This window comes from Megascapheus bottae, chromosome 4 (assembly GCF_031878675.1).
Source record: "Megascapheus bottae isolate mThoBot1 chromosome 4, mThoBot2.hap1, whole genome shotgun sequence".
NCBI lineage: Eukaryota > Metazoa > Chordata > Mammalia > Rodentia > Geomyidae > Megascapheus > Megascapheus bottae.
Window position 1 is genome coordinate 46,047,473 of NC_143512.1, and position 70,740 is coordinate 46,118,212.

The 70,740-nt window shown below is 41.9% G+C and overlaps 5 protein-coding genes across 8 annotated transcripts in view; 2 read left to right on the forward strand and 3 right to left on the reverse strand.

Moving 5' to 3' along the window:
- Nucleotides 1-1,216, reverse strand: part of Foxd1 (forkhead box D1) — a 2,173-nt gene extending 957 nt beyond the window's left edge. Inside the window, exons 1-2 of one of the 2 annotated variants that reach the window (XM_090331131.1) lie at nt 895-1,216; nt 1-828 (exon numbers count right to left, since the gene is read on the reverse strand). The exon at nt 1-828 is cut by the window's left edge and continues 957 nt beyond it. In XM_090331131.1, coding sequence (XP_090187257.1) covers nt 1-828; nt 895-1,216 — 1,150 coding nt within the window. The other variant, XM_090331130.1, reaches the window with a different exon arrangement.
- A 20,227-nt stretch (nt 1,217-21,443) lies between these two features.
- On the forward strand, nt 21,444-28,505 carry Btf3 (basic transcription factor 3). Of its 2 annotated transcripts, none has more exons than XM_090331819.1 (6): nt 21,444-21,575; nt 22,172-22,240; nt 25,291-25,404; nt 25,798-25,999; nt 27,294-27,350; nt 28,199-28,505. In XM_090331819.1, exons 2-6 carry the CDS (start codon nt 22,172-22,174, stop codon nt 28,243-28,245), a joined length of 489 nt encoding a protein of 162 aa, XP_090187945.1. In that variant the 5' UTR covers nt 21,444-21,575; the 3' UTR covers nt 28,246-28,505. The 2 variants fall into 2 exon arrangements, with proteins under 2 accessions (XP_090187945.1, XP_090187944.1); XM_090331818.1 differs by lacking the exon at nt 21,444-21,575 and adding an exon at nt 21,592-21,814.
- Nucleotides 28,506-32,052: 3,547 nt separating this feature from the next.
- On the reverse strand, nt 32,053-36,091 carry LOC150064392 (low-density lipoprotein receptor class A domain-containing protein 1-like; the record flags this gene model as incomplete). The annotated part of the gene is made up of 4 exons (XM_090331054.1): nt 32,053-32,192; nt 33,706-33,828; nt 34,167-34,310; nt 35,989-36,091. Coding segments are annotated over 4 exons (510 nt in total), but the record flags the coding sequence as incomplete, so codon positions are not given.
- A 17,060-nt stretch (nt 36,092-53,151) lies between these two features.
- Nucleotides 53,152-65,886, reverse strand: Ankra2 (ankyrin repeat family A member 2). Of its 2 annotated transcripts, XM_090331820.1 has the most exons (9): nt 65,465-65,886; nt 64,097-64,481; nt 62,373-62,531; nt 59,153-59,218; nt 56,677-56,774; nt 56,057-56,182; nt 55,618-55,684; nt 54,791-54,871; nt 53,152-53,658 (listed from the first exon to the last, which is right to left on the reverse strand). In XM_090331820.1, the coding sequence occupies exons 2-9, from the start codon at nt 64,383-64,385 to the stop codon at nt 53,603-53,605; spliced, it is 942 nt and encodes a 313-aa protein (XP_090187946.1). In that variant the 5' UTR covers nt 64,386-64,481; nt 65,465-65,886; the 3' UTR covers nt 53,152-53,602. The 2 variants fall into 2 exon arrangements, with proteins under 2 accessions (XP_090187946.1, XP_090187947.1); XM_090331821.1 differs by lacking the exon at nt 65,465-65,886 and having other exon boundaries at nt 64,084-64,252.
- Nucleotides 65,887-66,113: 227 nt separating this feature from the next.
- The window catches only part of Utp15 (UTP15 small subunit processome component), a 19,344-nt gene continuing 14,717 nt past the window's right edge, over nt 66,114-70,740 (forward strand). The window contains exons 1-4 of the mRNA XM_090331822.1: nt 66,114-66,274; nt 68,416-68,588; nt 70,174-70,266; nt 70,356-70,540. Of these exons, the coding sequence (XP_090187948.1) occupies nt 68,496-68,588; nt 70,174-70,266; nt 70,356-70,540 (371 nt within the window). The 5' untranslated portion in view covers nt 66,114-66,274; nt 68,416-68,495. The remainder of the gene's footprint in view (nt 66,275-68,415; nt 68,589-70,173; nt 70,267-70,355; nt 70,541-70,740) is intronic.

Consider the following 70,740-nt stretch of genomic DNA (forward strand, 5'->3'; position numbering starts at 1 on the left):
CCCGGGCGGCGGCCTGCGCGGCGGCGGCGGCCGCGGGGCCCAGGCTGCCCCCGATGATGCTCTCGATGGAGAAGGGCGAGCGCGCCAGCGCCGGGACGCCGGGCCCCGCCGCCTTGGACGCCGAGGCCTGCAGGGGGCCGGGCAGGGCAGCGCCCAGCGGGTGCGGCCGGTAGGCGAAGGCGGTCCGGGCCAGCTCGGCGGCGGCGGCGCCGGGCGGCGGCGGGGGCGGCGCGGGCGAGTGCGGGTGGAAGGCGGCGGCCGCGGCGGCCGCGGCGGCGGCGAAGAGCGCGGAGGGCGGCGCGTAGGGCGGCAGCTGCAGGCCGTAGCCGCAGCCGTAGGGGCCGTAGCCGTAGGCGTGCGGTGGCGGCGGCGGCGCGGGCGGGAAGAGCGAGGCAGCCGCGGCGGCGGCGGCGGCGGCCGGGTCCCCAGCGGAGCTCGCGCCGCGCAGCAGCAGCGACTCAGCGGCGGCGTTGGGCGGGAGCAGCGGCTGCCGCTTGAAGCGCTTCCTCCGGCGCAGGAAGCTGCCGTTGTCGAACATGTCCGCGGACTCGGGGTCGAGCGTCCAGTAGTTGCCCTTGCCCGGGTTGCCCGGCTCGCGGGGGATCTTGACGAAGCAGTCGTTGAGCGACAGGTTGTGGCGGATGCTGTTCTGCCAGGCGGGGAACTTCTCCCGGTAGTAGGGGAAGCGGCCGCTGATGAACTCGCAGATCTCGCTCAGCGTCAGCCGCTTCTTGGGGCTCTGCAGGATGGCCATGGTGATGAGCGCGATGTACGAGTACGGCGGCTTCACCAGCGGGTTCTTGGCGCCTCCGCCGCCCGCGCCTCCGCCTCCGCCGCCGCCGCCCCCGGCCGCTCCCGCGCCCGCGCCCGCGCCTGCGCCTCCTCCTCCTCCACCGCCGCCGCCGCCGCCGCCGCCCCCGCCGGTCCCGCTTCCCGCGGCCGGGCCCGGGCCCGCGGGCGCCGGGGAGCCTCCCGCCCGTGGGGCCAGCAAGATGTCATCGTCTTCGTCGTCCTCCTCCAGGTCCTCCAGCTCGTCCTCCCCGGCGTACGAACGCCGCCGCCGCCGCCGCTGTGCGGGGACGGCCCGCCGGGACCCGCCGCCCTCGTCGTCGTCCTCCTCTTCCTCGTCGTCGTCGTCCTCGCCCTCCCCCACCACGTCGATGTCGGTCTCCTCCGCGAGGCCGGAGGCATCGGACATCTCCGTGCTCAGGGTCATCGCTGTGGCACCGAGGCGGCGGCGGGGAGGCGCATAGGGCCGCCGGATTCCGGGATCCCTCGGTCCCCCAGCCTGAGTCCCGGGCGGCGGGCCCGGCCCGGGGTCACCACCACGCTGGGGACGCGCGGCTGCCGGAGCGGCTGCCGGGGCCGCCGCCGCGGGGTCGGGGGCGCTGCTACTTTGCAACTCCGGTAGTCGCGCGCCCGTGTGCGCTCGCAGGGCGCGGCGGGCACCCCGGCCGGCCCGAGGACTTGACCTTCTCCGGTGCCGGCGCCCCTCGCCCGGGCCGGGGAGGAGGGGGGCGGCTGCGCCCCGGTGGGCGAGTCTGAGTGTCGGGCGCCCGGGGGAGGGGGGGCGCGGGGCGCGAGAGAGTGTCGGAGCCGAGCTCGGCCAGGCCGGGGCTGAGTCCAGAAGAGGGCGGACCTCTCCTCGGCTTATAGCAGAAGGGGGCCTGTCACATGGTGTGCGCGTCAGAGCCCGGCCGCGGCCGCCGAGCAGCCAGCCTCGGAAATCTGCCGCGCTCGCGGCGAGAGAAAGTTCACCCGCGGGAGGGGGCGGCGGCCGCGCGGAGGACGGGACCCCGCGGTTCCTCGACCGACGAGCCGCTCACCCGCATTTCGCGCTGGTCCGCGGGCATCGGGACCCCGCGCGGCCCAAGTTAGTTCTCAGCTCGCTTCTCCCCCGCCCCCCAATCTCACAGCCGGACCCTCTGAAGCCCTCCCGGGACGTCGGGGTTGGGGTGAGGGGTGGGGGGGAAGATAACCCTGGCGTCTGCGGAGGCGAGGTGTGTGTCGGGTGGGGGGGGAAGGTGAGGGTGTCTTGGGAAGTCCCAGCTTCCCTGGACTGAGCTAGAGGCTTCCCCATCAAATCCGATGGGACGCACCCTTAGATTAAGCGCGGTAATAATTGTTTATTGACCCTTTAACCCGTTCCCTTGGGTTCTTCTCCAAAGACGTTTGTTTTCCGCCATCTGTTAATAAAAATGCGGTTTAGGCGGGCGTTTTAGTCATTTATCTGCAATTGAATGCCCTAGAGACTTGACAGCTAAACTAAGCCACTCTAATGAGCGAAGCTCACGAATTCCATGGGCATAAAAGAAGTCCTATTGGAATACGAAAAAGAAATAGGAAAACTAGAGAAAACATATATAGGATTGCACATAAGAGCAACTTTTAAAAGTGTCTTCACGTTGAAGAAAGGAAGGAAGGATCTCCAGTCAGGAGAAAGCATTCATTTCATAGTTAACTTAAAATACTTAAATTCTGCAACATATACACATTTCTACCCACGTAGGTTTCATAATAGAAACTACAGTGATAAATAAGGACCTTAAGATCAACTTAAAATATGTTTTGGGGAAAGCCCATTAAATTTTTCCAGTACCCTTTGGTGGGGAAAATATTTAAGATTCAAATTCCATTATTTCATTTACAGGTGAGGAGATAGTGGTAGCAATTAAAATACGATGCCATCCTAAGGATATCAGTATCGTCAACTAAGTTTTTTTTTTTTTTACTAGCGGATGAGTCTAATAGTTTATTTACATTTCCTGAAAACTTCTGTTTTAGGGATAGAGGAAAGCTAGGAATGTCAGTAGCTCAGGCTGCCCTTAGCCTGCATGAAGCCCTGGATTCTAGCTGTAGCACCACACGTTCCCCCCCCTCTCAAAAAAGTAAATCTTTCAAACAGAACGCATTTCTTAAATGCTTTCTGGTTAAAATGACCATTTGACAAGAACCAAGAGTCAACATTCAATGGCGTTCTGTAGGTGCAATCATCAATTGCCCTTTTGTATATAATTTTATCAACCAAGTACTTCCCCCATTTTAAAAGAATTTGTTATAACGGTTATCAATCAAGAACCTGAAAATAAACTATTCCTCTTTCCCAGACCTTTCCTAAAATCGAGTTTTTGTTCCCAAGTATGGCTAGCGTGAGTTACGGATATTACAAATGACCCAGAAAGTTAGATCTTTGAAAGATATAGGGACAAGCTTCCAAGTTCTAAGTAATTTATTTTTCATTGACCCTCGTTTGTTATATAGCCGAACCATTTAATTATTGTAATGGGCTCCGCATTAACTAGAGCCAACACTAATCAACACTATTAGTCAGGCATCGCTTTGCTTTGTTGATGTAGACAGAAGTCCTTACTAAAGAGTTCATTTTTACGTCGAAAAGTTTGAGCTCTATAAGGACTCAGTCGGTATCTAAATAAACACCGTAGCTTTCGCAGCACTGAGGGTTGCTGTGTGGCAGAATCTTCAAAGATAAAGTAGAGGAAGACCATTAATTATTTCCCAGTTACAGCCCTCGTGCCGTTCGAGATTTCCATTGCCTTGCATTTGTCTGTCCTGGAACCGCGTGGGGGAAACAGAGTTCGCGTTTCTGTGGGAACTTTGTCTGTGGTCCCTGCCCCCAAAGGGAAAGGGAAACGTTTGACAGCAAAGGCAAATCACCTTCCCTCTGCTGGGGGCAAAAGGTGGGCATTTGCCTCGGGCAGAGCGGAAGAGCAACCCAAAAGGACCCGTTGAAGCACAGACCGAGTTACCTCAAGCTCCACTTTCGGGCGTCGCTCCTGCCTGGTTTGCTGTCCTTTCTGAACTACCCACCTGTAAGCGATCTTCACCGGCCGTGGATTTCTCGAGCGACCATTTCCGAGCGTGGAAACCCAAGGGTGTCACAGCTCGCCACGTTCCCCTTCCCTGGGCCTTCTCCTGGCGCTAGATTGTGGCTAAGAAATCTCCACCGCACCCCATTCCCGGTTCCCACCCGAGGAGCGGAAACCTTTTCCAGTGGTTGGGGCGGGGAGCCACTCGGCGAGCCCCTCGCTGTGCGCCCTGCCTGCCAGGGCGCGGGAAGCCGCGGGTCCTGTCCTTGATTTGCCCGCGCGGAGTAGCGCTGCCCCCTGGCGGTGCGCGGTGCCCAAGGGCCAGCGTCCAGCCAGGAACTCCCAGAGCAGCCCAGGTTGGTTGAGGGTGGCTAGCTGGCTCCCGAGCATGGGCTTCTGGTGGCTGGAAACAGCTGCTCACAGACTTTTCCGTGGCTGGAGGTTTTGACTTTGTGTCCCAGCAGGATCTGGATGCTCAGGAACATATCAGAGTCCAGAGTCACCCGGATTACACGAAGCAGGAGGCCACTCCATCTCATCCCTTTTATCATCGGGAGCTCCAGCTAGTGCATCATCCATTCCAGCTTCCTTGGCTGGTCCAAGGCTGGTGGAGACGTGGAGGCTTACATTCGGAGGACGGAACCTGGATAACGACTGGCACATCCCTGGAGTTACCCTGTTTCCAGCTCCAGGGGACAGCTGGGGCAGTGTCCCTCTGTGGAGAGTCGTTCTGTAGTTCTGTTTTAAGATACTGCATTGTGCCAGAGTCTCTCAGAAGTGCAGATAGCCCAATAGATAGGAAGTCATTACTGCCAAGGATAAATGGTTCCCACGCTCCTCAAAGAAAAGGAGCGATGCCTGGAGCCCTTCCTTGCCCTTCCCTGGGGCTACAGGCACCTTCTGGCCACCCTTTGGGAGACTAACATTGGTTGTTGTTCTTTTGTTTTTAAGCAATAAATATTGCATCGCTTACAAGTTTTAGTCATTGTAAACTATACAGCTAGTCATTAAGCATAAGAATTTTGCCATACTGACATTTCAAAGTGTTCATACTTTCCCTTGCCCATCCACTCTGCGGCACCTCCAAATCACTATTCTGTTTTCTGTTTTGATTATGTAGATTATGTAGATATGTAAATGAAACAACGGGGCGTTGATCCTTTGGTTTGTTTCACTTATGTCTTCAGAGTTCATCCATTTATTAGCATGCATCAGAATTTCCTTTGTAAAGCGGAGTAGCTTTCCATTGTGTGGATGTAACACTTTGTTTATCATTCATCTTTTTATGAATATTTTACATATTTCCCCCTTTTCCATCATTCGCTTGACTCTGTAATATTCTACATGTAATGTACATTAACTACTTTTTATTGTTACTATTATGATTATTTTGTCAAGTGTTCAGCTTGAACTTAGGGCCTGAGCACTGTCCCTGAGATCTTTTGCTCCAAGATAACACTTTACCACTTTGAGCCACAGCACCACTTCTGTTTTTCTGGTGGCTCATTGGAGATATGTGCCTCATGGCCTTTCCTGCCTGGGTTGGCTTTGAATCACAACCTCCAGATCTTAGCCTCCCAAATAGCTAGGATTACAGAAGTGATCCACCAGCACCTAGTTTAACTTTTTTTAATGTAATCAATTTTTCCTACATCTTTTTCATCTCTGAAATCCTCCAACGACCCCACTGTCTTACAGTGAGTGAACATCCATCTGTGTGTACATAAGGGCCCTCATCCTTCTGGGACTGAAAGTGCCATTTGTTCCCAGTTTCAAGACTTCCAGGCTCAAATCTGCCCATTATCCCATTAAAAACAACAACAACAACAACTTACCAGTTTAGATTCCTTCAGAATTCCAGGCAAAAATAGTGATCATTCCCATCCTTCCTCCCTGAGTTTTTGTTCTTTGTGTGACTTCTTACCTGTCCCAATCATGAGAAGCCCACAACAGTCTTAACTTTCCTTCTGTCTCTCCCCGTTCAGGAGTCTCCAGTTGTGTTATACCACATTTACCATGAAGCTAATTTCAAGATCACAGCTGACAGTGGGGAAGTGGTGGCTCATGTTTGTAATCCTAGCTATTCAGGCGGCTGAGATCTAAAGATGGCAATTTAAAACCAGCCCATGCAGACAAATCTGAGACTCTTATTCAGTTAACCACAAAAAGCCAGAAGTGGGGATGTGGCCAAGTGGTAGAGGGTCACTCTTGAGTGAAAAACCAAAGGAGAGTTCAAGCCCCAGTACTGGCGTGTACACACACACACACACACACACACACACACACACACACACCTATTTGAGAAGTAGGTGAAGTGGAAAAAGGAGAATGCATTTGGAAAAATGTCACAGTGTCACAATGAACACTTCCCCCAACCAGTAAAATCAATGTATGCTAATTAAAAAAAAAAAACACATCCAGGGCAGGGAGTGTGTTGTCTTGTGGTAAGAGTACTTGCTTAACATGTTCAATTTCTCAGTACCACATACACAGAGAAGTTGGAAGTGGTGCTGTGGCTCAAGTGGTAGAGTGATAGCCTTGAGGAAATCTCAAGGACTGGCAAGTTCAGGCCCTGAGTTCAAGCCCCAGGACTGGCAAAAGAAAAAAGAGTCCATACAGCGTGCTGTAATCTGCTCTTTATTCATACTTTTAGTAAGTTAGTTTCCCAGAAATAGGCTTAGTATTTTTAATTTTAGAGTAAAAAGGATTAATACATGAGATGTGTCTTATTTGAGATACTGGCAACCAGAAGGATTTCAAGTTTCTGGTTTGGGAATATATATATCCATGGCATTAAGAGATGAATTTGATAGAAATACATTAAAAATGTAAATAATGTTTTATTATTTATATATTCATTTCTGTGTTTCCCTAATTTTTCCTAATAAGCAATGTACAGATTGCTGACTTGAGATGTGAGGTGCACAACTAATATAATAGACTACTGGAAGATGGGGATTGGGGCATGATAGTTCAATACCAACCTGGGCAAAAAGTGAGACCTATCTCAATAGGCAGGCTATGTGTGGTATACACATTGGAATTGCAGCTCATCGGAGAACTATGTACAGGATCCTGTCTGAGGCAACCCAGAGCAAAAATTGAAGGACAGAATAGAGGGACACAAGGGCAAGGTTAGGGTAGATGATGTGTGTAGCATCATAAGCACATATAAACCTTTTCAAATCACATTAGTAGGCTCCTTATCTTTTGAGGCAGGTAAAGCCTGCTATTTCTGCACTCCAACACTAGGGGCGATATTGTTCACAAGGTAGGGAGGACATATATAGACTGAAAAATAAATAAAAAATAAAACCCTTTCCATCCCTTAACCAAGTGGGGAATGACAGAGCGATCTAAAAGGATATACAAAACTTAAGAGGATGATTACACCAGAACATACTGTACTTGTGCCAAAACTTAACAGATCATATACTATTTAAAATGGGCCATGAGTTGAATGTTAATTATTCCTCAATTAAGCTGATGTGCTTTATAAAATCCCCCAAATTCCTCACAGATGTTAAGATTTTTCACAATGAATGTGATTAAAATAAAAAAAGAAAAGTAAAAAACTAAAAGAGCAATCAAGGAAATAGCCAGGCCAGGTGTACTCCAGACTTTGCTGTCTATATGAGGGGGTGAATACAGCTCTGTGAGATTGGGGTTTCTCACCTTCCCTCCACCTCCACCTGAGGTATTCTACACCTGAAGTATTCCAGCTCAGCTCAGTCCACTTGGCAGCTGCTTACTTTGGTTGAGATTTGGGTTCTTACCACCATCTACTACATTCCATCTTTGCAAGATGTTAGTGGGGTTGGTTCTTCCTCAGGTTATGAGAGAAGGCTCTCTTCCAGGCTTCCCTTATCCATTTGTATATGATTGTTTTCTCTCTGTGTCTTTTCACACTGTCTTCCCTCGCTGTGTGGGTCTCTGCCCAAACTTCCCTTTTCTTAAAGACATTACTCATTTGGGCTAGGGTCACCCTAATCCAGTGACTTCATTTAACTGGATTACCTATGTAAGGCCCTTCTCCCTATATCAAGACTTATTTTCCAAGGAAAAGCACCTTCTGGGATACAATATGTTAGCACTTTAACATGTGAACTTTGGGGGAAATACACATTTAACCCTTAAGGGGACCCAATTCCCAACAGGAGATGTATTAACGTCACTATGTTAGTGAGGAGTACACATGGAAACACTGTTACTGCCATCTTTGGAGATTCACACACTATGATGTAGAAGGTTGGATGATAGACCAGACACAAGTGCTCATATCTATAATCTCAGCTATTCAGAAGGGGGAGATAGGGAGGGCTGTGGATTGAGGATAACTCAGGCAGAGAATTATAAAGACCTTATCTCAACTTATAAGCTGCTCATGTATTTCTAATCATTTCAGGTATGGAAGAAGCACAGGTAAGAGGATCATGATTTCAGGATGGATTGAGCAAAAACATGAGACCCTATTTGATATGTAACTAATGTAAAACTTGCATGTAGGCACATGGCTCTAGCAATAGAGTGTCTACTTAACAAGCATGGAACGCTGAGTTCTATTCCTCCCCACCCCCCCAATCATCACAGTTTGTATTACATATTTCTTACAAATAATCTCATAGCATAAAACACACAGTTTGGAGAAAGTCCAATTTTAATGTTTTCACCATTTTTTACTCTCTGGATCTAGATAGGACTCTTTTCCAGGGGAATGAAAGGTTGGGCTTCAAATTGTAGTGCTCCCTAGCAGAATTTCCAGCAAATTATTATTTCTGGCTCAAGTATTCACTCTACTTTAAGCTCATTTGCTGATTTGCTTATTTGTAGTTGACATTCACTACTGGTGGCCATTCTTCAGCTTGACCAATCTTGTCTTCACTCAGAGAAATTCATACCTATTATTTGAAATAAATTTTAAGAAAATAAACACTAATAAGTGCTTGCTGTAACAATAAATAATATCAAGCTTCATGTGTTGCCACTTTTGTTACTACTTGAGATGAATTTAGTACAAAATGAATTTTACATATGTAGAGGCTCCTGCCATATCCAAAAGTGTTGGTAACTCTTCTCAGGCCAGTGCATATCAGCAATGTGGGGGGAGCAGAATTGGGATTTTGAACTCTGGGCCTCATGCTTGTGAAGCAGATGCTCTACCACTGAAGCTACACCCCTACAACCCTTTGCCTGCACCATCCTGGAATTTGATCCTCCTATCTATGCCTCCCCCGTAACTGGGTTAATAGGTGTGAATCACCACTCTTCATTTGTTGGTTGAAATGGACTGGCCTGGCCTTGTATCATGATCATCCCAGCCTTGACCTTCCAAGTAGCTGGGATTAACAGGCCCGAGCCACATATAAGCTGCTCTGCATACAAGCTTAACATATAAACTGCTCATGCATTTCATACCTATCGTTCCAGGTATGGAATGGCTATACCTGGCCATCCTAGTGACCATACTAGGGTATGGCAGCTCCCCCAGCCCATTCTACAACACCAAGCAGATGTAAAGATTGCACAAATCCTAGCTTGTTTTTCGTCATGGTTTTAGAGGGACCTGAGTATACCACAGCCCATAAGATTAATCCCCAGGTACCTTTGGAGAACTCTTACTACATTGATTTTTTTCCAAGCCTCTGTTTTGCTGGCCATCCATCCTCATTGCTCCCCTGGGGAGCACATATCACAAAGCCCATTGCATACAGAACGAGACTCTCTGAAAGTGGGAACCACAAGTTTATTATTGTTGCTTTGTTTTGCCTTAGAAGTTTCCCTAAGTCATTGTGATGTTTACCTAAAGACAGATCTATGTAAACTCATGTTACAGTGAGGCCTCTGAACAGCTGGCAGCACAGGGCAGGGGTGAGTCCCTTGGGCACTGCCCTCATGAAGGAATTAATGCCTCCTCTCAAAAATAGGTTGTCATGAAGCAAGGCTCTCTATCCATCATGGTTTATCTCCCTTATTTGCCTCTCCGATTTCCCATGAGATGAAGCAGCACAAGATGCAGACTTTTAACTCATCTTGGACTTCCAGCTTCCACAACATGAACTAAAGAAAATTCTTCCCTTTAGAACTCACCCAGTCTCTTGTATTCTGTCATAACAACATATGGAACACAGCAACTACCAAACAACTGCTTCCTTCGTGCTCAAATCCAGCTCTAGGATCTGTTTCCCTGGAGCCCTCCCCAATAACCTCGCCTCTACCCCTCTACCCCTCTATTTTCGACTACACCTCACTCAGGAGGCAATCGGCACTTGGTGTGGAAATGTGCTTGTTCATTTCTGTTGTCTGATAGAGACTGATATTCTACTTGGGGTTTCCTATGGAGTTAGGATTACAGATGCACTTGAACACACCCACCTTCTTTATTGAGAAGGTTGAGAGGGAGGGTGTTAAATTTTTGCCTAGGCTGCCCTTGAACTGCAATCCTCTCAATTTCCATTTCCTGAGTAGCTGAAACTATAGGTGTGAAGTGCCACATGAAGAATGTTAGTCCTTAAGATTACAAAGATTATGGGGCCGGGAGTTTTGCCTAGTGGTTGAGTGCTTGCCTAGCATGCACGAAGACCCGGGTTCGATTCCTCGGTACCACATACATAGAAAAAAGCCAGAAGTGGTGCTGAGGCTCAAGTGGTAGAGCTCTAGCCTTGAGAAAGTCCAAGGACAGTGCTCAGGCCCTGAGCTCAAGGCCCGGACTGGCAAAAAAAAAAAAAAAAAAGATTACAAAGATAAGTGTGAGAGGGATTTAAGAGAAGACTACATTGTGTTTAACATAATGCTTCTGTTTTCTTCTACCTCATGCGCAAAGCTCTTCTCAGATTTAGTCTCCTATGATGGCCATAGTCTAGTGTTCCCCCCATCCCCCCCAGGACTCTATCTTTTAAGAATTCGTTGCCTGCTTTACAGCATTACAACACCTACAGTCTCATGCACTGGGCAGATGTCTTAAGTTTTGCAGGAAAGTAGTGTAAAAGGATGTCTTCAATAGGCTGTGGACTTAGGTGACTCCTCTTCCGGTGATGACAGAGCCATGCCTAACATTAAGCCCCAGGTTTCCAGGCCAGGCCTCTTTTCTAACACTATGGCACAATAAGTAATTCTAGTCCTTCTGTGCAGTGCTGTTCTAATAATATGTTGGCCATGTACAATAGTATTTTTTGTGTGTAGGCCAGCACTAGGGCTTGAGAGTTATTATCCTCTTCCCTTCATCCCTTGTTTTCTTTCTGTTTAATGAGTTTCTATAGGATCGTTTCATACACATATACAATGTACCTCTCCTTGGTCCTATCTTTTCCCCTCCACTTCTTGTTACCAGTAGTCCTCCACAGATGTTCATGTCCATTTTTACTTATATCTAGCCTCTGCTAGATATGACTTTGCATGTCTATGTGTATTTTTATGATGATCTCTACTTCCAAGTGACAGAATTTCACTTATTTATGGCTGAACAATACTCCAGGGTATAAAATAGTATTTCTACAAGATGGTATCTGGAACTCCTCTGTATCATTCTTTTACCCCTTACCTGCCTCCACTGTAATGGAAAGGAGACCTTCCCTTGTCTTTAAATCCCTATCCAAACATGGGTTCAAAAAGAAGGGGGAGGAAGCTGGCATAAGCTTGGGTAAGGATCTGGGTAGGCACAAAGAGGTGATGCCCATTTGGCAGTCTCAACACATAGGGCATGAGATGGTTTCCTGCTTATGCATCTCCAGGACTCCTTCCAGCTCTAACCCCTGGCACCTGAACCCCCCCCCCCCACACACACTTCTCCATCCATTAGTCCTACAGAAAATGTGTTAAGCCCCATATTTTGCTAATTCAGGAGATAAGGGAATGCAATTTCTTCCACTTCTCTGAGCCTATCAGGGACAGAAGGAAATGCAATTCCTTCTGACCTGAGGATTTTTTTTAACTTCTGGAGCTGAGATCTGAAGACATGAGTTTGGGGAAATGGAATAGGTGCTGCCAAGACTCATAGTGTGTGGGGGGGAGGTACTAAGAACACTATCTGGGTACATTCTTCCCTACCTTTGTGACTAGATATCACCCTGGCCCTACTGGAATAGTGAACAAGACAGGCATGGTGCAGGCCTTGGCCAGAGAAGGGACAAGAAAGAAGGACAATGTGAAGTCCAGCAGTTGGGAGATTCTCCTATGGAATCAGGCACAAGGGAAATGGAAGGACTGAAACTGTTCTCTAGTGCTTATGTGGGAGGCAGTGGGGATACACGTCAGTGACTAAGATGTTTGAGTAGTCAGGCCTGGAAGACCAATTGCTTTCACATAGACCATCTGTCTTGCTATGCCAGTAGGAGCACTAATCAACTTTTGCACGTAAGTATCCCATATGCCAATTGGCTGAACTATATGGACACATCTGTCAAAAACAGATCTCCTAGGCATAATTTGTGACATTTCTTTTCTTTTTATTTTGGCCAGTCCTGGGCTTGAAGGTCAGCAGATGTAACTCCTATAAATGTCCATTCAGATCAAGTCTTCAATACTGAAGAATTGAACCTAGGGATTTATGCATGCTAGCCAAGCACTCTATCACTAGGCCACACTCCTGGCCTCTTCTCTTTTTATTAAGCTTTCATACACACTAATCTCAGGTACCCAATCTCTGCACCTATGCAAACTCTAGGAACTAGATACATTCTTTCCCCTCACATTGATTTGATGGAGTAGTGGTAGATTTTTTTTTTGCCAGACCTGAAGCTTAAGCTCAGGGCCTGAGCACTGTCCTTGGACTTTCTCAAAGCTAGAGCTCTACCATTTAAGCCTCAGCACCACTTCTGGATTTTTTCTATGTATGTGGTACAGAAAAATTAACCCAGGGCTTCGTGCATGCTAGGCAAACACTCTACCACTAGGTCAAACTCCAGGTAGAGTCTAACCGAGTGAGGTATGAGTGTCACACCTAGGTCCTTGTACCCAAGGTGAAGGAAGAAATTCTACATCTGAGCAGGGTCTCTGCACAAAGGCTTAAGAAGTTCATCTCACAGCCAGATGCATTCTTTCCAAATCAAGGGAAGTGATGTACATTCTTTGCTTGATGTTGCTATTATAATCAGGCAAGGATACCTTATTTTAAGAACCCATTGGCAGCATCCAAACAAGGGATCTGGCTTGGTGAAGGAGATAATGGCTGTCACCCAGGACTAAGGATGTGGAAAAAGAAGTCATGCAGGTGCCAGTTAACGGATCCTGTGGATGGATGTGGCCTCGAATAGGAAAGCTTGGAGGAGCCATTGGTTATGGAGGGAAGGTAATGTTTCCAAGGATTTGTCCTATGAAAGAAAGATTAAGTGTTGGCTCCAATTAAGTGAGTTTTACTGGAAGAACAAGTTCAACTATAAAGGAAGAGAATTGCTCTAAAAGCTATCATTATACCAATATTCAGTGGGAGTGATGTTTTCTCCAAGGGGGATAAAAATTGATTTTGGGAAAAGGGACATGTGCTTCAGCCCCTTTCTTGCTATTTTATCCACCTCATGTTGTTCAGCGTCTCCTACTAACAGACTCCTTCCTTCTTTCCTTTTGGGGGCCAGCATTCCTTTCCTAGTTCCCTGATGCCGGTGATGGCACCAAGAGATAGCTTGTATGGTCTTGCATAGCTCATTATTACCCAATAATTTTTTTTTTTTGCCAGTCCTGGGCTTGAGCTCAGGGCCTGAGCACTGTCCTTGGACTTTCTCAAGGCTAGAGCTCTACCACTTGAGCCTCAGCACCACTTCCGGCTTTTTCTGTATATGTGGTACCAAGGAATCGAACCCGGGTCTTCATGCATGCTAGGCAAGCACTTTAACCACTAGGCCAAACTCCCGGCCCACCTTACCCAATAATTTTTAAACCTTATTTCTTAATATTTAATTTCTCTTCCTGGATTCTCTTGTATTTACAAACACAAGAAATCTAAGCATTCACATTACTGCAGAAGATATGTATTTTTGATAAGATAAAAAATTTTAATCAGTATATGTGTGTGAACTCAGGGCCTGGGGATTGTTCTTGAGATTCTTTTTCTTATGCCTAGCATTCTCCTCTTGTGCCATGATGCTACTTCCAGCTTTTTCTGAGTAGTTTATTGGAAATAGGAGTCTCACAGACTTTCCTACTTGAGTAGGGTTCAAACCAGGATCCTCAAATCTCATTCTCCTGAATGCTAGGATTAGGTGGGGGAGCCAACAGTACCTGGCTTAGTCAGTATTTTTGGTCAATATCAGAGCTATGATGGGAGGGTTTTCTCTCAGGTTGACTGCTTAATCTCAAAGCTACATCATAAGAAGCCGCCACATGTGTCTACTGGTTGCCATTGGCTACCTTGAGGATATTGCCTTTTTGATATTCAGTATTTGTGTGTGATCTGAACTTTGAGAACTTGTCTGTATTTTGCTACTTAAGTCTGTAACGTGTATTCAATCAACACTAAACATATCAACTGCTGAAAAGAAGTCCGCAATATTTGAATAATTATCAACTGTGGAATTAAACTTATTTTCTAATATCAAGCAAAAGTTAATGTTTAGCAAATTAAATTTGAACTGCTTTACTTTTTTGGAAAATTGTACTTTTAATGACAAGAAATTGGTTATATTGCTGTTATTACACAAATCACCAATTTGTATATATAATTTGATATATTACATTTATGGTAAATAAGTTAGATTCAAAGTTATACCTTTCTTAGTGCTGGTGGCTCATGCCTGTAATCCTAACTTCTCAGAAGGCTGAGATCTAACCATCACAGTTCCAAGCGAGTCCTTGCTGGAGATAGAGTTTGAGAGACTCTCTCTCCAAACAGATAGGAGGCCTTATTGAGTAGTAAAGCACCAGCTGTGAACAAGAAAGCTGGACAAAGGCACTGAGGTTCTGAGTTTAAGCTCTATGCTAACACAAAAAAGTAAAAATAAAGTTATGTTGCAAGTCATAATTAATGAAATATTTTAATTTTGACAAATTTTAGCTTAAAGTTTTGTTTGCAATCTATGAAGAAAAAAATTTTATTCACGCTTGCTTCCTATATAGTGTAGCTATACATACACATAAGTTTATATATAGTATTTCTATGGTTTTCTAAAATCTGCTGGACATTAGGCATTAGTTAGGATTACAGTCCTGAGCTACTGGTGCCCAGCTACACTTTTTGATTGCCACATAATCATACACAGTGAAGAGGGTGATACTTCAGTATGTGTGAAAATTAGCATATTGTGTGTGTGATAAACTAGCTGCTTTGTTCGTAGCTAAGTTTTAACCATTATGTAAATAAGGTTAAAGCCCTTAAAGGACTATACTCCATCCACTTCAGGAGTTACCACTGATTAAATGAACAGACCAAATTTCCCAAGAGGTATAGTTTTGACTCATCTACAATTGTTCAGACCTATTTGAGAATTCACTCGGCTCTATATTACCTTCTGTCAGCCTTCTCTTTACTCAAGGAGTTCTGGATCTTAGTTTATTGAGAGAATTGATGTAAAGACCATGAATCTTTTTAATAATTTCATATTAGACCTTTGTTCACTTGACAGAAAAGTTTTCGGTTTTAGATCAATCATAAGAATTCAGCAGGGTTTCTGGGTGTGGTGGCTCAAGCCTGTAATACTAGCTACTCAGGAGGCTGAGATCTGAGGATCACAGTTCAAAGCCAGCCCAGGCAATACAAAACTGTGAGACTCATCTCCAATTAATCACTAGAAAATGGGAAATGTGGCTGTGGCTCTAGGTAGGGTGGTAGCCTTGAGCTGAAGAACTCTGGGACAGCGCCAAGGCCAGAGTTCAAGCTCCATGACATAATGGAAAAAAAAAACTCAGCAGGCATCCTATTTATCTCCCTCCTAGAAAAACTGTGATTAAATAGTCTCTATTCAGGTCTGAATCAGCTGTTCTGATTGCTGCTTTGACTCAGTTGTGTTTCACTCTTCCCGTGATTGTGTGAGCCTTGACTTTGGTGATTTAGTGCTGCCACCTGTCCTCAGCAATCTGGAGTTCCAGTTATTCCTATTGCATTGAGGTCCCTCAATTCAATGACTCTGGTTCCCAATGTAAGGACTGGCCCATAGGAAGAGAAATCACTTAGCAAGTAGAAGAATGTGTCGGGCCTGCCCCCACTCCTCTAGGCCCTCCCAGTGTTCAGGAATGTTCTTCAGTGACCTATTCATTCTTAACAAAGAATTACTCTAGGAAATGGTAAAAGTACAGATACCTGAGCCCTCTTATTACCATCTGACTTCAATGGGCTTGGAACTTTATATGATTGATTAGCTCTCCTGATGATTGTGATATACATCAAATTTGGAGAGCCTTCTCAGGTGAGAATCACAGAGGTTAAACTATGTTCAACATGATTCAAGTTGAAACTGGACTATTTCAGAATAGTTTATGAAAGTTTTCAATTCAGCTACACACACACATGCCCACTTGCTCCTCCTCTGAATCAGTAATGAAGGGCGAAGTTTCTAAGTTAGCTATGATAGAAAAAAATCAGATTTTGATAATAATTTAACATGCGCTTAATGCAAATATTCTTATGTTCAAGATATCTGTGTTCAAAGCATACTATATTCTGGCTGGGGCCAGTGGCTCACACTTATAATCATAGCTCTTCAGGAGCTGAGATCTAAGGATCATGGTTCCAGGCTAGCCTAGGAAGGAAAGTCTATGAGGCTCTTATTGCCAATTAACCAGTAAAAGGCCAGAAGTAGAGCTGTGACTCAAGTGGTAAGGTGCTAACCTTGAATGGAGAAGCTAAAGGGCAGCACCCAGGATTTGAGTTCAAGCCTCAGTGTCCTCCTCCCCCACCCCGCACCACATACACACATCACCACCACCACAACAAAAGCAAACCAGACTTTATTATGCAAGGAAATAATGATGTAAGAATATAATGTTTAGTTTTTAAATTAGGTAAATGTATAGGAAATAGAAAAATGTTACTTTCTACCACCTAATTTACATTTTATACCCAAAGTATATATTATTCTATAGGCACTACCCAAAGATTATAGGGTATTAAGGAAAACCAGATGTTACAGCCTGGATTTTTGGCTGTAATTTAGATTTTGACCTCATAATGTTTTTTTGTGAACGAATTAGAAAAAAAAAACCCTGTGGCAAGAGAACCTGGAAAATCGGAAAGAATGCTGAACATACCACCTACCACTTCTGTGTACTTTAGGGGTTAAGCAGACTTCAAAATTTTATGGTCACATTGCTGTGATGAGGCAGGAAGAGAGGGTAATTCAAAGCTTTTCTTGGTGGCTGGTGGAGGAGCCTAACAAGTATAAGACCCCACATTTAACCTCACGTACTGTCTCCTTCCCCTTCTCAAAAAAAAGGAAAAAAATCTTATCGTTCTAGTATTTTATAAAAGATCTTTCTAGAACTCATATGGAAAGAAAAACAGCCTTGGCTTCAGTCTTACATCACAGAAAAAATTAGAGGTAGATTAAAGCTAAATGTGAAAACTTTAATCATAAGAAAAGATTATCTTCCTGAGGCAGATAAAAGATTTTCTGGATAGGAAGAAAAAAGCCTAGCAAAAAGTTTGCAAAGTAGTGAATTGTATCTTTCTCTCTTAAAATTCACAACCAGTGTGGTGGCTCATGCCTGTAATTCTAGCTACTCAGGAGGCTGAGATCTGAGGATGGCAGTTCAAAACCAGCCCAGGCACTAAAATCCATGAGACTCTTACTTCCAATTAACCACCAGTGTTGGGGGCCGAGTAACCCCATGTCTAATAACTTTCTGCTGAGACAAGGCAAGGCGCAAGAGGCAGGGCGCAAGACTTACCATTGGTTACAAATGTGTTAGTGTTTATCACTCTCTGCTGGGACCTAGAGTGAGGGTATATTAGCTGGAGGGACTTCCTCAGGAGAGGGGTTTTATTGGAGAGAGAGATTTTCCTGCCTTGATGAAGCTGCGTAGTGTCTCTGTTTGTGCTCCGGGGAAGGAAGGCTGAGTGCGGGAGGACAGTGGGCCCTCTCCTCTCCTGGTCAGGGCATGTTTTTCCCCATCCCTCCTACTAGTCGAGAGGGACCGGGGACGAAGGACCCCGACAACCAGAAAAACGGAAGTGGCACTGTGGTTCAAGGAGTAGGGTGGTAGCCTTGAGCTCAAGAGCTCAGACAATGCTCAGACCCAGAGTTCAAGTCCCACGACCGACAAAAAATTCTCAATGTAAAGTTCATGATATTATCAAGTGGTAGAGTACTACCCACCTAGCAAGCATGAGACCCTGAGACCACATTCTACTGCGACTAAATGTCAAAGGAGTGTTGTTACATAATATATATATGTCTAAAATATTGAAAGATCTCCAAAACTTCAAAAACACATCCATCTTAAAAGATATTCTTAGTTTGTATAAACATTAAAATATTTACTCATGTTTTATCCTGAAATATACAAAAACATTTTTTCACTTCATAATACCAACATTACAATTAAGAGTGACTGTTAGTGTTCTCCAAACACACACACACACTGTCATGTGCTACATAATTTTTTTTTTTTTGGTAGCAGGGTCTCACTATATCAACCAAGGGAGCCTTCAGACTTGCTCTGTAGCCCACGATGACTCAGTCTTTTTTTTTTTTTTTTTTTTTTTTTGGCAGTCATGGGCCTGAGCACTGACCTTGGACACTTTTTGCTCAAGGCTAGCATTCTGCAACTTGAGCCACAGTGCCACTTCCAGCTTGTATGTATGTATGTGGTACTGAAGAATCGAACCCAGGACTTTGTACATGAAAGCACTCCACCACAGGGCTAGGCTCCCAGCACCTCAGCCTTAGTGCTGGGATTACAGGCATTCACCACCACACCCATTGACAAACCACTTATTACAACGGGACTTCCATCCAATTATAACAGGTAGTGATATTAAAGTTGCCTACTTTGTATAAGTATACTCTATGATGTTCACACAATAATAAAATTTTGTAACAATTCATCTCTCAAAACATATCCCCATCATTATGTCCCCATCACTGTATGTATGCATGTGTGTATACATGTATGCATATATCATGTTTCACAAAAGTAACATACTCTATGATATTCTTCATTGTATAGTGCACTTTTTAATGCCTTGGGGAATATATACAAGTTGAATTTCAGTTAAATTGGTGTTTGTTTAACAACACAAAATAAGTCAGGAGAAATAGGTTCATGCTGAAGCCAACTCAACTAACTCTGTGATAAAAACAATTTGTGGACTTTGATTAGATCATAAACTATAAACTAAGAACAGAAATGGTTCACTCTCCTTCCTTCCTTACCTTCTTTATTGATAGAAGCCTTTAAAATTATTAATACTTAGGTTTGAATTCAGGCTTCCCACACACTAGACGTGAACCCTACCACCGAGCCTATCTCTAGTTCAGCAAGAGACATCTTGAATGTTGGTAAATGATTTTAGCATCATTCAAGCTGAGCAACAAAGTATGGGGGGGGGGTGTCAATTATTCGTACTGAAATATGGATACTGGCTCTAACTAGTGCTATCTTGTCTTCTTGGTGGATGAAGGTGAAGTCCCACCCCCAGATGATAGGTGTGCCTGAATTCCTAGAGGCAGGGGCAGGGACTTGGACAATAGGTTTCTGGATTTGCCAGTCCTGTGCCATGAATTCTCTAGATTCTTGAGTTTCCTGTGACCTTGCTCCCTAACTATGACCCTACATAGACCCCTAGCCAGCTCAGCTACCATTTTGTGCCATGCTTCATGTCTCTTCACTCTTCATGGTGTTCCTCTTCAGCTCTCCATTGGAGTTGATTTGGTTTGTGGGACTGTTTTTCTGCTCTTTCTTACTCTCATAGCTCAGTTTCCTAACCATACTAAGTGTATTCAAGGCTGCAGGTCTTTGGGACAGGCTTTCTACTTAAAGACTCCCAATTTAACCTAAAAATGCAGTTTCTCTTTATCTAAGATTGAATTCCTGATTTAAAAAATACTCACCAGCTACTAGGAGCATATGAGGAAAAGTACTTCTGAGCTGAGATTGTAAAGTGGTAACTATTTGGGGGAGGGTAAAAAAATCACCACAATTATATTAGAAGACTGCTATATACATATTAGCACAATCAGAAGGTCCTGATAACTTACAAAACAAACAGAAGCTGCTGAGGGTGGGGTGGAGACAAAAAAAAATCCCTCTTTTCTTACATTTTGAAAATTCTTAATTATTTGTAACAGGGTACAGGTCTTCAAAATTACAAAAGAACAAAAGAAAAGGACTGGATGGTGTGCCAGCTGACAAGGCCTTAAGTGAGAGCCCCTGTGTTCAAATAGAAGGAAGAAACGGAGGTAACAGAGGAGAAAAAAGGGAACCAAAGGAAAATTAAGTATCTCATTTTGTAACAGGTGTACTAAAGGAGGTAGTTAGCTGTCAGGTTACAGATGCAGAATTTTCTCAGAAAACATCACAGCTGAACAGTTTTAACGTGTCTTGCTCCCCACCCCACCTCTAGGATAACATGGAGGAAAGCATTCCTTTCACAAAAGGGAGTCACTCTATTATATATATATACATATATATGTGTGTGTGTGTGTGCGTGCGTGTAATATGTTTATATATGTTCTATTGTCTATAGAATTAAATTGTGCTGGGAAAGTTATTGAGATTCTTCCTAGAATGAAGAGTCACATGGTTTAGTCTACAAACACCTTTTTCAATGTTGCGAATGGAAGAAACATTTCCCCCCTCCAATGGCAACATTGTTTATAACTGTTACAATTATTCTGAAAAGCAACGCGGACCTGCTAAACCCCGACCGCTGAAATGAAAATAAATTACCCATTCCCTTTAGAGGAAGAGACGCTTAATGAGGCTTCCGTTTTAACAAATTTACATTTAAAACATAGTCCAAGCAAAAAAATGATCTTAAACTGGAGGAGTCTGCCCTTAACACCCATCTGTTCCTGCAAACTTTTTCTAAGATTTCGAACTTACATTTGAATGTGCAAGTAAATTACATAGCGAAGAACACCAAAAAAAAAAAAAAAAGTAGCCACATAGCGTTTTTAAATTGCCGTTTTTAATACCGGTGACTTTAAGATGGTTTTAGAGCTTGTGCTGTAACAAAATTTGAACTCAAAGGCACGCGTGTATGCTCTCCCAAACACACCAGGCACCAATTCTCCTTTAAGTGGACTCCCTTGGGTCGCTCCACGCCAATTCCAATACCGAGGAGTCAGCCTTCTTTCTGCCTGTTAAAACATACCAAGAACCCCGTGGAGGGTGCGCCCTACAAATTCCAGACGTTCCGAGGGAACCTAGCAAACCATCTACCTTTGGGACGCGCAACGGGCCCTGTTCCTGACAGCTCTCAAATCCACACTGCCCGCCGCGTGGACGGGAGCCCGGCGCAGCGGCCTAGGCCCGCCCTCCGCCTCCGGGCCCTCGCTGCCGAGAGCCGGCTGGCGGACCTCTCCGGCCTCCCCTTCGCCGGCGTCGCGCCGTCGGCCGCCGCCCGCCCGACGCGGCGAGGAGGGAAAGAGAGGCGGTGCGGGTTTCGACCCACGCAACCCAAACAGCGCACAACTGCGTCTGCGCAGTGAGGGGCCGTCCGTTTCCGGATTTCTGACGGAAATGGGCCTGCGTCACTTCCGGCCTCCCTCTAGCTGCCATCTTGCGTCCCCGCGTGTGTGCGCCTAATCTCAGCTGGTCTGCCCGAGACCCTCTGAGCGCCAACCCTAGTCCCCCGCGCGGCCCCATTTCCGCTCCGACAAGGTACAAAAAAGGCTCTGGACTCCGTCGTGGGAGGAGGACGGGAGCGGGGGCGGGAAGTTCCCGGAAGGAGCGAGACAGGGAGGGACAGGGCTGAGGAGAGCAAGGCGATGCGACGGACGGGCGCCCCGGCTCAGGCAGACTCTCGGGGGCGAGGTCGAGCCAGGGGCGGCGGCCCTGGGGCCGAGGCGACGCCGTCTCTTCCTCCACCCCGCGGCGGAACCCGAGGACAGGAGCCTCAGGTACCGCGAGGCGTGTGGAGAGTGGCCGGGCCGGGTAGGCCCTGGCTAGGCCGAGGCCAGGCCGGGGCCGGGGCGGGGGTGCTGCCGGGCGCGGGTCGCAGCCCTTGTTCCGGGCCTGGAGAGGGCGAGGGGGGGAAAGGGGGAGGCAGAGGGGGGGTGGGGGTGGGAATTACTGCTCCGTGGGAGCTGAAATTTGGATCTTGGTGGAGGGGATGCAGGCCCCGGGCCTGCGTTGGGTGTTCCTTCTCCTGCTGGAGGCTGGGGGGATAACGAGCGTGGAACCCACGCTAGAGCGAGCCAGACCTTTCTTTGCTGAGGATTTCCTTTTTCCTTTTTTTCCCCCCTTCTGCTTTCTAGATGAAAGAAACTATCATGAACCAAGAAAAACTCGCCAAACTGCAGGCACAAGTGCGCATTGGTGGGAAAGTAAGTTCCTTTGCCTGTCTTGAGGATTCGCCGAAGAGGGGAAGGGAGGGGGTTAGATATCTTAGGGGAGAAAGCACGTGAAAAGAGAAGAAGCCTTAAAACTAAAAGCAACGCTGCGTTTATGTTGTCTTTGATACAACAGTGCATAAATCGAATGGAAAGGTTTAGTAGGAAAAACCGTCATTTCAGTTCAAACATTGTGCACACAATACTGTTGTGTAAAGTTGGTTCTTTTGATTTGGGTTTTTGGTGGGGAGGAATTTTTTTTTGACTGTGCTAGGGAAGGAAGCCAGGTTGTAGGTCACACCATGATTAGCACACGCTAGGCAAACCTCTAGCATTGAGCAATATACATCTCCACCCTACTTTTTCAATTTTTGTTGGGACATTTTTTCCTATTATATTTAAAAAAAAAACCCTTCTGTAATGTTTTCTGTACTGAATTCCCTTCAGGGTGATTGTGTATTAGGATACTTGATAGCTTCTTTAATAGATGTATTTTGGAGTTTAGCAACAGTGACTTATAATTTGAAGTTATTACCTAAGCAGATGCCCTTTTTTCGCTTTGCAGTTTTGCTAAAACTGAGGAAAGTAACTGAATTTTAACTAATCAGTTTTGGTTAATTGGTTTTTCCTGGCTGACATTGGTTCTCTTCATGAGGATTCTTTTTGAACTTGGTTTTTAGATTGCCTCCTAATTTAGGCTGCTGTACACAGAGATCTACCTAGTTGCATTTTATATTGTGCTAGCACATTCCTAGTATTTAGCTAGGTGTGGTAGCTTGTTGAAACAGAGCGTGTCTTTACTTGATAAAACTTGTGAGGCTTCTGTAGTACAAGTTTATTACCTATTAAATTTTCCCAGCTTTGAGCATTTATACCTTCATGTCGAGTTTGCTGTGAGATAGCCAAAAGTCCAGATTAAATTACAAAATGAAGCTCTGGTAAGTTACTGGACTTAACCGATAGTGAATGTCTGGGCTCCCCCCCCCTCCCGTCCCCTTTGGTGATGATACTTGTCTTCCGTATCCACACCTGCAACAGAAGCATTAGATGTTTCTTATTTTTTCCACAGTTGACAACACATTCCACATCCCATATTCTTTCTGGATCCTTGATGTATTTTCTGTTGATTTCTTCAACGATCATTTTCTTTTCATACAGTTCTAGGAATAATGTGTGTACAAGCTTGTCACTCTAATTTTTAGGCTTTCAATTTTCAGAGGCACCACTCAAAAGTCCTTAGTTTTCAAGGACTTTAAAATCTGATGAGTGTTAAAACAATATTTGGTTAGCTGATACAGAAAAGTATTCCTCTTATTTAAAACATTTTCTATACCTTTTAAGAAACCTTATAATAGGATGTAAATTTCAGTTGGTGTGTTTTGCCTTAGAGAAAATAGCAGGTATTTGAGATAAAAGTCTTTTAACAGTCCTTTATTTCAGGATCCAATCAAAAACATTTGTAATAATGTAATTAAGAAATTGCTTTCTACCTTGGTGAAATGTATGCTATGTAAGAATCCTATAGAAATCTCTGGAGATTATCTGCATATTACCACTTCAGTGTGATTATTAAGTTTAATACTAGATATAAAGTCCATAGGGGGAGGTTTTAAAACTTGTAGTAGAGACAGGTTTATTTTGTGTAGTGCAATATAAAAGATTTGGAGGGATGAGTAATTGCAGGGCTTATAGGACAAAGTGGTTTGAAGAGGATTTTAATAGATCCATAAGAATTAAAAGACTGTGAAGTTGTTGGGTGTTTATAATTTCATTGAGTATTTACTGATTAAGCTTTGAAAACCTAGAGCTAAATACTGAAATTTTTAGCATTAAACAACTCTGGGAACTTATATTCTAGAGTGAGTTTTGAGTCTGGGATTTTTGTTGTTGCTCTTAATGTTCTTGTTTTTAATTGGGTGATTGAGAAGGGTTTCTGGTGATATGATACAAATAGAAGAAATATGTGTAAGGGAGGAAGCTGCACAGAATGTCGGGGGAAGAGAGGAGTGACACATGCATGCTCTGGGATCATAGCCTGTTTGAAGAACAGCAGAGGTTTACTTGGTTTAGGAGGTATGTTCAAGAGTGGCGCATATTGGAGCCCAGGCCCAAAGTTCACGCCCCGCAACCACCTCCTCCTTCCCCCGCCCACCCAAAAAAAGAAAGAAATCTATATACACATTGATCTGACTGTGTCATGACACTTACCTCTTTACTGTGACTATCTACTTTGCTCACCTAGAGCTCATAAAAGGACTTGGTTACTAGGACTTTGAAAAGACCACCCTACCATACAAAATAAGAATACCAGAATTCATTAAGGATTTGTAGATGGGTCCTTTCCTTTACCCAATTTTTCTTCTATCGCTTATCCTGTCCAGCTGTAGTTTGTGGTTATAGTGACTTTCTTGTACAGAACTAAAGATTCCAAAAGAATTAGAAATTAGTCAGGCGCAGTGCTCACTCCTGTAATCCTAGCTACTCAGGAGGCTGAGCGCTGAGGATTGTGGTCCAAAGCCAGCCCAGGCACTAAAGTCTGTGAGACTCTTTTTTTTTTTAATAGCTTTATTGACATATAATTCACATGCCATATTACTCATCTGTTTAAAGTAAAATCTGTTTTTTTTTTTTTTTTGCCAGTCCTGGGCTTGAGCTCAGGGCCTGAGCATTGTCCTTGGACTCTCTCAGGGCTAGAGCTCTACCACTTAAGCCTCAGCCCCACTTCTAGCTTTTTTCTATGTATGTGGTACCAAGGAACCGAACCCAGGTCTTCATGCATGCTAGGCAAGCACTTTAACCACTAGGCCAAACTCCTGGCCTCTCTGTGAGACTCTTATCTGCAGTTAACCACCAAAAACCCAGAAGTGGCTCTGTAGCTCAATGGTTAGGGCTGTAGCCTTGAGCTGAAGAGCTCAGGGGACAGCGCCCAGGCCTAGAGTTCAAATCCCACAACCAACCAAAAAGAGGGAGAGAGAGAAATTTTTCCTCTTTGATGTTTGTTTCTATTGTATGAATGTACCTTTTTGTCCACTTTTTCCTCCTAGGGAACTGCTCGCAGAAAGAAGAAGGTGGTTCATAGAACAGCTACAGCAGATGACAAAAAACTTCAGTTCTCCTTAAAGAAGTTAGGAGTGAACAATATCTCTGGTATTGAGGAGGTAAGTGTCAGAACAAGATTACGTTGAAGAAAGTTTTGGCATTCATGCATTAATTTTTTCATTAACAAAATATTAGACATACTTCTGCACCTTCTTCCCCCATTTTGGTGGTGCAGGGGCTTCATCTCAGGGCCTCATAGCTCTCAGCTTTTTACCTCCTGGCTGGCACTGTATTCTTTAATCATACCTCCAGTCCATGGTTCTACCCTATAAATGAAGATCAGGGAGTTTGTCAAATCTGAAAGCTACTTGCTTGTACATTACATTCAGGAAAAATTTTGCCTATGCTTCAAAATGAAATACTAAATTCATTAGCCAGGCTTGAGTTTTTGTTTAATAAAACAAAAGGCTTTGATAGACATTACTGATTTTATTTATGTATTTTTTTTATAGGTGAATATGTTTACAAACCAAGGAACAGTGATCCACTTTAACAACCCTAAAGTTCAGGCATCTTTGGCAGCAAATACTTTCACCATTACAGGCCATGCTGAGACAAAGCAGCTGACAGAAATGCTTCCCAGCATCTTGAACCAGCTTGGTGCAGACAGTCTGACTAGTTTAAGGAGACTGGCCGAAGCTCTGCCCAAACAATGTGAGTGTTCTAACAAGGGGCTTTACTGAGGGGTAACTGAGTAACATATGTCTTTGATCTCTGGGCTTGGGCTTGCCAAAAATGTCTTTAGATTTGGAAAGTAAACTTTAATAATACGTTTTAATTGATTTTAAGCCAGTGTTTACAGTGGTTTCTCATTTGTTATGACCACTTAGCTTGCTTATTTTGAATCAGGCAAGCTTTTTAGCTAGAAATTATTAAAATGTTAATTTTGGGTTTGTTGTTTGGAATTTATTTAAATATACTACTATAATTAGTATTTCTATTTATATGTCATTTCTGTATTGAGACCTTTTGGAGTCTTCTAGTTATTTCAACACATTGTTGAATGTACTTTTGGATTTATTCAATTGTATCATAAATCATACTGTAATATTTTAAAGATATAATCTGCCAGTGCTTTGGTGTTTTAAAATTACAGTGTGGGGATTTTGTTCAAGGCAGAAAGTAGTGAGCTAAGTATATATTTTAAGTTTTTCTTTAGAAATTTGAAGAATGCAAAAGCCAAGTAAATGTTTATGACTTAACTTGGTTACCTTGCTTTTCCGTGAGTTGACAAACTGTGCCTTGGTTTACTTTTTTTGGTCCATTGTGGAGCTTGAACTCTGGGCCTGGGCGCTGTCCCTGAGCTCTTCGGCTCAAGGCTAGCACTCTTAACACTTGAGCCATAGGGCCACTTCACTTTTCTTTGGTTAATTGGCAATAAGTCTTATAGACTTCAGTGCCAGACTAGCTTTGACCTGCCATTCTCAGATCTCAGCCTCGTGAGTAGCTAGGGATACATGCATGAGCCACTGGACTTGGCTTTCATTTTTGTCACATAAACATTTAAAAGTTTTAGTCTGCCTTGTCCTTTGAGGATTGGAGTAAGCTTTTGAAGTATCCCAAGTGCCCATATAGGGAAGTTACTGTGAAATGGAACTCTTTTGTGTGATAGAAGTGGATGCTTAGTAAAGAGTAAATGGTTTTTGAGTAAAGTACCATACACAAGATATTTGAGAAAATGGTCTTTATCTTGGGATGGTACCTTCCCAAGATAAATCTTAACCATTATTTGTGTAGGAAATGTGCTCTCGAGTCCTGTGGTTGGCAGGAAGAATTCAAAGAATAACTGGCAAATTTGTACATATCAGAATGTAATGTTCTTCAGTACATATGTGAAATCCTTGAAGTCATTTGTCATGAATATGTTTGACATTTGTTCTTTTGGTTGATGTATATTGAGAGTGTAGAGAAATAGTATATAAGTTACATGTATGTTTTCCTTGTACAGCTGTGGATGGAAAAGCACCACTTGCTACTGGAGAGGATGATGATGATGAAGTTCCAGGTAAGAACTTTCACTTTTGTGTATCTTAAAGAACCTTATCAAAGAAGAATAAGGATTTTTTTGTTTCTTTTATGGAGTCATCTATGGTAGTAAATTGGAAGGAGGATGAGAAATAAAAAGACAAGTCACTTAGAATGAGAAAAATAATGTAGTGTTATTTAACTGGGAGTTAAGTGTAGGCTTGGCTTGTTTCTGTTTGAGATTCCAAGGAAAAGCAAGTGCATATCTTCTAACCTAAGTTACCTAGGAATCCCTGAATTTATAAAAAGGCATGGAGAATTGTTTAAAATTCTTGAGATACGGAGGCAAAATAACTCCTTTGGCAATCATGAGACATTTTACTCATACATTATTGGATTATTTACTTTGATTCTTCTTGGAGGAAGGTCATGCTGTGTAGCCCAGGGTGATCCAATCTCCTGCCTTACAGGAATATATCAGCACTTATGGCTAATTACTTTGATGTAAAGTAAATGTGTATTTGACAGGCGACCACTACACTAGATTAATAAATACTGATGCTTTGAATAATTCAGGCAAGTATTCATAGGAACTGAGGAAGTACCAAAATGTATGGCAGGTATTTCATATATATTCCCCTACCCCCTCAATCAATTAACATATTGTTTAATTCTTATAGTGGAAAGAGAAAGAAAGACATTCTGTAAGCTTGATGCTTATTGATAGCTTTTTTATTCAAGATAAAATTTTATACAAAAGGTTTAAAACATAATTTTCAACGTCAAATGGATAGCAGCCTCATTAGAAATGACAACTTTACAGCATTTATCACCTATTACAATAATTATTTGGAGAATGACTTTAGAATTATTTTTTCCTTTCTCTAGATCTTGTGGAGAATTTTGATGAAGCTTCTAAGAATGAGGCAAACTGAATGAGTCAACTTCTGAAGAAGATACAATTTGAAGAAGTTACAGGAGCTGCTATTTTATATTATGACTGCTTTTTAAAATTCTTTTGTTTATGGGTCTGATAAAATCTAGATCTCTTTAATATTTTTAAGCCCAAGCCTCTTGGACACTGCAGCTCTTTTCAGTTTTTGCTTATACACAATTCATTCTTTGCAGCTAATGAAGCTGATAAAGCCTGGGAATTAATGTTGAAACAGAGGTTAATAAAATTGTTTGCCTAGTAGACAGTTTCTTTTTTTTTTTTTTTTAAGGTTTAAAAACTGTTATAACAAAGATGGTCTGAAGTTCTCATGTTTAAAAACTTTTATAGATATTCAATTCCATGGTTAGAAAGTGATAGATGTACTGTGGGAGTAGATATAGGTTAAGCAAGGGGATCTTTCTCTTGATACTACGTTTATGTATACAGCAATATGCTGTATACATAAATTAATCTCATTAAGTTACTGGGGATGTGGGAAAGTAGTGTTAGTAGTAGGAATGTGTGCTGGTTCACATTGTCCCTTTAAGACACTAAAAGTTAACAGAATTGTTTAGATACAGCTTTAGAATTAGACTAATATTTGGTTTGGTCTTTTGAGGTGATCTATACAGCCCAGACTGTCGAATTTGTAATCTTCCTTGAAGCTTCAGTTTTCTGAGTGGTGGGATGATAGAAATGTACCATCATTCTGGCTCTTAAATGTTTATAGTAATCTTTAGTGTTGAAGGTATACAATTATGTAAAAGCCACTTAGTTGGACCAAAAACCAAGTGCTGTGTAGTTGCCCGTTTCTTGTCCCATTTTCTTCAAAGGCTATGTATCATTCCTGTTAAAAGTATATTGCAGCTGGGTGCCAGTGGCTCACAGCTATGATTCTACCTACTCAGAAGGCTGAGATCTGAGGATTCTGGTGCAAAACTAGCCCAGGCAGGAAAGTCCCCAAAGGATCAAGCTCCAGTTAGCCACCAGAAAACCAGAAGTGGTACAGTGGTGCAAAGTGGTAGAGCCCTAGCCTGAGTAAAAGAGCTCAGTGACCAACAGAAAGCTACATTAACAAGGACTACAAAACTACAGATTACCATGAGTCAGGTTGGACTATGCTATCCATTTATATCAGGCCTCAGTGATGAACAATCACTGTGTGTGGCACTGTTGAGTCTGTGACACCTACTGAGAAAACCCAGTTTTATGTGTAACGTGTAGCATGTAGGTGGCTAAGATGGAAGACAAGTAGACATAAGGGTTTGAATTTCTAGCAATGCTTCTCTTGCTAGTTTCATTTATGCTTTTGGTTAGCATAGTTGTAAAATGTTCTTTTAACCACCTGGATCTAAAAGAAAGGACTGTAGGAAGAAGTGCAATGGGTTTTTAGAGTTGGCCCAGGGCAACTTGCTTATTCTGTGCAGGTGCTATTTAGACCAGTTAGGCCCTTTTCAGAGACATTTTTCTGACCTTAAGTGTTATTTAAAAGTTCATGTTTCATGTAGGTGCTGCCTGTAACCCCAACTATTCAGGAGGCTGAGATATGAGAATCAAGATTCATCCTGGGCAGGAAAATATGTAAGAGCCATCTCCATTTAACCACCAGAAAGATGGAACTGGCTAGGTGCTGGTGGCTCATGCCTATAGTCCTAGCCACTAAGGAGGCGGAGATCTGAGGGTGGCAGTTTAGCCAGCTCGAGCAGGAAAAACCATGAGACGCTTGTCTCCAATAAACTGCCCAGAAAAAAAGCCAGAAGTGGTACTGTGGCTCAAGTGGTAAGTGCTAGCCTTGAACAAAGCTCAGGACAGTGCCCAGACCCGAATTCAAACCCTGCAACCAACAGGAAAAAGAGGGGGACTGGGCTGGGAGTTTGGCCTAGTGGTAGATAGAGTGCTTGCCTAGCATGCACGAAGACCCAGGTTCAATTCTTCAGTACCACATATCTAGAAAAAAAAAAAAAAAAAGCTGGAAATGGTGCTGAGGCTCAAGTGGTAGAGCTCTAGCCTTGAGAAAGTGCAAGGACAGTGCTCAGTCCCTGAGCTCAAGCCCAGGACTAGCAAAAAAAAAAAAAAAAGCTCAGGGACAGCATCTACACCCTGAGCTCATACCCCAAGACGGGATGTGTTCTGATGGCTGTGGATTAATAGCAAAGTTTTTCTCATTTATTGATAGTTAACAAGTGACCAAGGTTTTTAGTTGATATAAAAGTTTGTCACACTTTCTAGTGTGCCTGTGGTTGGGTTCTATTTCAGGAGCAGCCTTGAGTTGGAACACTGCCAATCTCCTGGCAGGGAAAGGATGGCAAAGCACCAGCTGGCTGGGAAGCAATGCGTATCATTAATGATCACATGTCATCAGCTAGGAGAAGCTGTGTGTGTAGTAGTGCGGATGGCCAGGGATTGTGAAGGACAATCTTCTCACCAGCTCCCAGAAATGAAAATAATACAATCATCTTTCTTCAATTCCTGTAGCTCCTCTGTACTTGGCAAGAACTATGGCTGCACAACTTCTTTCCCTCGATGCTCATGGCTTAAGATAGATTTAGGACCCAGAGATCCTACAACAACTTTCTCCTGTTTGCTTATCTACATTTGAGAAATTTCTAATTATGTAACAGCCACTGAGAAAATAAGGGCAGGCTTTATTGTTCTACTTCCATTTTAATGCTGTGGGTCTATTTTAATATCTCAGCATTCCAACTTGTTTTATCTCATTGTTAAAAAAAAAGTAAAAGGCATACACATGAGGAACCCATCTTAAAGAGGTGATTACTCTTCAGTTCTCCAGTAGCACAGTCTGGTAGGAATGTGGTTGAGATTTAAACCTAGTATCAGGATGATAATTTCTTGGCTACTACTCAACTTTTTTTCTTTTGGTACTGGAACTTTCTTTTGAAACTCGATCTGGTACTGTCACTTGACCTGGTGCTCTACCAATTAAGCCTTGTCTCCAGTCCAGCATTTTGTTGCTTAATTGAGATGAAGTCTCACATTTTTCTGTCTAGTCTGGCTTGGAATCTCAGTCTTCCAGATCTGTCTTTTGAGTAGCTAGGATTCTAAGCATGCACTACTAGTGCCTGGCTATTCACAATGTCTCTCTCTCCCCCCACCCTTCTTCCTTTCTTTTCTTTCTTGCCAGTCTTGGGGCTTGAACTTGGCCTGGGGACTGTCCCTGAGTTTCTTTTGCTCAATGCCAGGATTCTACCACTTGAGCCACAGCACCAACCACTACTGGCTTTTTCGCTACATGGTACTGAGGAATCAAACCGAGGGCTTCATGCATGCTAGGCAAGCACTCTACCACTAAGCCACATTCCCAGCTGTATTTTTTTCTTTTTTGTAACCATCAATTAGTAGTATGCAGAGCTTATATTTCTATAACTTTGGTTATAAGTACAACCCTTCTTGATCAATGTCACTTCTGTGGATAATTTTTTTTTAAGATCTGAACTAAATTGGTTTTTAGATGGATCTGAACTAGAACTACACTAATGAGATAGGCATTTCTTAACAGAACCTATAGTCAAAACCTTTATATCTATGGAAATAAATTACCATCTGATTTTGTGGTCCCCATAATTAGTGAATAGAGAGGACAGCTTCATTCTAAAACTTGGAAACAAAAATGGAGAAAGGGACCTGATTCTGCTTATTTTCTTTTTTTCACTAGATTCGGGTTCTATAGTAGATCTTTCGGGCCCCTGTCCCAGTAAGGAATATAGGCAGATAGCCAAATCAACAATTGAGAAGTCTTGAGGCAAATAACAGTTTTCTGCTTTTCCCAAACCAAGATTAGAAAAGCCTTTTAGTAGTTGCATAAGTTTTCATCACTCCAATCAGCACAGTCTTGAATGCCATTTTTGCAGCGAGTTCTGGGAATGCAGGCACAATCCATGAAGAAAACAGTATCACATGTCCAGCCTGAGCACTTTGGGCACTGTGAAACTAGACAAATGCATTTGTTTTTAAAACTTAATTGTTAAAATGTCAAAGTAGGTTGGAAAAGGTACTATTGGACAAGAAATTACCCTTTGGTTCTTAATACTAGTGAAAACTCTACTGGGAAAATCACAGATGTTTATTAGAGAGTCTACGTGTAGTTTGAAAAGCCAAGTAGAGTACTATTTTAGCCTAAAGCTAAACATGCTGACATATTCTGTAAACAAAGTGGGGGCCTCCTGAGTGTGTTCAATCAGCAGGGGACAAAAATCAGGGCTAACTGGCAGCTAACCAGAAGAAAAGGATTTCTTAATATTTCTCTTGATTTGTTACCAGAAAATTGCTCTCCATAAGTCCTAGGATATATTTCTATTTTTATCCTCCCTGATGACGAAAGGGCAGGAAATTGTCTAGTCAGTATATTTCTGAGAAATCTTTCATTATCAATTGGGACCATGATGTTTTGGAACAGTACCTACTGACATGGTTTTAGAGTGACACAGCCTTGCTATAAAGTGACTAGAGATGATGTTCAGAGTTAAACCACACTGGGAATCTGGAGAAGGACAAGGAAAGTGCGAAAGGAAGGACAAGGGAATAACAGAAGTTAGCAATAAAGTCTGGAGTACCAAAGCATTAAACAGACTTCTTTGTTCTTCACTCAAGTGGAATATGATACAGGGAAGAGGTGTTCACTGAGAGCTTAGGTCCTTTTGTTAATTCTTGCAAAACTGGTTCTACTTACTTCCTACCTAGAACAGGCACAATCTACTGGTATGCTGAAATTTTCCTTCCCTCCCTCTGTGCCTTCTTTTACCTCCTTTCTGGTTTTTGTTTTGTGGGCTACAGAACTTGAACTCAGAGCCTGGACAGACCCTGACCTCTTCTGCTCAAGGCTCTTCCACTTTGAATCAAAGAGTCACTTTCTGGTGGTTAATTGGAGATAAGAGTCTCAATGGACTTTCTTGCCTGGGATGACTTTGAACCACAATCCTTAGATCTTATCCTCCTGAGTAGCTAGGATTACAGGTTGAGCCACCAGCACCAAGATCCTTCTGGTCTTTTGATGGTGTTTTGGATATGGAACCCAGGGCCAGCTTGCTAAGCATGCAACATACCACTGAGCTACATGTCATTCCTGAAAGAAATTCTTAATTGTAGAGATAAATAATCTTTATGGAAGGTTTGTAAGGATGATTTATTATTTTTTAGTGTACATGCCAGGACTAGGGCTTGAACTCAGAGCACTGTCCTTGAGCTTTCTCAAGACTAGGGCTCTACCACCTAAGCCAAAGCTCCACTTTCAGTTGCTTGGTGATTAATTGCAGATAAGAGTCTCAGGGACTTTCCTCTCATTTGGGCTCACTTTGAATCACCATTCTCAGATCTCTGCCCCCCAAGTCACAAGGATTAAAAGCATGAGTGATTGGTCCCTTGGCCCTTGACTTGTGTTATTGAAATGTAAGGCTACCAATTACAAGGACCGCCTAAAAGGTCTAGAACATATCCCCATTTTTACCTGATTCATCTGAGCAGTCACCACAGTCATTTTTTGCGTCACACACCTTGTCCACATATGTCCAAGTCTTCTGGTTGGGACACTTGAATATCAAATTTTGTGGGAGACTAGTGGGTATTTGTCCTGTGTGATTAGACAAAGACTTTTTTTTTTTTTTGCCAGTCCTGGGGCTTGAACTCAGGGCCTGAGCACTATCCTTGGGCTTTTTTTTTCCTCAAGGATAGCACTCTGCCACTTGAGCCACAGCACCATTTATGGCTTTTTCTGTGTACGTGGTACTGAGGAATCAACCCTGGGTCTTCGTGCATGCTAAGCAAGCACTCTACCACTAGGCCAAACTCCTGGCCAAGACTTTTTTTTTTCTAACAGAAAACAATTGTGCATAATGTTTTAAATAATTCTTATTTGTATAATTGCCTAATGGTAACGATTCTTTAAGTTTGATCATTTGTGCACCTTACCGCAGTAGGTAGCAGATTCATCTTCTCCGTAACTGCAGTCCACCTTGCCATTACAAAGCAGAGAGGGTGGCAAACATGTAGTGAGGTCCTCACACAAGAAGCCCAGGTGCTGTGAGGCTGTCTTGCATTGGCGATACATTAACTCTGAAAAATTTGCAAGACAAATCCAGCATGTGAACCATGCATGTGTGCATGCATGCATGCTATGAACATCAGGCTTCTTCCTGTTGTTCTTTTTCCACTTCATTTCCTCTCTTTTTTCTTTTTCTCATCTCTACTCCAAGATTCTAAGCCTGCTTAGCTTGCTTGCAGTTTATGTTTATGTATGGATACTTACTTATGTATTTATTTTTTGCATAATCATTCACATTTGGTAAAGAAGTGTAGACTCACTCCTCCAGAGAAGTAGTAGCCAGTGGCAAGGAGTCCATTGTTAGGGAGCAACATCCCCAAGTGTCATTGTTTTTTCCATGAAACTTGAGGAGCCATTTTCCAGGTGACATGCCCTGGTCAATCCCCCCACTTCACACTCGCCCATCTCCATTTCCCCCATTGGGACCACACATAGGTTGCTTGATTTTACCTCCTTGCTCAAGTCTTTCATGACTCCTTTTCTGACAGCACCAGGCCTCTGCGTCCTATCCCACATGACTTCCTGAAAGCCTGCTATATGCCAAGGCTGAGGATGGCATGACCCTCAGTACAAATTCCAGAACAGATTATTACCACACGAAGTGGTAGGGCTTGGTTGAAGTTAACTAGGGTTTGTGGAAAGCGCAAAGGCAGCACACCTCAAGTCTGCGGACACCTGAGATTCCTTTTTTTTTTTTTTTTTGCCATTCCTGGGCTTGAGCTCAGGGCCTGAGCACTGTCCTTGGACTTTCTCAAGGCTAGCACTCTACCACTTGAGCCTCAGCACCACTTCCGGCTTTTTGCTACGTATGTGGGGTACCGAGGAATCGAACCCGGCTCTTCGTGCATGCTAGGCAAGCACTCTACCACTAGGTCAAACTGCTGGCCCCTGAGATTCCTTTTAAACCCTTGATGTGTCAGTCAAATGAGCAGTAAAAGGGAGGAAAGCAAATCCTGGACCGACAGTGTGCATGCATGTGTGTATGTGTGTATATATTTATGTATGTGAGTGTGTATGTTAAAATTACATAAAATTCAGTGTTGCTGTACCACTGTCCCATAACATCTTATCCAGTGCCAACCCCTTTACTACTTGGTTTTATTTTTAATCTATCTTCCTTCCATACCTCACTTTTGGGGCTGGGAAAGTCCACATCTTCTAGTCCAGTCAGAGCACACATGTTCTTCCTTTGGATCCTGTCTAAAGCTGAGCTCTCTTCCAAGGCTCCACTCCAGTCTCTCTGCTCCTTCGTTACCAAACCCCTTCAACACCAATCTTAGCTGATTTCCCAAATTACTGAAAATATGTATCATCTCAACCTAACCTAATTTAGTTCCTAATTACATGGTGTTGTCTAATCAGTCTCTCTAACTGCAGTAGAATTCCCTTGAAGGTAGAGACCATATCCTGTGTAAATTTCAGAGTCAGCATGGCTTGGCTTGTTTGTGTAGTAGCTATATTTGATCTTGTGTAAGTTGTCTAACTTCTCTGAGTCTCTGTCATAATGGTGATACCAGCTACCTTTTAAGACTATTGAGAAAGATTAAGAAAAAAGACCTGGGTAAAATGTCCAGAGTAACAGTTGGCACATAGCACATGGCAACTGCCCATCACTAATAGAGTCACCCATTTTGGAAGTATGGACTATAAACACATTCTTGTATGTGGAGCGGACAGGCTGGCACATACCTGCAGGTTCTACAGGCATTCCGAAGGTGATCCCAAGACCAATCAGAGCAGCGACGACTGCAAGCATAAGGATCACCACACAGGAAATCAGAAGACACCTTTGGGTGGGAGGTCAGCAGTGATCTGTCACAACAAAACACACAAGCACAAAACAAAAAAGAACAAGTCTTCATCAAAGGTCAGAGGTTTGTGTAGGGGATACAGGGTTAATTAGCCCAGTGTTGTCCACGGTGTTCTCAGTGTGAAGAACAGAAATCAGAATTACAGATTCTTAAATGTGTGCTTTTGACTACTGTGGTGCCTTTCCTGTTACCATTTCTAATTTGGTCTGAACAGCTAGCCTTGTGATGATGAGTGGTTATTGCTACCTTAGGTGTGAAGCTTAAGTCATCAAGAGGAAGCTGTGAGCCCCCATTGAGGCTGAGGTGACTTCTCAGATTTCTCTGGGTATAAATGGAAACACCCCCTCTTTAAACTGCAGCCTTCAGGTCTAGGGAGGGACACTTTTGCTGTCATTGGTTGCCCAAGCCTACTTCTCAGGTGATTTATATTAGAGTACTGAAAGAAATACAGACTCCAATCCTGTCCCAGATATGCAGAATCTAGCTCTCTGAGGGGAGGGGGATGTATACAGGACCTGTACATACTTTCTAATCACCTTGAGAATCACAGCTTTATTCCATGGCAGGATGGATTCTGGTCCTGATATCCCATAAGGCATTCCCAGGCACAATCAACCCTACACATTGAAGAGTAAGACAGAAGATGCTCTGCTACACACTGGCTTACCATGAGGAGGAAGAATGCCAGACTATTCCTGATCAGTCATAGCTTCTGCAGACAGTGACGCTAACCCTGAGTGAGTTTGAAGTATCCTAATAGCCAGTGAGCCTAAATCTCTGTGTCTCTGAACCATGTGGTATTCCCAGGGAAAATACCATTCAATGTCTTTAATGGTTTAAATCTAAAATGACCCGATGCTCTCATTGATCTAGGGGTTTGGTTGCCAGCTGATGGGTTTGGGGGAAGTGATTGGCTCATAAGGGCTCTGACTACACAGATGGATTACTCCATTGATAGAGTACTAATAGTGGGGTGTGTGTGTGTGTGTGTGTGTGTGTGTGTGTGTGTGTGTACAAGAGCTTGAACTTGCCCTCTCAATTGGCTTTTCACTCAATCTGAGACTCTACCATTTGAGCCACACTTCCATTTGGGTTCTTTGCTGGTTAATTGGAGATAAGTGCCTCATGGCCTTTTGTGCCTGAGCTAACTTTGAACTAGGAACCACAGATCTCAGCCTCTTGTGTAGCTAGGATTACAAGCATTAGCCAGTGCATCCAGCTTGGGGACATAATTTTATGGTACTAGTTTTAGGTAATGGGAAACATGAAGGGGTAGGGACTGCTGCTGAAACCTTGAGTGCTAAACAAGAACACAAGCTGCTTGTAAGCAGCTACTGCTTAAAGTCACAGTCTTCAAGTCCAAGAATCCAATGTAAACACCAACAGTTAATAGAAGCTGATCTTAAAAATAGACTGAGATATTAAAATAGACCCACAGCATTAAAATGGAAGTAGAACAATAAAGCCTGCCCTTATTTTCTCAGTGGCTATTACATAATTAGAAATTTCTCAAATGCAGATAAGCAAACAGGAGAAAGTTGTTGTAGGATCTCTGGGTCCTAAATCTATCTTAAGGCATGAACACTGAGGGAAAGAAGTTCTTGCCAAGTACAGAGGAGCTTGGGCAGGTCTGAGAGCCAGTGGAGAGACACTGGGGAAAGACAGGGGCTGGGTAGTGCAGAAGGTTGAAGGGCAAATTCTCATTTAGCACTCAAGGCAGAAGCAGACATACATACCTGCATATGCACAAATATAGGTCCACAGAGCCAAGGTGGCTGGGACATTTAGCTGGTGTTTACTTGCTGCTGAGTCAACCCATTAGTTGCAAGTCCAAACTCTGCACTGAAGAGGGCAGTAGAGAGCAACAAAAGGGCCCTGATTGACTTGGAGCCAGCATTTTGGCCAAGGTCCATCATCCTTGCTGTTTGCTAGGGAGAGAAGTTGCTGCCAGGACTGATTTGCCAGAGATGACTCTCCAGCACATATTGAAGGGTTTGCAGTAAATCCCCAGCTCCTTGCCCTTCCATTATGATATAACCTTGGTGAAGGGTTGTTATGAACTGTCAAATATATCATCTCACTGACTTTCAGAGTAAGGCTGTGAGGCAAGTAGAGCTTGTAGGATTATTTAATTGACAAGGAAGCATATGCCCTAAGTTATGAACACTTGGCCAGCCTTTGATAAATAGCTAGGAATTGAATTGGACTTGAATCCAAGTCTCCAAAAAACAAATTGAGTTTTGTTTTTCCTTTGAAATCAGCTTTTCTCAGACTTCCTGGATTGTTTTTCATGGATCCACCAGGTATCTGTAAAAATTAAGCTAGGTATCAATGTATGCGAATTAATGCACCTTCTATATGGCAAATATCATGTAACCCTTTTATTAATTACAATAAAAATATCAAAAAAAATTAAGCTAGGTGGTGGGGCTCATGCCTGTCATCCTAGGTACTTAAAAGTCTAAGATCTGAGAATCGCCAATTTAATGCAGCTAATTCACCCAAAATAAAGCCAGAAGTGGAGCCAGATAGTGGAGCTGCAGCTCAAGTAGTAAAGTGATAGAGTAACAACTTTGAATAAAAAAGCTAAGGGACAGTGCCTAGGCTCTGATTTCAAGCCCTAATACTGCCACATAGAAAGGAGGAGGAGGAAGAAGAGAGATTACTATGGGGTATGTTATTCCCAGCAACTAGGCCAAACTCCCGGCCCCAGAAACATTTTTTTAAAGGATGATAATCAAGTGGTAGAGTGCTTGCTTACCAATTCCCAGTCACTCACTCACTCACTCAATAAATAAATAATACTTTCATTATGATGATAATCCAAAGCACAGATTAAGATCTTCAAGGAGTTTTACTTAATTTTCACACAGGAGAAACAGTTAAGTTAAAGGTTTGCTACTCTTGAACTGTAAACAAATTTAAATGTACTAACACTCCTGTTGTATGCAAACTAATATTCCCAGTGGTATTTCAAAACTCAGTTATAATAATAACAGACTTAAACTGGGTACTCGTAGTTCGTGCCTGTAATCCTAGCTACTCAGGAAGTTGAAATCCAAGGATGACAGTTTGTAGCCAGCCCAGGCAGGAAAATCCATGGGGCTCTTATCTCCAATAAATAACTCAGCAACAAACACAGAAGCAGTGCTGTGGCTCAAGTGGTACCCTGCTAGCCTTGAGCAAAAGAAGCTCAGGAATACCTCCCGAGCTACAGTTCCAGCCCCAGGGAAAAAGAAAAGAAACGGATTCAAATATAAGACTGCACTCACTATCACAGTCCATGAGATGTTTGGGTCATGAAAGCACTATCTACTCCCACAAATAGGCTAGTGCCTTTATGAAAAAGGAAAAAGGTACCAGATACCAGGTACTAGTGGGTCATGCCGGCAATCCTAGTTACTCAGAAGGCTGAGATCTGAGAAAGGTCCAGAGAGGAAAGTGAAACTCTCATCTTCATAAGCTACTAAGTGCCAGTGAGAGTATATAGAGATTCCCTTCTTGGATACTTGTTTGTTAAACATGTCATTTGAAATATGATGCAAAAATCCATGTTAATATATTCTTTAATTAAAAAAAATAAGCTGGAAATAGAGCAGCAACTGAAGTGGCAGAATAGTAGCCTAGAGCACAAAAACTCAGGGACAGCACCCAGGCCCTAGGTTTAAACCCTATGACCAACACACACACGCACACACACACACACACACGCACACACGGTACATTATTTTTAAATCCTAACTAAATTTGGAGTGTCGGGGAGATCCCTGGTAATCTCTAACAAGTGTCCTCAAAAACACAACAGTAGATGAGCAGACTCTAAAACTCACAAGATAAAAGTTCTTATATGCAGATTTAAATATAAAGGTGGATATAAATATAAAGCCACTCAACAGAGCAGCTGAATTGGATGAGTCACCTTGCCAGGCTGGAGGGACTGGGGAAACCAGAAGGCTGAGTTGTAATTAGAAGAATGAATTACAAAAGATCAGCTGTGTGCTATGCTATGAGCAAGGGAAGTGGGGTTTGGGGGTGGGGGGTCTTCAGGGGAGGCAAAGCCTGTGGGCCTGGGGCACTGAGGAATGTCAGTGTGGTTTTGGGGGAGGCTGAGGTAGGCATGTGGGAGATGTCAGAGAGCGTGGGTCCGTCTCAGCCTCACTCCACTGCAAACTCCCAACACATGAGCCTTTAGGGGATAGACTATACCCAAACCATAGAGGAGACCAAGCTCCTTTTGTTATCTCTGTGGATAATGACACTATGGAATCAGAAATAGGCATGTGAAATGAGGAGTATGAGAGAAAAATGATTCTGAGCACTTACTAAAACAAGCAAGGTTCCATTTAAGGTCACTGCATTGTAGAAGATAACGCAACAACTCAACATAATAAAGACAGCTGAGGATTTCTAGCTAACAAGCAGAGCAAGGAGGTTAGTTTACATAAAATAGCTGAAATGAAGTTTATTAGAGCTTTCCACAGATAGATGGTAGATAGACAGGTAGGTAGATGGATAGGTAGGTAGGTAGATAGACAGATAGATAGATAAATAAATTTTGGTGTTTATCCTGGGGCTTGAACTTAGGGCCTGGAAGCTGTCTCTGAGCTTTCTGTGCTCAAGGCTCTTGTACTACCACTTGAGCTACAGCTCCATTTCTGGCTTTTTGGTGTTTAATTAAGAGTTCTACAGACTTCCCTACCCAGGCTGGTTTCAAACCATGATGCTCAGAGATCTCCTTCATAGCTAGGATTACAGGCATGATCTACAGGTGCCTGGTTTTCAATAGATGCATTTTGGATGAACTGCAATAGCAAGATTTTGTGCTAAACGTAGGCTCTGCAGGTAAAGGTCAAGGACAATAGGGCTAGTTGAGAAGAGGGCTCAGAGGAGCCTTGTAACAGATACTTAGAAGCTGTTTTCCTTCAAAAGCACTGACTCCTTTCTTGGTCCCATGAATGAACTAAATGCAGGAGAAAAGCATGACATCATGCTTATGTTCTCTATCTACTCTTGTTCTAAGCTATTCTCTTTGCACTCGTTTGGTAACCATCTTGCAGTGGCTGATGGGTAATATCAATGTGTGTGTGTGTGTGTGTGTGTGTGTGTGTGTGTGTGTGATCAAATCCTTAGAGAATCCTGCCAAAATGTACTACTGTTACCATTTTTGAACTAGGGAAACTGTGATTCAGAAAAAGCATTGTCAAAATCAGAAGTTGAGAGTTGTCATAGTGGCTCAAGAGCTAAAACACCTGCCTAACAAGTGTGCAGATTGAGTTCAAACTTGAGTCCCCTCCTTTTTGCCATAAAAAGACAAAAATCATCAGGAAGTGAAGGTCAGGCCCGGTAGCTTATGCTTAGATTATTATTTTGCCCAGGCAAAAGCATGAGACATTATCTGAAAAACAAATACAAGTAAAATAGGTGTGGCACAATGTTTACCTAGAAACTATTCCCATTTTCTCCTTAATTCAAACCCTAGAACCACCTAGAAAAAAAAATCAGGAGTTGAATCTAAGTCCTGAGGTCAGTGACTGGCCAAAGGCCATTGGTTAATGGAGTGAAAAGAAAGTTTGTGTCTTCCTATGGCCAACCCCTTGCAGTGATCTGTGGTGACAGACGGTTTTCCCAAATGCAGAAATGTACCACCAAGTTGGACACCCACAGGGCCTGAAATATGCAGAGCTAATTCACACCTTTGGAACTTCGGCTTCAACTCAAGCAAAGACGGATAAACAAAACCTTAGCTTAGAAATGTTTCAGCATTATTTTGTCTGCTTTGCCAGCTCATCAAAGATAAGCTTTTTGGCCAGGAGTTTGGCCTACTGGTAGAGTGCTTGCCTAACATGTATGAAGACTCGGGTTCAATTCCTTGGTACTACATACACAGAAAAATAAAAAGCCAGAAGCAGTGCTGAGGCTCAATTGGTAGAGCTCTAACCTTGAGAAAGTCTAAAGACAATGCTCAGGCCCTGAGCTCAAGCCCAGGACTGGCAAGAAAAAAAAAAGATAAGCTTTCAACTCCAGAATGTTGTGCTGCTTACATATTCTTGGCAAATAGGTTTCATTGTTTAGCTAAGCTTATTCCAGGCGTAGCACAGTATTTTTATAGTGATGTTGCTTATTTCTCCTTCAAACCATCTCACTAATTCCAGTTGCACCTGAACTGTTGTCTGCTATTTTTCTTTTGTTTTCCTTGGTTTATCAGGTTCCTAAGGATTGAACTCAGGGCCTGGCTGACCCTGAGCTTCTATTTGTTCAAGGCTGTGTGCTCTACTACATGAGCCAAAGCTTTACTTCGCTTTTTTGCAGGGAAAGTTTATTGGAGATAGAGTCTCAAGGACTTTCCTGCCAGGTCTGGCTTCAAAATGTGCCCTGAGATCTCAGCTTCCAGAGTAACTAGGATTACAGCCTTGAGCCACAGGTGGCCAGCTGCACAGATGCAATTTTTTTTTTTAAGCTGGGTGCTGGTGATTCACACCTAAAATTCTTCATAGCCAGGGGGCTGAGATCTGAGGATAGTGGTTTGAAGCTAGGCCAGGCAGGAAAGTCCATGAGACTCATCTCTAACTAACCACCAGAAAACTAGAGATAAAGCTGTGGGTCAAAGTGGTGGACTTCTAGCCTTAAGGGAAAAAAAAAAAATCTCAGGGGCAGTGTCCAGGGCCTGAGTTCAAACCCCACAACTGACCAGAAAGAAAAAAAAATTATAGTTATCTGAATCTGTGAGTGTGTAATTCAAACCCTTTTCAGTGTGGATGGGCCACACTACACACCGTTCCAGTTGTATTTCATGAAATTTCAGGGGATTTAGAATTTGTTGATACTTAGGAGTGCTAATGTAAGCTTCATATTACATCACGACTGTCACCTGTTGGATAGTTGCCATATGACAGCGCTGTTTGACCATGCTGCATGTTGATTTTCTGAGGTTAAAATGAGTGAAAGAAAAGTCATTTGAGAATGGTTGAGATAGGGGTAATTTGAATAAAAGCAAATAGAAACTTTATTTTACATAAAATCCATAGTAGATATTTAAATAATATCCAACATATAACGATATTTAATAATGATCCTTATTTAAACTATATTTTGACTAGGAAAATCCAAGTTGATACAAATGCTGTTGGAATATCACTCTTGCTTAAAGCAGGGGAGAACTGTAAATTTCAACATCACAAGACTCATACAGGCCACCTGCCCTTAACCTGTGCAGAGAACAGGTCCTTGGTTTTCCTTTTTTTCTTTGGTTGGTCACTGGGCTTGAACTCAGGGCCTGGGCACTGCCCCTGAGCTCTTTCACTCAAGACTAGTGCTCTACCACTTTAAGTCACAGTGCCACTTTCAGTTTTCTGGTGGTTAATTGAAGATCAGAGTCTCATAGATTTTCCTGCCCTGGCTGGCTTCAAACCATGATCCTCAGATGGCAGCATCCTGTGTAGCTAGGATAACAAGGCAGGAGCCACCAGTGCCTATCAACAACAGGCTTTTGTGTTGGTGAATTTAATCATTACCCTTTCCTTTCCTTCCTTTCCTCCCTCTCCTCCCTACCCTTCCTTCCTTGCATAAAATTGTAGATAACAAAATTATCTCTCGGGCCGGGAGTTTGGCCTAGTGGTTAAAGTGCTTGCCTAGCATGCATGAAGACCTGGGTTCGATTCCTTGGTACCACATACATAGAAAAAAGCCGGAAGTGGTGCTGAGGCTCAAGTGGTAGAGCTCTAGCCTTGAGAAAATCCAAGGACAGTGCTCAGGCCCTGAGCCCAAGCCCAGGACTGGCAAAAAAAAAAAAAATTATCTGGTGTTGACTGCCACATAAAATACTTGGTACCCACAAGGGTGATATCTGAGGATTGAGATTCGAAGCTAACACAGACAGAAAAATCCATGAGACATGTATGTCCAATGAACCAGCAAAAAGCCAGAACTGGAGGTGTGATTCAAGTGGTAGAGTGTCAGCCATGAGACAAAAAGTCTAAGCAAGTTTAAGCCCCAGTACTGTTACACACACATGCATACACAGGCATACACAGGTGCATGCACACACACACACAAAGGCATAGACTGCTGGGGAGTCAATAGAAGATGTACCAACTTCCTCCCAGGAGTCTGTTTACCTGGTAGGTGTATGGAGACCTGAGTTAGAGGAGTCGACTCCTTCAGCTTCATAGGCAGCCAAACATCGGAGTCTCTAGAAGTCTCTAGAATGGACCCGGCTAAAGCTGGAAGAAATCCCAGATCTGCACAAGGCAGGTGAAGACACAAACTTGCTAGAAATGTTCAGTGAAGAACTGTTGTCACTTGTTGATTTAGCTTACCATCCTTAAGGGACTTGAGTTGGAATAATTCCTCCAGAGCTTAAGTTTCTGTCAGAAGGATTATTAATTGGTGTATCTGTGATATCAGGAGATATGGAAGATTTGACTGACTCTCTGGTCTTAAAATATGGAAAAAATTTTGCTTGACTACAGATCTCAAAAAGTATTCCTCAAAGCTAGGAGCGGTGGCTCACGCCTGTTATCCTAGCTACTCAAGAGGCTGAGATCTGATGAGGTTCAAGCCCCGCTGGGCACAGTGGGACTCTTATCTCCAATTAACCTCTAGAAAATGGGAAGTGGGGCTTGGCTCAAGAAGAGCTCAGGGACAACACCCAGGCCCAGGGGTAAGGCGGTAGCCTTGAGCTGAAGAGCTCAGGGACAGTTCCCAGGCAGAGTTCAAGCCCCAGGACCCACCAAAAAAAAAAAAAGAAAGAAAGAAAAAAGAAAAAATATTCCTCACCTCAGTAGGGAAAGATTCTTGCTAGTTACTTTCTGAATAGTTTAAACTATTTATAACTTATGGGGCAATTTTTTTTGGGGGGGACGTCAGTCCTGGGGCTTGAACTCAGGTTCTGGTCATTGTCCTTGGACACTTTTTGCTCAAGGCTAGCACTCTGCCGCTTGAGCCACAGCACCACTTCTGGCTTTTTCTGTGTGTGTGGTTCTGGTGAATCGAACCCATGCCTTTGTGCATGCTAAGTTAGCACTCCACTAGTAGGCCACACTCCTAGCCCCCCCCCTCATTTTTTTTTAAGTTTAACTGTACTGTAATAGGAGATGGTAAATACTTACCTATGTGGATAACTTTATTAAACCTGTCCTTATAATGCGAAGTCCATGTGCATGAGATGCATGTCAGGGAAATGAATTCATGGATGTGGCAGGCAGTGGATGTGACTGCCCTTTCCTGTGCTTGATCTTTGGTCTCTGGGACCTCTGCCTTGGTCACATGGAATTTGTCAGCACCCATTCTCTAAGACAAACCACCCAGGAGCTGGAGCCTGGAAACCTCTCCAGAACCACTGAACTATTGGCTAAAACAGAGCATTTTTATTGGCTGTGTCCTGGCCTATAACAGAATGATACCTGTTTGGCAGAACCTCTTTCATTTGTTTATGGGGGGGAAAAAGTACAAATATCACCTTTTTTATGATTCAGGCCTGAAGGAACTTCATTTGCAATAGAAAGGGAAGAAACTCTTGTCACCTGTTGAAGAAAGAACAATCATGAATATACATTGATACTGTGATTCATTTTGAGATTCAGAACATACTGGAGTCAATGCCTTCCCAGCAATGAGACATCCAGAATGAAAGTGGATCTGGAAATGAACCTTGCTTCTTTCTTAAAAGGTACACAGAAAATTATTGGGGAATGAAGGGAATACACGGAGTTATAGGGTAATGGTGGAGGAATGTCAGTGTTATACAGGAATTTGATTGTGAGATACGGAGAAGCCACATTTTAAGAGGTCGAGCTGAGAATCTTTATTAGAAAGCCAGTGACTGCAAGTGGACACATGTCCCCAGAAAACTTGCAGTCTCAAATACACTTAACACTGTTAGAAAACAGGCATTGGGGTAGTTGAGTAAAGGAAGAGCAAACAATCTCAATAAACCTATCTACTCTAATGGAGAGCTGAAGAGAGACACTATGGTGTTTTGAGGAGAGTCAGGAGACATGAGGTATGATACAAAATGGTGGCTGAGCTAGTCTGGGCCTAAATAGAGTCACAGGGAGCTTAAGAGTTCTCAAGAGTTTCCAGTACAGGTTTGGCACGTCCAGTAACCTATTGTCAAAGACCCTACTTCTGCCTCTACTAATTCAGATACAGCTATCACTTGAGGATAGGATTTGACCTTCATCCACCAAGAAGCCAAGGTGGCACCAGTTAGACCCAGTATCCTTGTTTTGACAGGTCAGAAAAAGGGATTAAGTCCAAGATTTCAGGAAACAAAAGTGAAGCTCAATCAGAATAATGTAACTCTGCCAAAGGGCATCTGGAAATCTGGGAGGAGTTAGCAGGGGTAAGAGAAATGCTGGCACTCTTTGGGTTGTTTAGTTTGGTTTTAATTTAATTTAATATTTTGGATACTGGCGCTTGAACTCTAGGCCTTAAACTCCTGGCCTTGTGTTCTTGCTCAGCTTGCTTGTTTGCTCATAGCTGATTCTCTATCATTTGAACTATTCCTCCAGTCCCATATTTTGTTGGAGGTGGAGAACCACAGACCTTTTGGTCTAGGTTAGTTTTGAAATTTGATCCTGCAGATCGTGGTGTCTAGTCATTTGTTTACTTAGCTTGGTGACAATAGGAGAATAAAAAAGTTCTAAGACTATGATGATGATGATGATGATGTGTGTGTGTGAGTGCACATGCATGCATGCGTGTGCATGCCAGTCTTAGGGCATGAGCTCAGGGTCTGGGAGCTGTCCCTGAGCTTTTGTGCTCAAGACTAGTGCTCCACCACTTTGATCTACAGCTCCACTTTTGGGTTTGTTGGTGTTTTTTTTTTTTAGTGGTTAATTGGAGATAAGAGTCACGTGAACTTTCCTACCTGAACTGGCTTTGGACACAATCCTTAGATCTCAGACTCCTGAGTAGCTGGGATTACAGGTGTGAGGCTGTAATCAACACCTGGCAAGACTGTGATTTTTTTTTTAACAAAGAAAATGGCAGTTTGCTTTCTAGAGATACAAATCTTACTTTGAAACATTTATCTCTATCACACTTAGTCTTCAAGAATTTTGGAGATTAACAGATGTATTTCACAGAAATGACATCAAATTTAAAGAGCCAGAGTTCTCAGAAAAGGGCTGTTTAGGGTAGACAATATCACAAGGAAACTTTCTTAGAACTACATATATATATATATATATATATATATATATATATATATATATATAGGATTGCATTCTGGTAAATATTTCATCCTCAACATTGATCAAACAGTTTGAAAGTTACTGCATTTGGTCTGTACAACTGACATCAGCAGCTCCTTTCTTTTTGTTTGCACAAAAAAGAATGATTTTCTTCAAGACATTGAATTCTATTGCTAGGATTTAGTCCAAAAGTTCAGGACTTAAGGAAATCTACACTTACTCATCAAGAACTTGGGAATCCTTTTGTTCTGCTTTTAGATAACATGTGTTGCTTTGGTTTGGCTGCTGCGTTTCCTCATGTAAAGATTTGGTACTTTCTATATGGCATTATTGGGCAGTGCTATGAATACTTAGAAAGCAGGGCTTCGCAGGTGTTCCTTGAGTCATAACGTGCCCAGGAAGGGAATTGTGGGACTCTGATCTCTTTTTTACTCTAATTTGAAATACAACTGTTTTGCTTCTACACATATTATTGCCATGAGGTTCTGTTTTCCTTTGCCCTTATCAAATCTCTGAACTTGGGCTTTAAAACTGCAAAATTGTGAGTTAAGTATACTATCTTTCATTGTAAGCTAGCCACCTCAATTATCTCATATTGTAATGTAAGGCTGACAGAAACAGATACCCATGACCGTCTTCTCCAAGTAGGAGAATCATGATCCTCAGATCTCACCCTCCTGTGTAGGTAGGAATACAGGTCCAAGCTACTGGCACACAGTTTACATGTTGTTTTTGTTGTTGTTATTGTTATAGCAAGCATCCTGATAGATACAATGAGTATACATTACGCATGTATTTAGAAAAATAACAAAGACATTTAAAAAAAATCCTAAATGTTGGAAATTCTAACTTTGGTTCCTAGAAGCTGGAGAAATAATTTCCTTCTCTAGGTCATTTGTATTTAGTATAATTTTTGTGGCATATTATTACCTCATCCTACTTTGTGATAAATTGAGTTGCCTTCTCCACATAGCTCCCTGAGCCTTGGTCCCTTTCCCTGAGCCTCAGTGGCCTTTCAGCCCCTGTGTGCAGCTTGGATTTCTTGTTTGTTTGTTTTTTTTTTTGCCAGGTTTTGTCTCATAAGACACTACTGTTTGTGATACCTGGTTTCTCACAGTGCTTTCTCGGAGAGGGTGCTACAGCATCTCATCTGTGTAGGCAAGGCCACATCCATTCTCTTCTAAAGATGAGTGTAGAATGGTGGCAAAAGAGTGCTCCTTCTCTGGAGAAGGCACTGAGGCTGAACTCTGGTGCAGGGAGTGAATGGCTGCTAAATTCCAACAACCTGTTCTTTAAAAGGACGGAGAGCCTTATGCAATGTGGCATAAGCAATTGACTTCATTGTTATTGCTGTCTCCTTGGCAGAGGTGAAAAAATATACACCTGAATACTCAAGAAACAAGACAGAGGTGAGTCCTTAACGCAGCTATGTCATGGAGGAGGTGTTACCTGGCTTTGTGGATGAACTCTGTGAGGTGCCATGAGTCCTGGAGTCTTGGGTTCCAGGAAATCCTACAACAAAAACATCAGTAAGATAAGCTGCTTAGCATTTGTTGGTACAAACCATGGTACTGGATATTCAGGACTCCCTTGTATCCTAAAGGTAAATAAAGATAAACAATCCTGTGGGCATATAAGGGGCACTGCCTTTCAGACTTGTGGAGAAAGGACAATCTCAACTAACACTCATGGAATGACAAAAGATGCATTATTAACTCACAAAAGGTAATATTTGTCTTTTGAAATGTATTATCACTTAGGCTTCAGAGAGAAGTATGTGTTCATCAGTTTTTTTTTTTTGCCAATCCTGGGCCTTGAACTCAGGGCCTGAGCACTGTCCTTGGACTTTCTCAAGGCTAGAGCTCTACCACTTGAGCCACAGTGCCATTTCTGGATTTTTCTATGTATATGTGGTACCGAGGAATTGAACCTGGGTCTTCGTGCATGCTGGACAAGCACTCTACCACTAGGCCAATCTCGTGGCCCTGTGTTCATCATTATAAAAAAATCATAGTAGGTACCCACAGGCTGGAGACAAAAACCCAAACCAAAAGAGTACATTCTTCTGTGGAGGAGCTGATGATGGAGGAGCCAAATGTAGGCTGGAAGTAAATACCCCAGAGCAAGGATTCTTCACTGTGGCATCAGCATCACCTGGAAGCATCACCATCCCAATGAAATTAGACTGTCAGACAATCAGACCTAGGCCTCAGCACCTTCAGTACTCTCCAGATGCTTCCTCTGTGCACTCTACTGAGAACCAGTTACCCTCAGAGTGGGACTTTTCCACCTCTTTAAGGTCTCCAGTTTACATTCCCCTCTGGAGCAGGAAGCTCCTGGTGGATCATAAAGGTAGATTGGGGTTGATGATCCCATAGCAGAATGAGACATCCAGTATTGGATGGTACATGGCATTTTAGCTTGTCCCTAGGGTTGAGAGACAATCATTCTAAGCAAATTTGAACTGACTGGGCAGCAGATCCACTCTGGGTCTTTGAGGCAGAAGTAGAATGATGGCTCAAATGGCAGAGTACTAGCTTTGAGCAAAAAAGTTCAAGGACAGCCCCCAGACCCTGAATTCAAGCTCCAGGACTAGCACACAGATGCAAAAAGATCTGCTAAACAAATCTTATAAAGTATTTTCTAAAAATCAGGAGGCTGATGGTTTATTAAATTAATTAAAATAGGCATTGCATTTGATTTTAGCCAAAAGGTGGAGAAACAATTCAGGAGACAGATATTTTAATTGTGTGTGTGTGTGTGTGTGTGTGTGTGTGTGTGTTTGGTCAGTTCTTGGGCTTTAACTCAGGGCACCATCTCTGAGTTTCTTTTGCTCAAGGCTAGTACGCTACCACATGAGCCAGAGTGCCACTTCTGGCTTTTTCTGCTTATGCATAACGGAGGGATCAAACCCAGGGCTTCATACATGCAAGGCAAGCACTCTACCACTAAGCCACATTCCCAGCCAAACAGATATTTTAAAGAAAATTTTAGAATGACAAACTTTAAAAATCAGCGCCAGATTATTACACCAGCTACTATATATTCCTTAAAACATATACATTATGGCAATGTTTTTGTAATCATGAAAAATATCAAAAGATTCACCTATTTCATTCCGAGCTCAAAGTTTGCAGTGTCTCTCACTGAGGTGACTCTGGAGTGAATTGTGCTGGCTGATTAGGAGAGTGTTGTAAGAAAAGCGTTGTCACCAACACCACAGTGAATATATATTAGTTTACCTCTTAGCTGATGAAAGAAAAGAGATTATGAGTGCCTTTCCCTGAACCTCATCTGGGCTTTCTCTGAAGTGCTAACAGGCCACAATGGCAGGTCCTTTCAATGTTATATGGGACAAAGGCGTGCAAGTGCACGTTTGCTCAGTCATGCCAGTATTGAGGCTTGAACTTAGGGTTTGGGTACTGTTTTTTAGCTTTTTCACTCAAGGTTAGTGTGCTTCTACTTAAGTCCCAGCTTTACCTGTGGCTTTATAAAAAAAAATAAAAAGGATTTATTTATTTTTGTTACAAGACTAGGACTCAGACTGGGTACTTGATGCTTTTGCTTATGGGCTAGTATTCTACCAACTGAGCCATGCCTCTAAACCCTTTTATAATTTATCTAATGACTTTTGTTTGCTTATGTGGTACTGAGAAGTTGAACCCAGGGCCTCAGGCATGCTAGGCAGCCACTCTACCACTAGCCACATTCCCAGCCCTACTTGTTGCTTTTTGGTAGGTAATTGGAGACCGGAGTCCCACAAACTTTCCTGCTATGGCAAGATTTGAACTGTGATCTTTTGTCCTGAAAAATAGTTCTTAACTGTTTGCTTCCTAGTTTTTGTTACAAACTAGAATATTAGTTAAGCTTAAAATTATATTTAATATCGATGATTAAAATAATTTTATTCAGTAAGGGCAAATACATATTAATGTGAACATAATTTTGTATGTTACAAAAAAGAAAGTAATTTGGACCTGAATGAAAGTGGCAGTTTGTGATAGAACATAAATTTTTAGAGGAAAATATAAACCTTGAGCTACAAAGGAATTCTAAAGGAAGAAAGGAATTTTATTATCCTTGATTTAAATATCTTTCTGAAGAGAAGCTGCATAAGTAGATTAGAGTTCTGGTAAATTTCCATCAGTTTTGATTATTGTTGAAAAAGATAACAAGGAAAAGAGCAGCTCACAAAGTTTTTACTAACCAATTTTACATTAATGTGAAGTCAGAATGCCTCAGTTTCCTGAGTGTTGAGATTACAGTTACATACCACCATGCTCAGTGAAGGTTTAGAGCTGTTACTATCGTTATTGTCTGTAATATGTTCTCTCTCGGTGGACATATTGACTGTTTATGAAAGTATTATGTAGCTGGGTTCTGGTGGCTCAGGTCTATAAACCTAACTATTCAGGAGGTTGAAATCTGAGGATTGTGGTTTGAAGCCAGCATGAGAAGGAAAAGTCCATGAGACTCTTATCTCCAAATAATTACAGGAAAAAGCTGGAAGTGGAGCTGTGGCTCAAGTGGTAAGAGTACTAGCCTTGAGCAAAAGAAGTTCAGGGACAATACCCAGGCCCAGAGTTCAAACCCTAGGACTGGAGGGGAAAAAAAATAAAAAGAAAGAAACCATTATGTAGATTATCACAATAGAGAATTTATTCTCTTTCTTTCTGATATTGTTACATTACATTAGACACTCATTCTCCTGCTCTTTCCTGTTTTCATTAGATGTATATCTTGTTCTGGTCTAAGCTTGGTGCCTTCACAAGAGCATCATAGAGAGCCATATTGAAAGGTGTACTAGATATCACCAAATACCACATACTGCAAATCAAGTCCTCTGTACAAGCTTCCTAGCTGCTGTTCTTCAACATCGTTCAAAGTTTTGAGTAGACTGAGTCAGAACTTCTGGATTCCAGGAGTTCAAAGATTCTTTTCAGTTCAGATATTCTGTATGATAAATCCTCCCCATTGTAAACTGGTTTTGGTGACTGCCTTCATGGCCCTGGAAAAATGAGGAAAATCAGGTGAGGACATCTAGCTTTGGAGTAGAGGAACAAGCAATTCAGGGGTTTAAAAGTTTGAGATTTATTATTAAAAATGGCTTATGGCAACTTTATTCTTTTGGCTTTAGTAGTTTTATATAGGAAAACCATCCTATGGATGGAAACGATCAGGCCAAATCTAACAAGACCAGCCCTGTTCTGATCAAGAATAATCTTTGAGGAAAAGAAGGTGTAGTGGAGAAAACTAGTCTTGGGTGTTGATTTATTTGTAGGACAGAGAGCTGAAGCTGAAACTCCTAAGGAGATTAGTAACAAACTTTATTTATTTATTTTTGTCAGTCATGGGGCTTGGACTCTGGGCCTGGGCGCTGTCCCTAAGCTCTTTAGTTCAAGGCTACTGCCCTACCCCTGGAGCCACCACGCCACTTCCGATTTTCTAGGGGTTAATTGGAGATAAGAGTCTCATGGACTTTAGTGCCTGGGCTGGCTTTGAACCATGATCCTCAGATCTCAGCCTCCTGAATAGCTAGGATTACAAGTGTGAGCCACCCCACCAGGCCAAACCTATTTTTTTATGGTGCTGGCACTGGGGTGTGAACTAAGGGCCTCAGGTGCTGTCCACTGGCTTTTCCTCTTCAAGACTAGTCATTTACCACTTGAACAATTTCACTTCTGGCTTTTTGCACATTAATTGGAGATGAGAGTCTCACAGAGTTTTCTGCCTGGGGGCTTCGAACTGCAAGCCTCAAATCTCAACCTCCAGAGTAACTCGGATGATGGGTATGAACTATCAGCACTTGGGGGTGGCAGCAAACTTAAATAATAATAAAACTAGAATGCAAATTGACAAAAGCATTTTATTTATAACATCATGTTGTAAACAAGCACACTGTGAACTTTTTATTTCAACAGTAACACTGTTTTTCCCCTATGGATTTATAATAAACTCTACATAGACTCAATGTAAATATAAGAGTAAAGATGAGCAGGGCAGAACATCTGTAAAAGTGTCAAATTACAGAGATTGTACAAACACAGATACCTATCTGTATGATAAAATTTTACATGCCATAAAACATTAATTTATAACTTTAAATATATAATAAAACACATTTATAAAAAAATCACCATTAATTTTTTATAAACCAGTGAATTGTCAAGAGGAATACAAACTTATTAAAAACCAGAAAGTATTGCAACTGAGGTAAAAATTTATAAGTAAACAAAATGATCATTTATAAAGACCAAGAATGGAGCAGAAGGGCTGACAACATTTCTGAGGACTGGATCACTCCTTGATGTTCTGAAGAAGTTTCAGCAAATGTGACTCAATAACCTGTTGAACTAGAACAGACAGATCACTAAGTAACTATGAAATTCAGTAATATTCCAATGTTTTCTCATACTTCTAAAGAGGACACACATATAGTTTGATGGCAAGTATTGCAACACAGTATTTGAAAATGCAGAGAGGAGATGAATAGAGGGAAGCAGGGTGGGCGAGTGCAGTTCTTACGTTCAATGTCCATTACAGGAAAGTTAAACTACATACTTTGAAGGTATAAGTGGGTGTGGGACGATAATAGAAGAGGTGACAGTGCTCAAGACACATTTTACTCATAATGTAGTATGCTGAATTGCAACCCTTTGAACACCTACTTAGAATTTAAAAAGGAATATTAAATAACAAAACTTTATCTGATTAATTATGCAAGTTACTGGAATTTCTGTGCTTAAGATTTTTAAAAAGTGTAAATAGAGGGCCGGGAGTTTGGCCTAGTGGTTAAAGTACTTGCCTAGCATGCACGAAGACCCAGGTTCGATTCCTTGCTACTACATATACAGAAAAAGCTGGAAGTGGTGCTGAGGCTCAAGTGGTAGAGCTCTAGCCTTGAGAAAGTCCAAGGACAGTGCTCAGGCCCTGAGCTCAAGCCCAGGACTGGCAAAAAAAAAATTGTAAATAGGAAAGAATTCAGAAAACACAAGGTTATTCTATGATTTTTCTATAAAGAGTTGCCATAAAATATCTTACTAGTTCACGTGTACTTTTCCTCCAGTAACTATTTGGGTTGATAAAAAGTATAAGAAAAAAATTCATTTCTTGACTGTATGGAAATTTGTTTACCTGCATTTAAAAGCATGTGTCAGGAATTAGGATACCACACAGTGTCTCATGAGCATGTGATAAACATGTTTGAACCACGAGTTTGTACTATTATTTATTTATGTATTTTGCCAATCTTGGGGCTTGAACTCAGGGCCAGGACTCTGTCCTTGAGCTTTCTGAAGGCTAGCACTCTATCACTTGAGTCACAGTAACACTTCTGTTTTTTTTCTGTGTATGTGGTACTGAGGAATTGAACCCAGGGCTTTATGCAGGCTAGGCCAGCACTCTACTACTAGGCCATGCTCCTGGCCCAGGTTATACTATTTATATACAAAGCTTTACTTGTTTAAAAACTTTGGAACCACTTACCACTTCTGTAGCCCAAGGCTACAGCTAAATCCATAGAATTGTACCCAGAATCAGTTTCAATTGTTGGGTCAGCTCCATTTTCTATAATAAAATAGAAAAATTTACACAAATAGAGTGAAAACACGAATGTAAGTTGTCTATTATTGCCTCATGTGCAAACAGCTGGTTTGATTTTTAGGCAATTTGGAGGGTATTTTCAGGCAGCCTCAAAGAATCACTTTGGTGGGCTAGAAGGACATTTTAAAAAGGCACGCTGAAGCTTATTAAAGGCACAACGTGTGCAAGTAAATGTGCTGTCTGAAAAAGCCTCTTTTCCCCAGGACAAGTGAGTAAGTGGCTCACACCTGTAATCCTAGCTACTCAGGAGGATCTCAGTTCAAAGCCAGCCTGGGCATGAAAGACCACGAGACTCTTATCTCCAACTAACCACCAAGAAATTGGAAGGGGCTCTGTGGATCAATGTGGTAGAGCACTAACTATGAGCTGAAGAGCTCAGGGGCAGTGCCCAGACCCAGAATTCAAGCCCCAAGACTGACCAAAATAAATAAACAAATACCTCACATGACATTTCCTAAACAATTTCTTTATCTTTTTGTTTGTTTGTTTCTTTCTTTTTTTGCCAGTCCTGAGGCTTGAACTCAGAGTCTGAGCACTGTTCTTGGGCTTTCTCGAGGCTAGAGCTCTGCCACTGGAGCAACAGCACCACTTCCAGCTTTTCTATAAATGTGATACCGAGGGATCGAACCTGGTTCTTCGTGCACGCTAGACAAGCACTCTACCACTAGGCCAAACTCCCAACTCCACAATTTTCCTTTTCATCTGCTTACCTAAGAGCATCTTTACACACTTCACATGATTCCCATGTACAGCATAAAGCAAAGGTGTGCCTCCATTCTGCCAAAGGAAAAGGTGATTAGGTTTAGGGTGAGTAAGTGTCAGTTAGGTAATGTGCTAGTTCTGGGTTCAGTACCCTACTCCTCTCAAAAGGAAGTCAATTAAATGCTGCTCTGGAAATTTGTATTAGGAATTGGCTTGTAGAAGTCGTTAAAGATAATTTTGTTATTTTTCTGAAGAAGACAAGTCAGAACTAATAGTTGAGTTTGTAAAATTATCTTATTTTTCCAAGTATTTAGTTACAAATAAATAAGTGAATTGATAAGTTATTAAGGTAAATCTCCCAAGTATTGATAAAATGTATGGCTCCCCTAGACCAAATGAGTTCGAGAATTTGTTACAGTAATTGTACATTCAGAACCATGGACTCACCCAGTCATACTCATTGACATCAACTCCACAATCGAGCAACATTTTGACAATGTCCGTGTAACCTTTACTGCATGCCAGAGACAGCGCACTTTCTCGACCTTTTCCTAAAAGTTGGGGATCAGCACCCTGGCATGGGAAGTGGAGATAGAAAGACTTGCAGTTAATTTCAACAAGAACATTCTTAACTCCTGTCAAAAATAATTACAGTTCAACACTGAAGCTAGGCCATGTTTTATTCATTGGTACTAAAATTGTGTGAATGTCTTTCTTCTCTTTCCTTTCCTTTCTCCCTCTGTCTGTCTCCATCCTACTTCTTGTTTCACTTGAATCAAAGCACAGTTTCTCCAGGAAGCTTTCTCTTCCAGGGCTGATGGTATTTTTGTTGCAGTTGCCCTGAGAGGGAGCTAGACATTAGGTGATCTCTCACTGCTCTGTGTATGATTAGTACTGCCTTCCCGACTATATCCAAGTTCCACTGGAAGATGAAAGGCACTAAAACATTGTTGTGTGCTCCATCATTGTGTCTAACTAGCTGGAGGTACAAAAACTGTAATTAAAGACCTAAGTGAACTTAAGTAACTATACATATACATTTTTTTTTCCTGAGGCATTTTCCTTACATTCTGAAGTAGAAACTCTACCACAGCTATTTGCCCGTGTGCTGCAGCCCACATCAGAGGAGTAAATCCTTCTTCATCCGTGTGGTTGATAACATTTTCTATTTAAAAGAAAAGCAATTTTTGTAATCTAATTTAACAATCATGTATTAATCGTACTATGAAATCATTTACATTCCAAAAAGTTGATTGGCTGCCTCAATCAAGCTCACTTTGTGCTGACTTTTTGTTGTTTTTTTTTGTTGTTGTTTGTTTTTGTTTTTTTTCCAGTTCTGAGGCTTGAACTCAGGGCCTGAGCACTATCCTTGGGCTTTTCTCAAGGCTAGAGCTCTAACCCTTGAGCTATAGCACCACTTCCAGTTTTTCTATGTATGTGGTACTGAGGTATATCAAACCCGGGTGTTCGTCGTGAATGCTGGGCAAGCACTCTACCACTAGGCCAAATTCCTGGCCCCCTGACTTTTCTTTTGTTTTTGAAATTGGCAATCTGAAAGTACTACAGTGTGCATTGGTATACATTATGGGTTCACATACCAGATTCCTTAAAGCATAAATTAGCAGACATATCATAATCCTAGGTACAAGGCAGTCAACAGTGGTCTCAGAGAGTTTGAATTCTGTTTCTCACTTCTCAGCAGTTTGGTTCTGGTAAGTCACTTAATTCTCCTAATCACAGATCAGTTAGTTTTGTTAACTAATTATTAGCTTTGCTAATATATAGGTGAGAGGATCACAAGCAAATGACATAGGATGGCCCTTAATTTGAATATATACTATTATCTGATAGATAGTACCAGGGAATCTGTCTTACCTCATTTTATCCTCCAGACTTAGTCTACTAGTTTCAAACTATATTTTTCCCTAAATTTATTTAATACATTGAAAAGAAATATTTCCAAACCAACAGAAATATGAAGTCCTATAAAAGTGACATGATTATTTAATCTTGCTCCTTGCTATCGATAAACAATGTTGGGGCAAGTGCCTAGTTTGATGCAAATGAAAACCAAGTAATAAATATCATGATCTTTATCTCATTAACTAAAATATATTTCATATGAATCAAAGATTAAACTGAATAAAGAAAAACACAGAACTTCTAGAATAAGAATAGTTGAGTCTATCTGTAATCCTGGAGCAGTAAGTTTTTTCTTTTTCTTTTCCTTTTGTGGGTCACAGGGCTTGAACTCTGGGTCTGGGCGATGTCCCAGAGCTCTTCAGCTCAAGGCTATCACCCTACCCTTGAGTCAAGCCCCACTTCCCATTTTCTAGAGGTTAATTGGAGATAACAGTCTCGGGTCCTTTTGTGCCTGGGCTGGCACAAAACCTTGATCCTTAGATCTCAGCCTCCTGATTAGCTAGGATTACAGGTGTGAGCCACCATGTGGGCTTAGGAAGTTTTTTTCTAAGCAGGGTAGAAAAGTCAGAAGTCATATAGAAAAAACAAATTTGTCACTCACTATGTTAAGGCTGTGTTCAAAACAATGTAAAGGAAACAGGAGAAACTGTGAAGAAACTATGTGTAACATAAATCACAAAAAGTCAATTCCCTTAATTTAGAAAGCAATATACGGTATGCAATTCATCTAAAAAGAAATTCAGAGATCAGAATTCAAAAATATAAATAAAATTACTCTGATATACCATTTCACCCACAGATTAATAAAATTAAAGATCTGTGTCAGTGATGCTATGGGGAAATATAAACTAACTGTAGAAGGAAGGCAAATATCTGGCTATTTTAAACATAAAAAAGGGATGTAGTTCAGTGGTAGGGCACTCGCTTGGTGTATGTAAGCACTTGGTTCAAACCTCAGCACCCTAAATGAATGAATAAGTAAATAGTGAATAAATAAATGTCCATTTACTTTGACCCAGCACATCGGCTTGTGGAAACTTAACCAACAGATATCTTTTTAAAAGAATGCTAACATTGTCATTTAATAGTAAAAAAATTACTTGATGCCATTTTTGAAAAAAAAAGTGTGAAAACAACCACCATAGAATAATGCATACAGAGTATAACCCAAAAGTCTAAAACTATTAAAAAAAGTCACAAAATAGCTAAGCATGGAGGTGCATACCTGTTAATTCCAGCAATTAGGAGAATGAAACAGGAGGATTATGAATTTGAAGCCAGAGCTGGACAACACAGCAAAACATTACTTCAAAAAAGGGGGGAATAATAGAAATAGAAATGTTTCCTATCAAAAAAAGTTTCTGAAAAATAAGAGAAACTTACAATATTTGCTTATGGGGAAGATTAGAAGGTAAGGGAAACTATAATTTTTTACTCCATGTAATATATATACATATATTACATATATATGTATGTATAATTACCATCCATTGTTGTATCTGTCTGGTATAGCTTGATATAACTTTTTGTCCTTATAATTTTCTGTATTAAAATAAAACAATAACAAACTTAATCCTATTGAGTTTATTTAAAATAAAGTATTGGAAACTAGGCTATTACCTTGTTCAATCCGAGTAGCAAGATAGAGCATCTCTCCCTGAGCTGCCAACTGGTGCACAGACAGAGCTGAAAGAATAACAGAGTATAATGTTCATGTGCTTCCACAGTGTGCTTAGCTACCGTCCTGTGATGAAGGTTTCTACAAGAAATTGATTTCCCAGAACGAAACAGCACAATCCATTGTTTACCAGAGCAAAACTATCATTGAAGAAAAAATTGAGGGGGGAGCCAGCCGCTGGTGGTTCGCACCTCTAATCCTAGTTACACAGGAAGCTATGATCTGATGACCACTGTCTGAAGCCAGCCTGGGAAGAAAAATCAGAGATTCTTGTTTTTAATTAACCACTTAAAAAAAAGCCAGAAATAGAACTTTGACTCAGGAGGCAGAGTGTTAGCCTTGAGGTTAAGCTTTAGGACCAGCACAAATCAAACCAAATCACCACCACAACAAAACTACAGGGGAGTACATCCTAGCATTCTGCATAAGAAAATTGACTCATAAGAAAATTGATGGTAACCTGAAGGTTCATTGATGATAACCTGACATTTGCAAATTATTATTTTCAGTGAAATTTATTTCAGAGGAATAGCTTAGCTACTTGAGCCATTTTTTCCTTCATTGTTGGTTGTGGGGCTTGAACTCAGGCCCTGGGCTTTTTCACTCAAGGCTAGTGCTCTACAGTTTTGAGTCAATTACTACTTCTGATTTTGCTGTGGTTAATTGGAAGTAAGAGTCTCATGGACTTTCCTGCCCTGGATGGCTTTGGATGGCAATCCTCAGATCTCCGCCTCCTAAGTAGCTAGGATTACAAGTATGATCCACCAGCACCCAACCTCCTTTGTGTTCTTGCTGATCCATTCCATTGAAGTATTATTATTATTATTTGGTGGTACTGGATTTTGAACTCAGGGCCTTGTGCCTGCATAGTTTGCTTGCTGGGCTACAGCTCTACCAATTAATCCATGACCTCAGCCCAGCTTTCTGCTGGTTATTTTATTTTTTAAAATGTTTTGAACTCTGGGCTTGGGCAGTGTTCCTGAGCTATTCAGTTCAAGGCTAATTTCTACTACTTGAGCCATAGTACCATTTCTGGTTTTCTGGTGGTTAATTGACAATAATAAGGATCTCAAGGACTTTCATGCCCAGGCTGGCTCTGAACTGCAATCGTCAGATGTCAACCCCTTGAGTAGCTAGGATTACAGGTGTGAGCCACTGGTACCTGGCTTCTGACAAAGCCTTCCAGATTGTTCTTCTAGGCTGCCTTCAAACTGCATTTCTCTGGTATCTCAGCTTCCTGAGAAGCTAGGATAATAAGCACAAACCACTGGTGCCTATCTGAAGTCCTAAATTAAAAAAAAAAGTTTGAGAGGAGGTCTCAGTATATTCCCCAGAATGGTCTCAAACTTCTAGGCTCACGCCATCTTCTACCTCTGCTTCCTGAGTAACTGAGATAACAGGCATATGCCACAATGCCATGATTTTCTGAAGATATATATATATATATATTCTAATAATACATTACACATAATACATAGTATATAATTATACATATTATACACAGCATAATATATAATACATATTATAATTATATATTATATACTATCTTATTATACATTATATATTACAATATACAATAATATGTATAATGTACTATATAATATGCTATAATACTGTTATTATATAGTATAATACTATATACTATATATAATACTGTATATATATTTATATTATTATAGATACTATGTATTATGTTTAATTATACATAATATATAATGTTATAAGATATATATATATATATATTTCATTGTAGGGCTTGAACTCAGGACCTGGGCCCTGTCCCTGAGTCCTTTTGTTCAAGACTTTGAGCCACAGTACCACTTCCGGTTTTTGAGTGGTTAAATGGAGATAAGAGTCTCACAGGGACTTTTCTGCCAGGGCTGACTTTGAGCCACAATCCTCAGATCTCAGCCTCCGGAGTAGCTAGGATTTCAGGCATGACCCACTAGTGTTGGGCCCTAAATATTCTTTTGTTATTGTTTCTGGTCCTGGGGCCTGAACTCTGGGCTTGGGTGCTGTCCTTGAGCTGTGAGCTCGTCAGCTCCAGGCTACCATCCTACCCCTGGGCTTGGGCGTCGTCCCAGAGCTCTTCAGTTCAAGGCTACCGCCCTACCCCCACAGTTCCACTTTTCTAGTGATTAATTGGAGATAAAAATCTCTCGGTCTTTTAGTCTTTAGTACCCTCGCTGGCTTTGAACTGCAATCCTCAGATCTCAGCCTCCAGAGTAGCTAGGATTACAAGTGTGAACCACCCTGCCCGGCCTTAGATGTTTTTAATTCAAGATTCCATGGGTATGGACTGGGAGTTTGGCCTAGTGGTAGAGTGCTTTGTAGCATGCACAAAGACCGGGGTTCGATTCCTTGGAACCACATACATAGAAAAAAGCCGAAAGTGGTGCTGTGGCTCAAGTGGTGGGGCTCTAACCTTGGGAAAATCCAGGGACAGTGCTCAGGCTCTGAGCTCAAGCCCAGGACTGGCAAAAAGAAAAAAAAAGATTCCATGGGTTTTTCTGAACATTAAGAGACGTGAACTCACATAGGGAAAACTGGCCTTGACATAGTTGAGAGTTAGCCTAGTGGAGAGTAAGCTATTTAGGTACACAGTCTTAGAGGGTTTTGATTGTAGCATGAGGGATGTGATTTATAGGTATTTTTTTCCCAATTGTATGATTAGAATATTTCAAAAACTCCTTGAGAATTCTCCTTTAAATAGCTAGTATTGATTGATGATTTACTTCAGTTACATGACTAAGTAGCCTTCATACAGAAAGAAAAGACCTGGGATATAAACATAAGTTTATTAAAATTGGAGCAAGAGCCCTAGCAGGAGATTTCTAGCTCAACCAGTATGCCATATGATTCAAATTTCATAAAGGATTTAGTATTTGCAAAGTAGAGATGTCAAGAGATTGTTAAGTGTAGGTACATTAACATTAATGTTTCAAATACAATTACTAACATCAAATTACTAACTGGTTATTTTTCATTCACAATTACAATATGTAATAATATGTAAAAAAAAGTTTTAAATTGCCAGAACTACTAGGTATCAATTAAGCTTTCATAACCTGAACATGCACTTAAAGAAAATAGTGTTTCAAAAGTAACTCTTGAAACAATTAGTAACACAAATATTTTAAACACTTAGTAGCAAATACTTACAATTTGCTAACAGAGGTGTGGTAGATACCTCATTTCCTCTATGCTTGTTGGTTAAAGTAGTTGACTGTTTAATGGGTGAGAAATGCTTTGTTGTAGAGGGAGTGTAGACATGTCTTACTTGAATTCCAGGAGAAGGAGAAGTATGGATATTGCATTCAGCTAAATAAGATAATTTAAACACATTAAAATATTTTAATGACAAAGCATCTCAGCAAAATTTTGTGCTAAAGCTAACATGAAAAAGGTAGCTTCAATGAATATTTATGAAGTGATATTATTATACAGGGATTTTTTTGGCAGAAATATCTATACTCTCACAGTGAAACTCCCAGAAAGAAAAGTATTCATCTTGAACAATTTTACTCTGGGATTAAATTTTTATTTTGTTCCATTATGAGGACTTGAAATCAAGGCCTGGGTCCTTGCTCTTAGCTTTTTCACTCAAGGCTGGTCCTCTATCACATGAACCAGCACTCTAGTTATGAGGTTTTGGTATTCAATTGGAGATAAGAGTCTCACAGCCTTTCTTGCCTAGGCTGGTTTTGAACTTCAGTCAAGTCTCAGCTTCCTAAGTAGCTAGGAATACTAGTGTGAACCTTTGGTGCCTGGCTTGAAATTATTTATTTTTTGTCTTGTTTTGTTTTGAGATTCGATCTTGCCCTAGGTTAGGTTTGAACTCTTGACTTTCCTATCCCACTCTAACAAGTGCTGTGATTACAGGTATGTAATACTATGTCTAGGTGAGACTAGTTTTATTATTTAAAAGATTATACAAGTAAGTCTAAAGCATACTGAAAGACTTTGTTGAATAAAGCATTTGAAGCTAATAGAAATTAGATGTTTGTGAGACAGAGAATATTAAGCAGATTATTTTATAACAAAATAAGAATATTCTTTTCTTTCTTTCTTTCTTTTTTTTTTTTTTTTGGTGCTGTTCCTGGGACTTCAACTCAGGGCCTGGATATGGCCCCTGAGCTTTTCTGCTAAAGGCTATTTGAGTCACAGCTCCACTTCTAGCTTTTTCCTGGTCAATTGGAGATGAGCGTCTCATGGATTTTTCTGCACTGGCGTTCAACAGTGAATCTTAGATCACAGCCTCCTGAGTAGCTAGGACTACAAGCATGAGCTAGTGGTGCTCAGTTTCTCCTATGATTTTTTAAAAGGTACGATAAAAATTTCATTAGAAAAAATTGAAAACATTGCTGAGCCAGGTGGCTCACACCTGTAATCCTAGCTACTCAAGAGGCTGAGATCTGAAGATCATGGTTCAAAGCCAGCCCCAGCATTAAGACTTCTGAGACACTTATCTCCAATTAATCACTAGAAAACAGGAAGTGGTGTTGGGGCTCAAGGGGTAGGGCAGTGGCCTTGAGCTGAAGAGACCAGGGACAGTGTCCAGACCCAGAGTTCAAGCACCATGACCCCCCCTCCTCCCACAAATCTGTAAACAAAGACTAGGTAAGGTTTTGTACAATGGTATTTACTTTTTTTAAACTAAGTATTTAATTTTGGTTTCTGTGAGATTCTATATTAAAGGATAACCTCCCAAACTGTTTCCAAACTACAAATGCCATGATAGCATGATGGAAAAGCAAACAGAAGAGAACCTCCTTATACAACTAATTGATGCTAATAAGAAAATGTAGGGGAAAAACTCCTAAAACAAATATACTCCACCCAAATAAACAAAAGCAAATGCAGATATGTATACCATAACTTTCAACCTTTAAATAAGACAGATGCCACCTCCAGGTCAGAGTTAACCTGATCTTGAATATTTTTACTGTCTTCTTCATTCAAGGACTTCACAAAGCGAGAACACACATTCATATCAAACCGATTGGGCAGTATGAATTTCATTTCCATGGCCACCCCTTGAGCTGATCCTTCTTCTGAATTAGGATCCAGTGGATGTTCTATTTTAATGTCTGGCATGCCAGGCAGACTATAACTGCTGGGACATTCTTCCACTATCAGCTGGGCTCCAAGGTCCAGATTTGCTGATGAAGCCATGATTTTGACTATGATTTCAATAATTAAAACATTTCTGTATAATTTCTTCTTATAAGATCTTTATTCAGTATATTCTTTAACTTGGATATTAAAAACCTGGAAAAACAAAAAACAAAAAATTAAAAGTACAAAAAACGTTTTTCAATCAGATATTAAAACAGAAGCATAAGAAACATAACAAAGAATTTCAAGTCTACTGGAAGAGCGCAGATATGAATCTAAGCTTTGCAGTTTATCAGCTGTGTGATCTATACAAGTTAGTGAACTCCCAGAGATTCTTTCTTTTTTTATTGTTCGGTTGTGGGGATTGAACTCAGGGCTTGGGCACAGCCCCTGAGGTCTTTTTGCTCAAGGGTAGCACTCTACCACTTTAAGCCACAGCTCCACTTCCGGTTTTCTGGTAGTTAACTGGAGACAAAAGGCTCACAGTCTTTCCTGGCCCATCTGGCTTTGAACCTCAAAACTCAGATCTCAGCCTCCCGAGTAGACAGGATTACAGGCAATGAGCCACCAGCGCCCATCCAGAGACTCAATCTTATTTGCAGACTAGGGATGCTTCCTACCAAACCAAAGAGCAAATGAAACATAGTAACATACGTTCACCTCTAGGTTCCAACAGATTTTAGTAGCTTTCTCCCGGTTGCCAAAAGGATAAAAAGATCAAGCTGGCAGTAAAAATACATTTTCATGTTAAAACTTTAACTGTCTAATTGAGGTTCATTTCTTAACAGAATACACACACTTACACACATATATGCACAAATATCTATTCTGTATCTTATCTATTTCTCTCTACCTCTAGTCCTACATCTGTATATGTATCTATATTATTTGCAAGCTAGGCGAGTGTAAACCACTGAGTTACAATCCTAGGTGATGGAAGAGGAGGCTATGAGAAAAAAAGACCCAAGGGCTAGGTTCACCTCGATCTGTCAAGGATGGAGACCGATATTAGTGGGCAACCGTGTGAGTTCCCATTGGAGGCCAGGAACAGCTCCCCCGACCCCACCCCGTTCTCTCTAATCCTGAGGTTGTCCTGCCAGGATAGGAAGACTCTAGGAAAATAAATCGTGTCTTACCGGCGACAGGTGTCCCAGCGTCCCCAACAGGAGTCCGCTGAAGCGAGGACCTGCAGAATGGGAAGTGCGCCCTGACGCCACCGGCCACCTGTTCCCGGCAGCGGCCGGAGGACCGGCGCTCGCTCGGTGCGGCGAGCGGATGCTGGGGACGGGAAAGGGAGGCCCGCCGGGTGGGCGAGGGCGGCCTCCCGACCACGAGCGACGGCCGAGATCGAGCCTGGCCTTCACGCGCGCCGCCACAGTCCGCACAGGCCCGCAAGCTCGGGCTTGTTTGGGCCGCGACGTCACTTCCGAGTTTGGTTTTTTTTTTTTTCGCTTTCATACAAAAAAAAAAATGTTCTGAGATCAGGGTCATCAAAAACACTTTCAGGTTTGCGGTTTTATTATTATTATTATTATCATTATTATTATTTTGCTCCAGTCCTTACGATGCACGGTCCATCCTGCCGGGTCTCTACAAGGAAAGCGTCATGTCAGTTGACAGTTTCAGGTCCCAGGAGCCAGACCCCAGCCGGGTCCTCAGCCGGCCACGCCTCCTCCGCCAGAACGCCCCGCCCACTGTATCGCCCCGCCCCGCCCCCTCGCCGGCTTTCCAGTGTCGGGTGTCATCTGAGCATGCGCCGTGACGTCATCTCCTTGCGCTGTTCCCTGCTGTCGAGTGTGCTGCCCGCTCCCTGAAGGTCCGCGTGATTTTTTTTTTCCCCTCCCCCGAGCAAGTGATTCCGAGAGATCTGGTTAGGAAGCTGGCATAGTCCAAGGGGCTGTCCTTGCGATCGAAGTGTCTCGGCGGACCCTCGGTACCCAGCAGAGGTAGGCAAAGGCGGCTTCTATTGAGGATGGCCCCGACCGTCCTCGGGCCTCGCTGCGGTCTCTGGCCGGCGGCCTGGGCTCCGCTGGAGATGGCGAAACTCCTCCGGCCTCGCACGGTCCTTGTAGTTTAATTTCAACCTTCATTTTCCTCCTGTGTGAAGCGTGTCCTGCCCACTCCTTTCTCTCACCAGAGGAATCCGCATCGCTCCAAGGCAGTGGCCGAGTGTCCTCTCTCCCTTAGCTTAGGAGTTCCTTCGTTTCGAGTGGTCGAGTGCTTCCTCTTCTTCATCTTTTATACTCCTCAGGTAGAGTGAAAACATCTTCCCCTCCTGAGTTCTCAGTACTCTATACCTGACCCCTGTCAGTTATTTGATCGTCTGCGCAGCGGCCTAGTGCATGCAGCAGTAGTATCTATTATTCAGCTCCTCTGGGTTAGTTCTATCGTCCTACCTCGGCCAGATCATATTCCTTTTGCTTGTTTTCATATCATTTATTGTCGCATGGCGTGTTTGCACCTTTTCTCCACAAGCTCTAATTCTTCACTTTGTTATCTGAGAAGACACTGCTACTATTCTTCGCTTGTAAGACAGATTTAGCAGCCGTGGTTCTCCCTGGACACTATGTTTAAGATGAAGTATATAACTTGTGGGTGGAGACTGGAGAGGAAAACTGGGAGAGAGTGAGGGGAAGAGGTGACATTGTCCAAGAAATGTATCCATTACCTCTCTTATATAGCTGTAACCCCTTCATACATCACCTTTATATAATAACAATAAAAAATTAAAAAGACAGACTTAGGTGGTACTCCTATATTGTAAAAAGAAAGAGCAGTGGGCCTAGGGGCAGATCTAAGGACCTGCTTTTGTGTATCCACTTAGCCAAGAAAGTTTTTTACAGGTGAGCATATGCAGTCGATTTGGTAATAGGAAGTACTGAGCTTGACCTGCAATGAGGTGAAATTTTGTCTCATGTCCCAAGATAACTCCATTCTTTTCATTCATAAACAAAAATTGTACCTGTAATTATTTGGAGAATATTGTTAGTAAAGATTTTTTTCCCTCTCTACATATGTAATTGCATACTATCTTTAATTTGGCATGTTGGCCTCTTGAGCCTGAACTATTTACAGAAAGAAGTTTGTGAGGGGCTGGGAGTTTGGCCTAGTGGTAGAGTGCTTGCCTAGCAAACCGGGGTTGGATTCCTCTGTACCACATACATAGAAAAAAGTCGGAAATGGTGCTGAGGCTCAAGTGATAGAGCTCTAGCCTTGAGAAAGTCCAAGAACAGTGCTCAGGCCCTGAGCCCAAGCCCAAGACTGGCAAAAAAAAAAAAAAAAGTTTGTGAACATCTGCTGTATAGTATTTGTTCACATTATAGACTTCACCTGTGATTTTAATTTTGCATTTTCTCATGGAAGCTTGCAAAATACTTTCCTTCCTTCCACATGCATTCTTTAAGCACTTAAAAAATCTTCCAGGCACTGGGTCAGTGGCTCATGCCTCTAATCCTAGCTACTCAGAGACTGAGTTCTGAGGATGGCAGTTCAAAGCCAGCCTGGGCACAAAACTCTTGTGAGACTTTTATCTCCAATTAACTACCAGAAAACTGAAAGTAGTGTTATGGCTCATAGTGGTAGAGCACTAACCTTGAACTCAATAGCTCAGGGACAGTGCCAGAGCCCAGAGTCCAAGCCCCACTACCAACCAAGCAACAACAACCAAAAGATCCAAAAGCTTCCAGGCAAATTGTTCAATTTAACAGGAAAGCAGATGCTTACAAGCTGTGCATGATGGCACACACATGTAATTCCAGCACTTCAGAGGCTAAGTCAAGCAGACAGTGAGTTCAAGACCAGCCTGAACTATATAGCAAGACACTTAATTGACATAATAAAAAAATAGGAAAGAAAGAAAATAAAGATCATTTCATTGCAGTGTGATTACATGAGTCACATGAGGTCATGGACTGGACTCTGTCTCAAAGCAGAGAAGGTTTTCGGAAATCTTCCAGCCTTACGTGGCCTGCACAGTTTGATCACTAGTCTGTAAACTCTACTCATCCTATAGAAAGAGAGACTGAAAATCACACCTATTGACACAAATTTGTGAATAATGCATGCTTTAATACATGTTTCTTTTCAGACTTAAAGCCGAGTCATTGGAATTGTTTTTAATACCACCACTAAATTACTGAGCCCTGGAAAACAGAGGAGTTATATGTAATGATGTCTAGTTATAAGCCTGTAGCTATTCAAACCTATCCTGTACTTGGTGAAAAGATCACACAAGATACTGTGTACTGGAACAGCTATAAGGTATGTGAGAAATAGGGAGGGAGGAGGGAATTTGTATATTTCTTTATGCATTTATGCAACTTGTCCAGCCTATGCTATACTTCAGTTATACTGACATAGCTATCTGTTAACTGAAAACATTCTGTGAGCCATCTGCCAGTGTTTGACAGATGACTGTACCTTTTTTAAAAAAAATTTTTAGTAGAAGTGCATACTGCTTAATCATTTTAACCATAGACATGCTTAGCACAGAATAAATGATTAGTCAATGCCAAATGGCTTAAATATAAATCTCATATAAGAATCTTAATGTAAGAAAGAAGTACTGTGAAATTGGCTCTTTCTGTATTGTCTAGTAAGTTTACATGTGATTTATTTTATTTTATTTAAAAAATTTTTGCCTGTCACTTGAACTCAGGGCCTGAGCACTATCCCTTGGGCTTTCTCAAGGCTAGTGCTATACCACTTGAGCCACAACACCACTTCTGGCATTTTCTATGCATGTGGTACTGAGGAATCGAACCCAGGGCTTTATGCATGCTAGGCAAGCACTCTACCATCAACCCTAAGTATGGTTTTTGTTTTTTTTTTTTTGGCCAGCCCTGGGGCTTGAGCACTACCCTTGGGCTTTCTCAAGGCTAGAACTCTATAGCACCATTTCTGGCTTTTTCTGTGTATGTGGTACCGAGGAATTGAACCTAGGTCTTTGTGCATGCTAGGCAAGCACTCTACCACTAGGCCAAACTCCCGGACCCCTACATATGGATTTTTAAGAGAACTAAATAGGTAAATGGGAAAACCTTGGGATTGGGGAAGTTTATGAAACCAGAAATACAAACTGGGCATTGGAATATATTAGTCAGTTTCACATATAAATAAATGAAAGATAATAATTCAGATATGATTTTGATTTGTTAAATTGGCATATGTGCAACATTTTGATCATCATTGCTACTTGAAGGAAGGGAATTGATAATTATAATTCCTTACTGTGTCCAGCTTCTTTTATTGAAATGGGATCTCTTGGACCTTTCTGCCTAGGCTGGTTACAAACCATGATCTCCTCCATAATCAACCTCCTAGTAGTTAAAATTACAGATGAGAGACACCAATGCTCAGCTAATATTAGAACTTTTATAAATTTTGTGTCTATTAATAGTAGAATGATAAAGTAAATGATGGTATTTGCTTATAGACAGATACTAAATCTGTCACTCATATGAACAGTTAGCCGAGATGAGTTAGTGAAAACAGGGTGTGGAACTGCCTCGGTTGCCTGTCTAGTATAGTCATCTTTGTGTTAATTTATAATCTTAAATGTTTACTGGTGTAGTTATAACTCCTCACCTTCCAGCAGGAATTGGAGCAAATCTGTCAGCTGAAAAGACAGTGAGGTGTAGCTTTCTAGCTTATATTTACTTATTTTAATGGTAACACGTATACTGTAGTCATGGGATATAGACCATTATTGCTTCCTTTATATTGCTAAAGTAAATGTAACCACTGTTATGAAGAACAAAAACCCATCTATAAGATATTATATAATGTTTAAATATGCCTTGCCACCAGTTGTAACTATGTTAATACTTTGTTCTTTTTCATCAAGACCCCTGTTCAGATTAAGGAATTTGGTGCAGTATCAAAAGTAGACTTTTCTCCTCAGCCTCCATATAACTATGCAGTAACAGCTTCCTCAAGAGTAAGTACAGTAGTACATTTCTTCACTTATAGTTTTCTACTGATCTTGAGTCATTGGTAAAATACTGTTTGTTTATTTTTGTCTTATAGATTCACATTTATGGTCGATACTCCCAAGAACCTATAAAAACCTTTTCACGTTTTAAAGACACAGCATACTGCGCCACTTTCCGACAGGATGGTCAGTTGCTTGTGGCTGGAAGTGAAGATGGTGTTGTTCAGCTTTTTGATATAAGTGGGAGGGCCCCACTCAGACAATTTGAAGGCCATACAAAGTAAGAGTCAACTGGTTCTTAGGCATTTTTATTTTAATTTGTTTTATTTTGTTGAAAGCTCTCTCTTTGGGCTTTAAATAAAAATACAGCTGTTCTATGAATATGTACCTGTATGTACTTCATTTTTTGATTGTCCTGAGATATAAATCTTAAGTTGGATCACATGGTCCATTAATGGAACTCATGGATTGTCTAGGATT

Coding starts and splice junctions, on each gene's coding strand:
- Btf3 (XM_090331818.1), top strand. CDS start 21,683: ATGCGACGGACGGGCGCCCCGGCTCAGGCAGACTCTCGGGGGCGAGGT. Junction 22,241..25,290: donor AAGTGCGCATTGGTGGGAAA/GTAAGTTCCTTT, acceptor TTTTCCTCCTAG/GGAACTGCTCGCAGAAAGAA. Junction 25,405..25,797: donor ATATCTCTGGTATTGAGGAG/GTAAGTGTCAGA, acceptor TTTTTTTTATAG/GTGAATATGTTTACAAACCA.
- Ankra2 (XM_090331820.1), bottom strand. CDS start 64,385: ATGGCTTCATCAGCAAATCTGGACCTTGGAGCCCAGCTGATAGTGGAA. Junction 62,532..64,096: donor GGCATCTGTCTTATTTAAAG/GTTGAAAGTTAT, acceptor TATCTTATTTAG/CTGAATGCAATATCCATACT. Junction 56,183..56,676: donor TAGAGTTTCTACTTCAGAAT/GTAAGGAAAATG, acceptor TTCCCATGCCAG/GGTGCTGATCCCCAACTTTT.